At 44.4% G+C, this 72,089-nt stretch overlaps 2 protein-coding genes across 2 annotated transcripts; both read right to left on the bottom strand.

The window, feature by feature from the left end:
* Nucleotides 1-9,879: 9,879 nt before the first annotated feature.
* On the bottom strand, nt 9,880-12,768 carry LOC141219383 (posterior protein-like). The gene has a single exon (XM_073666106.1). The coding sequence runs from the start codon at nt 12,270-12,272 to the stop codon at nt 10,626-10,628; it is 1,647 nt and encodes a 548-aa protein (XP_073522207.1). The 5' UTR covers nt 12,273-12,768; the 3' UTR covers nt 9,880-10,625.
* Nucleotides 12,769-15,133: 2,365 nt separating this feature from the next.
* LOC141219382 (uncharacterized) lies at nt 15,134-42,452 on the bottom strand. Its single transcript, XM_073666105.1, has 7 exons — nt 42,394-42,452; nt 27,346-27,468; nt 27,037-27,216; nt 26,831-26,954; nt 26,650-26,747; nt 26,383-26,473; nt 15,134-18,839 (listed from the first exon to the last, which is right to left on the bottom strand). The coding sequence occupies exons 2-7, from the start codon at nt 27,421-27,423 to the stop codon at nt 17,434-17,436; spliced, it is 1,977 nt and encodes a 658-aa protein (XP_073522206.1). The 5' UTR covers nt 27,424-27,468; nt 42,394-42,452; the 3' UTR covers nt 15,134-17,433.
* Nucleotides 42,453-72,089: the final 29,637 nt, after the last annotated feature.

The following is a 72,089-nucleotide window of genomic DNA, read 5'->3' on the forward strand; positions in this document are numbered from 1 at the left end:
CCAAAAAGGTGACTGAAGATTTACAAAACTGAAGCTTATCTTTCGATGCCTTGCAGCCAGCGCGATAGAGAAACAACATAAGCGATATAGTTGCACTATAACATTGTTTCCTGGAGGGGGCACAAATGAGCAGGTCATCGACATATTGCAAAACAACGATATGTGGTTCTGACCATCCCTCCAGTATTTCCTGCAGACTTGCAGTGTACATTGTGGGTGAATTCTGGGCACCCTGTGGCAACACTGTCCATGTATATTGACTACCCTGGAATGTGAAAGCATACAAGTACTGGCAGTCAGGATGTAATGGTACACTGAAAAATGCATTTGCCAAATCGACCACTGAAAAGCAAAGAGAGTTAGAAGGTATCTGTGACAGAAGAGTATGCGGGTTGGGCACAACTGGTGTTAGAAGTTCTGTGGCTTTGTTAACCAACCGGAGGTCATGGACCATTCTATATGCGGCTGGTTGTCCTGGCACGCTCTTTTTCTTTACTGGGAACAGGGGAGTGTTGCAAGGGGACTGGGTTTTGACTAGGACTCCTCTCTGTAGTCATTTTTGGACTTGCTGGGCTATGGCATTCTCCTGAGCCGAGCTAAGGGGATACTGCCTCTGTTGAGGTAAGATTGCTCCTGATTTTAATTTCACCATTACTGGTTGAACTCTTAACCTACCAACATCTGTTTTGTCTGAGGCCCAAAAATCATGTGGCACAGCCTGCTCTAATATCAGGGGAAACTCATTTGTCTCTTCTATGCTGGCAATATCTAGTGACATCATTTTGCAAAGGGTACTTGGTTTTAAACCTGGGGTCATGGTGACAGTGCCATCGGGATGATACTCAATATGTGCTTGTAATTGGGACAACACATCATTTCCCAAAAGATTACATTGGCCTTGGGGCGATACCATGAGCTGGCTATGTACAGTAGCTCCTTGAATTTGCAGGGGAATTTTTTAGTGACAGGGAGCAGGACAGATGGGGAATTGAAGGGGGTGGCAATGACATGATGTGAAAAATCAGTGTCAGTATATGGCCAATCACCTTGCGTAATTACTGAATTGTCGGCCCCCGTATCTACTTGGAAATCGATTTCATGTCCCCCTGGTAGGTTCACCTGCACTATACAACTGGGAGTTGGGGGTAAGGAGATGAGAGGGTTCATGTGCAAGCTACCCTCATCCTATGGGGGCGTTGTTTGGTCGGCTGGAGGACCCGTACTCTGAGCATTTGGATACGGGTTGGTCCTACAGTTCTTTCTAAAATGTCCTGGCTTTTTACATCCGTAACACAGTTTCTGTCCTCCTCCTTCAGTCCGTCCTCTGCCTCTGTTGTTTCTGGGGGTCGTCTCTACTATATGTACTCTGGCAGCTCTTTTTGCCTGCGCTATGTCATGCTGTGCCCCCTGAGCTATTCTAGCTAAATCTTCTGCCTTCACTGATCTCCAGTCCGGTCTACTTGCTTTTACCTTCTCTGCAATCTCTTTCTTTAGTCCATTCATGAAAGCACTTGCTAATACCCTCTCACTAGTCTTATTCCCGGGGTTGAACCCCATTTCTGACCAGGTTTTCTTTAGTGCATAGAAATAATCCTTAGGATCTTCCTCTTTCCCTTGCACTCTATCTTCTAGTGTAACTTGCTTTTCTGCTTGACTGTCTTGACATGCTTTTACCAACGCTGCTGCGAATTGGACTCCAGCTGCTGCATCATTAGATTCTGCATCTACGGGTCCGGTCCTATTGGCATATTGTTTTTTTGTCTCATCTATCAACCTATCATAGCGGGCTTCATCTGCCAATTTTCCCTTAATTACCCCCTGCAGATCTATTCTAGTGGCATGGTACGTATCCTGTATGGTGGTGATCATTCTAGCGAAACGCATAGGGGACTGGGATGGGTCTGGCAGCTGGGAGATCAGTGCCAACTGCTCTGAAGGACTCCATGGTCTATACATTAACATTGTACGAGCTTCCTGACCTGGAACCACTGCATCCCCCCCCTGCTGCTGCTGCTCCCGCTGCTCCTGGCACAACTACCGTTCTCATTGGGAATTGTCTAGCTGGGTGGGGTCTCGGTCCTCCACATGCCACACAGATGTCTACTGTCAAGGGGTTCTGCTGTCCACATCTGGGGCAAACCCAACATTTAGGTTCCTGGGAATTCTGATACTGGGGTGGGGGTGACGTCGGGAGCGGACAGGGAGGAAAATCTGTCATTCCGGTTTTTGTCAGTCTGTAACGTCCGTCTCCTAATTCTTCAATCTTTCCTTCAAAATAAGCGCATGCATTCATCCATACATCCACTGTTCCTAACAGACACTTATCTTTCAGCCATCCATGGTAGGAGTTAAAGAAGGATTTCCATTTCTCTCCATTCATCTCTCCATTCTCATTCATTCCCGCTTTACACAATATTTTGTCAATTCCAATCAGTGCCTGTTTCCCTTCTCTGCGTACCACTAAGTCTTTGGCTATAATGCCTTCCTTGGCATTTTGGTTCCCCATTTTTTTCGGTTCTCCTCACCTAGAAGAGACTCCTCAGTCACTTAGACAATGGTCACTTAGACAATGGGCCACAAAGGTTTCTGAACCATTCCACTACTAGCCTCTCTAGGACTTATACGCCAGCCAGAAAAACAGACCAAAAACATCAATCCCGGGACACATCCACAACACAATCATTGGATCCATACTTTCATTCTTAAATTCTCCAAAGGATAGAAGGCAGGACTGTCAATTTATCTGAGGGATTTTACTGGTTCAAAGGGACCTGAGCCAGACAACAATCTGTTTAATTTAGCTGGGGAGCCGACTGCTCGGGGGTGAGGGAGTCTCTTCTATGCAGTGATATAATTAGGTAGAATATAACAGTTATTCTTACCTCAGCACTGTATATATCACCAACAGAGAGCTTCACTCGTCCCACGTCTCGGACCGGTCGAGCACCCCTGGGTAGATTAACTCAAGGTCCCTGTTCGAAGCGCCAGCTGTCGTCACTGCATTCTTGGTCTTCTATCCTTTGGATTACGATATCGGAGAGAAGAAGACACAGGACAGGATGTTTGTGTCTAAACATACTCTAAACTTTATTACAAAACACAGGGCTAATATACACCCTTAAGGCAGGAAACGGATTTGCCATATATGGTTCGATTATACAGTTTAGCTGAACAAGCGAAAAAAGCTAGTTTCTGTATGCTTTAAAATATTTAATTAGACTTATCTGGTTAGCAAGGCCATTTTATCTTCTTGCAAGAACACATTATTGCTACAAGATGAAATATCTGGCCAGGGAGTACACTTTATCTTCTTAGCAAGGACACGCTATTGATACAAGAAGGAACATTTCAGCTTGCTGTTGTTTTTACCTAAAATAACTGTCAGACTTATATAGCATAGATGGGGCCTTTAAACTTGAGAGACTCCATCTTCTGCTATAACACCACCATAGTTGATTCTTCTTCTTAGGGCAAGGAGTCTTCTAACACATTCACTCATCATTTGCCAACATTTACTCCAAAAAAAAAAAAAATTAACTTTTCAATAGCTTGATTTCTAATAGGACATTGAAGGAGGCATATAAAGAAAATACACATCAAATTATACATATGATCGTCACATCACACAAAAAATCATTTAGATCAACCAACAAACAATAACATAATTTGTGATAGAATATCCATGTTTACTAGGCTTTTTCTATAGGTTTCGCTTTGGAATCAAACAATCTTTCTTACTGTGCCCTCTTCTGCCGCAGTTCTCACATATTACAATTTCTTCTAATTCAATGGGAATTTGTACATTTGTGTCACATGATGCAATTTTGACACTGGCTAGTTCTTTTATAGTTAAACTCTGTACCTTTTTATATAGGTAACGGGTTACACAGCACATGTATACTTGAAAAAGCGATAAAATTACAGAAACAACAAGTAATATGACAATTGGGTGGATTAAATAATTCAGTATGCCATTTGCCGCATTTGAATGACCAAATATTACCTCCCACCAATAACCCTTGGCATTATTTTCTAACAGATGGGTAACTTCCTTTAGTTCATTTTGGTCATGATGCAATAGAATTGTGGCATTTGCCTTTTCTTGATTAAGCTTCATCAATAAATATTCATCCTTATTGAATTTTACCAACCATTCTCCAAGTTCTTTTCCCATTCCTAGGCTTAAGGCTTGCAAATTAACTGGAGTGTGATATTTCAGATCAACTGACAGATTAGCAATAGTAGGAATTGCGTAAACCCAGTTGGGTGTCTTGATTTCTGTAACCCCACTAAGAGTGCACCATGCTCCCCTGGTTACAGATGTCATTACAGAACAATGTTGTGTTGTTATAGATACATTGGTGGTATTTAGGAGGAAGAAACAAACTCTTTTATGCCCTAGATAGAAGATTGGTGCTTTGTCTTTTGAGATTGATTCCTCATCTAGAATACACGTGGATGAATTACTCCAGCATTTGTCTTCAACCAACCTAAACTGTCCTGGCGTACATAGAATATTATGATTCCTTTGTATGCAAAGTGAAATGTCAACCTGTTTCCATCTTCCATTTTTCCTAATCACTTGAGGATGTTCTAATCTCGGGTGTAGTAATGTAGAATCTCCAGTTAAAATACCAATTGAACTAACTCTATGCATGAGCTCTAAAGGTGACTTAGTATATGGAATAAATTAAGCATAGCATTTCTCAAAGTCATAGTTGCTGCACCCAACCCACGTGTTCACCCACCATTTAGAATGTGTAAAGCTCATGAGTTCAGGTAACACAGTAATGGCTTGAGACAACTATTTAAATGGCTATTGTCCATCATAAATGGACTGTACCGCTAACTTGATGTTAGTTGATAAGCCATTTGTCCTTGTGAACAGACTAGAGCCCAAGACATATTTCTACCTCTAGTCAGTGTATCTTCCATTAATTCTTTAAAGTGTTGGATAAAATCTTTCGCTAACCTGATATAAGTGTTTACATGATCTTGTTGTAAATTGTTAATTATATCATTGATTTTTCTTTGTACTTCAAAACCTTTCTTGCTATTGGTTGCTATATCTACAAGTTTTGTCCTTAAACTACTGATATCAGCTTCGTTAATTACACCCATACCTGTTCCTAATCCTCCCAACAGTGTGCTGAAAGTATCCCTTTGCCCTCTGTCATTCCTCGAATTAAATAGTTTATGATGGTGTTTTATCCGATTTTCTGCATTTTTAGTAGTAAACCACCGATATAGTGCACATACATGATTTAGCGTACATCCTGCACAAATTGGATAGTAGGTCTTTATCAACCATAGAGAGATATTAACTCGCCAAGTAACAAATGCATATTGAACGTCACTAGCAATGGTTTTAGTAGAATCTAGGTTGACCTGTAAAGGGTGGCCTTCTTCTAAGTACATTGTCCGTTGATTGCTGTCAGATTCATTGGACACGCATGGTTTGATATGATCTGGAGCGGCATCAATAATGTGCATCTCACCTATTTCTATTTCTGGTGTTCCACATGCCCAATAACCAACCATTTCCCTATAGGATTTATATGGTTTAGATAGGGAACCAATTATATAATTTTGCCCTTGCTGAACTGACATCTCAACCTCTGTGGAATCTCCAATGCACGCCTTACGATATGTTAAGGTGATCCTTTTTGGCCTGAACATTGGGTGTATATTATTATGCCAATATATTCCACATACAAACAAATATTCTCCTTCTTTTAAGTTGTCACTAAAGGACCCATAATCTATCCCCTTTTGCTCATTTTTGTTGGGTAACTTAGACTCCTCCCCCAACCAGTACCCAGTTTCATTTACATATACTGTAGCCATCATAAATGGTTGCAGTGATCTTGGATCTATATTTTGTACACCTTCCATATATGTTAACCTCTGGGTACTAGAACTGTGATTGACTCTCCCAAATGAAAAGACAACACTATACTGATTGCTGGGACCCTGATAATATCTCCCAGTTACCCTTTTACCCTCTGGTATCAGTCTCACTGTCCTACTTTTAACACCATTATTTTTATAGTTAGAATCTGCATCAATGTTTATGTCTGGGTGTGTAAATATTACGTTCCCATATTTCTCGTTAGGTAATATACCCTGATCGATATCTCCAGAGTGATCAATGTGAGTTGATTCCATAGCATTGATGATCCCAATTGACAACAAAACTGCTGCAATTCTAATATCCAGAATCCAGAAATTTCCATTTTTTAATTCACGCTTCATTTAGGATCCTGGAAAACAAGAACAAGAGCGGCATCAAATTCTTATCAGTTATATCCGTTTACACTGATCTGCATGAACCCACTTTTCTATATCCCTTCTCTTCATGCATTTGACGCTTTTCCTCTCTACTCGTTTAACTTTTACCACTTGTTCACTCAGCGTCACAGTTACCACATAAGGTCCTGTCCAATTTGCATCCCATGAAGATTTGGGTACAAAATTCTTTACCATCACCCTGTCACCTAGTTGTAATTTTATTGGTGGCTTGCCTGGTTCTTCCTTTGCCTTTGGAGCCATATTGGCAGCTGCAAAATTTAAATATTTTTGCACTTGGTCCTGTAACTGAATCAGGAATTTTTCCTTCTCTGCACTTTCTCTCATGGGAGTACTAAGTTTGGGATCCGCAGGATGGCAAAGGTTCATTACTCTACCAGTCATTAATTGATATGGGGTGATTGCAGTGCTCTTTGCATCCGTGCCCCGTATTGCCAGTAGAATTGCAGGCAGGTGACTGTCACGCTGTCTCTGTGTACTGGAGGTAGGGGGCCTAAGCTGACCCTAAGCTGGGGCCCTGACTAATCCCTCTACCTGGAGGTACTGTTAAAAGGTACAGAGGTCCAGGCCCCCAGCGTAACCCCTACCTCCTGAGGATCCCTGCACCTAAGTAATCTAGTCCTGAGAAGGACCCCGATCACAACAAAAGAGGACAAGTAATAATATGCCCACACACAGTACTTAGACGAACGAGACAGTACAAGGGAAAAACCAAAACCACCTTGCATACAAAAACTACACAACCACAACAGAGGGAACACCAACGGGAAAGGAGATAAATGATAAAGCGAGGAAGGGAAAAACCACTCCAAATACACTTAGCTCTGAAACTCCAAATACCACGATAAGCTCTGTTAGTCTGCATGAAATGCTTTCACCGACAACTTCCCTAACAGATCAGCAGACATATGAAGGAATCTCACTACTGCAGCATTGATTGCAGCTGGGCGAGGCTGGACCTTGTCTAGCACAGAGAGAGAGAGTTAACTCCCTCACTGCCGAAAAGCACAAAACACCAAAAACTCAGCTGCGAGAAGTCAGGCTGTGCAATCGTGACGATCTTCGTGGCGACACAACCATGACAGTGACACAGCCAACTATTTCCGGATTGCAACACCATTTTCTTTAATCTCTCTTTTAAAGTCCGATTCATTCTTTCTACCATCCCAGATGATTGCGGATGATATGAGACATGAAACTTCTGTTCTACATTCAACATTTCACACATATTAGTCATGATTTTGCCGGTGAAATGTGTACCTCTGTCTGATTCAATGACTTTTGGGAATCCCCATCTTGAGAAAACTTCCCTCCATAATGCAGTTGCTGTTGCGGTAGCAGTGTCCTTCCTTATGGGCAAAGCTTCCACCCATTTGGAAAAAACATCAACTATCACTAGCAGGTACCGATAACCTCCTGGAGCACTTGGCAAGGGACCAACAAAGTCAATTTGTAATCTCTCCCATGGCCCCTCAGCCAAAGGCACCCTGGAAAGCACAGGTTTTTGTCCCCTTGGCCTACGGTTCATTTGGGCACAGATTAAACATTCTTGGATAAATTTCTGTAATACTAGTTTTCATGTTCTCCCACCAGTACTTGGTTTGAATAAACTTTAAAGTGTTGTCAACCCCCATGTGTCCTGTCAATCTATGGTTTTCTTTAGCAATATCCTTTTGGTACTGAGATGGCACTACAAATTTAGGGCCTTCTGAAGTCTCTCTCAGCAATAGCTCATCTTGCAGGATATATTTTTGGGGCTTATCTGATGATTTTTCCTTAATTTTGCATTTTATTTGATTTAAAACTGGGTCTTTATCCTGCTCTGCTGCCAAACAAGATGTAGGTGTTTTAACAACAGGTAAACACTCTAATTCAACCTCATCTTTGTCCTTGTCCTCAAAATCTTGTTCTTCCCAGGCTTGCTTTCCCTCTATATCATAGGAAGTCCACTTTTCTCCTATCATTGCTACCTTTTTGGCTAATTCATCTACCTTGCTATTACCAACTGTAATTTCGTCACTGCCCTTTTGATGTGCCTTCACCTTTATTATTGCCACTCTTCGTGGTTCTGCACTAGTCCTTTCCCAAATGTTTTTCAAAACTGAACCATGTACTAGTGTCTTACCTGATGCATCACTGAATCCTCTTGTGTGCCATAAAGGCATGTACTCAGTAAGTGATCTTGTGACATATGCACTATCAGAGAAAATTGTGATAGGCCCTGTACTGAAATGCAAAATTGCTTCCCTCACAGCTTCCAGTTCAGCTCTTTGCGCTGAGAATTTCCTTGGGCATTTAATGAGAATTTGTTAATTTGCTTGAGGACACCACAGGGCATAACCTGTGTAAAATTGTCCCTCTTCCCAATACCTTGTTCCATCCACCCAAATTTTTAGATCTTCTTTTCCTGTCATTAACCTAAACACTTCCTGTGTCTTGGTCATGTGTAACTCCCCGCAGTCATGTTTTTCCCCTTTGTATTGCATCAACTGTGGCAGGATGTAGTTAGTATCGTGAGTCACTGTGATGTTCCTAGGTGTTAAATGTACAAGCCATCTTGCTACCCTTTGAGAAGATACACCACTGAGTGTTCGCTCCAAGAGCATTTTGATAGGAGTGTGGGGTGTTTGGAGTATGATTTTAGAAAATCCTACTATGTACTCTGTGGATAGTATTGCCCAATGCACTGCCAACAGATTCCTAACACAATCATCAAATCCTATTTCCACAGGACTTAACAACCTTGATAGGTATCCGATTGGAACCCATTTTCCTTGCCTCTCCTGCAGCAATACAGCCGTAATTGCTATCACAGAGGCATGAACCTGTAATGCAAAAGGTAGATCTGGGTTTGGATTGCTCAGAGCAGGTGCTTGAGTGAGGCTGATTTTAAACCTAACAAAAGCTCCTTCATGCTCTTCCATCCATTCCAGTGGGTCAGCTTCTCCCTGATCACCTTTTAGGAGTTCATAGAGGGGTTTTGCTTTCTCAGCAAATCCCTCTATGAAATCTCTGGAAAATCCGACAAGTCCCAAGAACTGTCTCATTCCTGTTTTTGTGTTTGGCCTAGGCAACTTCCTAATAGTTTCACATTTGTTGGGGTCAGGAATTCTCCCCCCTTTTGAAACTATTACTCCCAAAAATGACACAGAATCTCTCATCAGCTGGGCTTTGTTAGGATTAAGTTTGAGGCCTGCCTTCTCAAGGAGTGTTAACAGCTCATTCAACAATGTGTAGTGCTGATCTTTTGTGTCAGTTTGGAGCAGAACGTCATCTACATACTGTACAATGCAATCAGGTTCTGAAAAAGATGACAAAATTTCAACCATGCACTTATGAAAGTAAGTAGAACTGGACCTGAATCTTTGTGGTAACCGACAAAATGTTAACTGTTTCCCTTGAAATGTAAATGCAAATTTGTATTGACAGTCAGGGTGTAAAGGAATGGAGATATATCCATTTGAGATGTCTATTGATTAATACACAGTGGAGGAGGGTTTGAGTGCTGTCAACATGTCAGGCATTTTGGCAACCACATTAGTGACAGGAGGGGTACACTTATTTAAAGCTCTGTAGTCCAATGTCGGACGCCAACCATTTGGTTTCTTAACTGGCCATAGGGGTGCATTATTAGTGGATTGGCATTCCCTGATGACATTTTGAATCAGCAAATCATCCAGTATTCTCTTAATGTAGGGGACTGACTCTGGTGGTATTTTATACTGTCTTTGGGGTGGGGGATCAGGACCCTCTACCATTACTACCATGTTGGACACCTTGCCACATTGGGTTTTTGAATTTGCCCACACATTGTTATGTTGCCACAAGATGTCGGCCAATATTTCATCATCTGTTCTCAATATCATGGCTGGAACTAAAGATTGAGCACCTTTGATGGAATCAATACCATAATTGTCAGTTACCATTTTTAAATAGCCTTTATACCGTGATCCTCTCCACAACATCCAGTTGCATAAATCAAGAATAAGTCCATATTCCTTCATAATATCTGACCCAATAATGGTACCTTCATGTGTTGGTGAAAGATATAAGCCATACTCAACACATAGATTTCCCAGGTTTATTGTCACTGGTAAAGATTGTTCTGAAGATACTAACTGTCCTCCAAATCCTCTCAGAAAAATGTGTTTACCACCAGGGTCTTTAATCAAATCCAGATTAGTCAAACTGACAGCAGCCCCTGTATCCAGTAAAATGTTTGTACGATGGCCCCCTACCGTACCCTGAATAAGGGGTCTCCCGCCCTTGTCCCTGCTAAGCTGACTCACTAGGGACAACACTGGGGCGTGACATCCCTATTGTTTTACATAAGGATTTGTTGAAGGTGGGGTCTTTAATTCCTCTGGCTTTTCTGCCATTGCCTTCCCAATCTTCCTCAGTTCATCCAGAAGTGGGCCATATAATGTAACTTCAGGAAGACTATGCTCTCCATTCCTTGCAGTATTTGGTTCTTGTCTTTGCTTCCTATTATTAAAAGGTCTATTATTGATAACTCTTTTACTACTTCTACATTCTTTCATAGTGTGACCTGTGTAACCACATTTATAACATTTTCCAATAAATCTTACTTTGCCTTCATTTTTGACTACCTCTGATATCCTCTTTTGGGGCTTGTTGTCATGACTTGTATCCTGAATCCAATCCTTTAATATATTTACAAAGGCTTGATAGGAATTTGCGTTCCTCAAGGCAACCTTTGTTGGATAATCAACAAAGGTGCAGTTGTTAGCCATTGAATATAGAAAACGGCTATCATCAGGAGACATGTCAGGGCAGTTATAGGTAGAACGATATAATGTCAAACATTCACTGCAAAAAATAATAGGATCATCTCCTCTATTTAATTTTGCATTTTCTAAGGCATTAGTACCTCTCATATCTCGTCCCCCCATAACTCTCTTTAATTCCTCCACTCTGTCACTAGCATTTCCCCAATTACATTCAAGATCTGCAGATAATCCTTTGTGAGCTCCTACAGGGGGCTGCAGTTTTTCACAAAGTTGAGATGGGAGCCATACCCGAAGTAAGGCACATGCAGCTCTATTACCCAGACTGTATTGTGTCACTACTGCCTCTAACTTATTGGAAAGACTAATGGCTGAGGCACTTGTATCAAACTTCCCTAATATCTGGCATAGATTTGTCTTATCCTGTATGGAGAGTGTTGTGGATTGGACTAAATTACTGCTGTTACTAAGCAAATTGTCTCTCCTTTGTCTGCTCCCTCCTGACTCAGGAGTAAAGAGAGAGGAACTATGATCTGGGTTATACTCAGGGTTATCAGCCGTGCACACAGGCTGCTCCTCCCCTCTTTTCCAATCTCTTTCCTCCTGATCAGCAGACTTGCACATTTGATTACAATAACTATGGTTATTCACTCTAGTACATTCTTGTGATTTCAAGGACATAATGCAATGTTCTTTTAGCTCCAATTTTACATTAGCATCATACAACTGGTTCCTAAGTATTGTCATATCATCATTATACTTCGCTTCTTTTCCTTCTAGCAAAGCAATACGCTGTTCCCTAAGTTTACATCTCTCCTTATACTCCTCCAGCTTATCTTCTAATTCACAATTTTGGTAATTCATATTGTCTACCTCATCCCTTAGATCTTCACACTCACAATTATGATCTTCAGCACTAGCAATAGCCAGACTGACTTCCTGTTCAATTTTGTCCACTTCACCTCTTAATTGAGCTTTCTCTGAATACCAGTGCAATTCCTTTTGTTCTGCAATTCCTTTCATTTTCAACAACATACACAAAACATTTGCTAACTTCTCTTTCTTTGCTTTCTTTTTCGACAATTTACTTTTGTTATCATTCTGCCCTTCACATTGTTTCATAAGGTCATTAAACTGATGTGTCAATGCATCATCTGCACAAGTACTGAACTGAGCAGAGGCATATTTTTCAATAAATTTACTGACTATTTCCATGTTAATTACTTCCAACTATTTTCACAGAAGACAACAAAAATAAACAAATCAGCTTTCCAAACAAAAATTACAAATTAACGAAACACAATACAGAAACCAGTGAATATCACTTCACTAAAACAGGGACACAGATTGAATATAATCTTTTCCCTCAGGCAATCACTGCCACAGTCTTGTCTCATGCACTTGATCAACTACAGATCCAAGATCCAGGCCAAGAGTGATCTCCTATTGAAGCATAAGGCTACTTCCCCTTAACATGAGATTTAGACTTTTAACCTCTACCTCACTTTCTTCTCAGAGATGTCTGGTTTTACCCTTTAGATCTTATGAGAACTTCAATCAACAGGGTGCTACCCTAACTTTACCGGCAACAATTCAACAAACAATCCACTAAACAAATAAGACAAACAGGCCTGAACCTAGGAGACATTAAAATACATAAGCAGTTACATAAAATAAACAGGATAAAAAAAGATAACTTACTATACGATCGCTGAAACGATTCAACATAGGTGGAGGAGTGGCTCCTCAGTTTGATTTGAGCGTTATCGAACGAGACCCGTTGCTTATAATCCTTATACCCCCCTGGAAATGAGTGGTTATGTATTTTCCATGGGTTCTCTTATACCTAAGTGGAGATCTGTCTACACACCCCTTGTGGTGACATCATGTGGGCTGGTCTCCAGCCTGCACATTTTTATTAAAAATGCTAACGTCTGCGATAACTCATTGCTCGTTGATCGCAGAAGCTTGCAAACTATGCCATTTTTTCTGTTATGATTTTACCTGCATTTAGAGACCACACATTGCATAGCTGCAGTCTGTTATTCTGGTGTTTTCGCGCTACAGCTCCCTGATCTTGCTTACAATAATGAAAAATTATGTATACGTTTCTCGGCTGTCCCTGCCACTAAAAATATAGGTCCCATTATTGTCGGAAGTATGAAACTTACAATATTTCATACTTCGTTTTGGAAGTCGAAGTGTCTATAGATTTCTGTTTGAAGCTCGGGAAACAAGCTTTCCCAGTTACACGCAAATTATGGCAATCCTGCGTTTTAATCACCCCCTGCGTCATCCAGGTACAAGAGGCTCGCATTCTAAGTAGCTTGTAACACTTCTTGGCTGACAGCAGTTGGTTTAAGGCCTTACTCATGACTGTGTTAATTGGGGCTTTGTGCTAAGATTTTTATGGAGGCAGCTTTGTACTGACAAAAGGGAGAAATGGTCAATATCCATGTCAGGGAAATATGGAAGAATATTTTCCTGATACCAATATCTCCCTGACAAATAGCAATTGAACTTCTTGTGGCAATAATTAGTAAAACCTCTGAGATTTAAATATGGGACCAAGGAAGAGAAGGCGGCATTGTATGCTTATGATTTACTTTTATTCTTAGGTGATGCTCTGGGGTTTCTAGAGAGCACGATGGTGACTATCAATAGCTGACTTATTCCATCCATAGACCATACTAAGGACTAGGGGGCACTTATTACTGGTGGAAGAATGGCCATTCCGGCAAACAGGAAAGGGTTCTTTACAGTTAGAGCAGTCAGACTGTGGAAGGCTCTACCACAAGAGGTAGTAATGGCAAACACTAACAAATTTTAAAAAAGGGCTGGATAATTTCCTCAGTACATATAACATTGTGGGTTATAGATAATTTAGTGACAAAAAATGTATAATTGGTGGAGAAGGGTTGAACTTGATGGACCTAGGTTTTTTTTTTTCAACCCATGTAACATCCCCATGTTTCTCTTTGGCGTCCTCCACCTCAGTACATTCAGAACTTATCTTTAAAAATCCACCAAAATGGGGATGGAAACCATAATGAAGAAAAAACTTTTCAAGGATCCATCTTAAACCCTTCAGCTGATAAAATGAACCCCATTGTAGCATTGGCGTCTCTGCCTCCTGCCGGGCAGAGACGGCGCTCCCCTCACTGTCGTGGTCCCGGTCCGGCGCCCTCCTGCTGCTGCTGTGGCGCGCACCGCGTGCAGCTTCCCGGGCACAGTACTTAGGGTGCGCGCGCGCTTCCTTCCTCTTAAAGGGGCCGGGCGCCGTCCTAAAGAGTCCCCGGAGGACTTCCCCTTTATAAGGCACCTCCTCCAAAATGAAGGTGCCTGTGCAAGGTTGTTGTTTTGTGTGCTAACACTTTCTTCAGCCCTCAGGTCCCGCTGCGTCAGCCTTGCCCGCCAGTCTGTCTAACAATCCTGCCTGCCAGTCTATCAGCCGTGCCCGCCAGTCTGCTTATCTGGAGCACCTGCCAGTTACCTGCTGTGCCCGCCAGCCTGCCTACCTGGAGCACCTGCCAGTTACCTGACATGCCCTCCAATCTATCTACCTGGAGCACCTGCCAGTTACCTGCGTTGCCCGCCAGCTTGCCTGCCCCAAGCACCTGTCTGGCTATCTGCTGCACCCGCCTGCTTGCCTACCCGGAGCACCTGTCTGGCTATCAGCCATACCTGCCTGCTTATCTACCCGGATCACCCGCCAGCCTTCCTGCCGTGCTCATCCACTGTACCGGTCAGCTCCTGTCATCTGACCCATGGAAGTCACCTGCTATCACACAAGGTCGGTCCTAGAGTGGCACCTGGTTCACCTGCCCGGTCCCTCCCTGGTTCACGGAGACGACTAAGCCGCCGTGTGACTTGGGTCGGTCCGAGTAGGCACTTAGTTACGCCCCTCTGGTCCCTCCTTGCACCAAAGCACAGAGGTTCCACCACCCGGACCCGTAACACCCATGAATGAAAGTTCCTGAACAGAAAAAAAAACACATTTCTCAAGTTTAGCAAAAATTTCGCAAAAAATATATATCATAGTATCGTGTTAGCCAGTAGATAGAAAAATATTAAGGTTTGAGAGTCCTCAGGGGTTGATACCCTTTAATGGCTAACTGAAAAGATGGTAACAAATTTCAAGCTTTCGAGACTACTCAGATCTCTTCATCAGGCATACTATAACACAATCTGAAGAGTCACATATTTATACGCAGCAGGGCACAGGAATAATGCAATAGATAAGACAAGTGACGTGAAGAAGAACGATCAGTATTGAAGAGGGAGAAGTCGTTGTGGCTGTAAATATTGGAACAGTTCATAGATAAGGAGTGTGAAAGTTTTACTGTCCTGTGATTGAGGTCTGGTCCATGATTGTAAAACTCCCAAAATGGTCTGAGGAGCACATTCCTTAGTTGATGTAGAAAGACATAAATCCATACGATACATTCATTGCTGCTCTGTGAGTGTGTCAAAGATTGTCATAAGCTTGTACTCCCAAATTTTTTTTGTCTTTCTGAGATTTGAAGTTACATTTTAATACAAGTAATTTCATGTCCATGATGCGGTTATCAAGGATACAAAAATGTTTGGCCATAGGTAGATCTGTTCTTTTTTCTTTTATTGTGTGGCGATGAGAATTCATCCTTGTTCTAAGTTTTTGCCCTGTTTTCCCTACATGCAGACCCCCAATTGAACATTTGGAACATATAATTAAGTACACTACATTAGATATGATGCAGCTGAAAGTACCTGGGATCTTGTGGTTGTCTCCTGATGTGAGTTGTGTATCTTCATCTTGTCTGTGTTCATTATAAATGGACAGGTTTTACATTTTTTTCTGGCTGCAGGGAAAGGTACCTGAAGCTGTTGGAGAGGACAGGAAGTGGGAGGTCTCAAAATATAGATTGTAATCAGGCATCTTTTTGTAATAATAGTTGTAATTTCCGTGCAGCTCCCATTAACACCTCCAGATTTGGATTGTAAGTGACTACGAGAGGCACCCGGTTGCTCTCTTGTTTAGTTTTGAAATGTAGGACATGATTGATAGTCTGATGGCTTTTGCAATCTGGTTTTCAATTGTTGTTTGATGGTAGCCCTGCTTCAAAAAGGTGTTTCAGAGGCCACCAAGGTATTTGTCTCTGTCCATAGTATTGGAACATATCCGATTTTTTCTAATGGCTTGGCTGTAGACAGTGGAGATTGTGTGTTTTGGATGGAAACTGACCCATTTAAGGTATGTTGGAAGGTCAATTGGCTTCTGGTACACGGACGTCTCTATTTCATTGTTCTGCAACTTAATGATGGTGTCCAAAAAGTTAATTTCAGTACAGGAGTAGTTGAGTGTTAAGTTGACGGTGGGATGAAATTGATTAAATCAGATCAAGGAACATCTTTAGCTGTTGCTCAGACTCTGTCCAGATGATTAAACTATCGTCAATGTAACGGTAGTAGGCCAGAGGCCTGATGTGATGTGAGGACATGAAGTCACTTTCAAGCTTGACCATGAAAATTTGCATACTGTTAAGCCATTTTACTTCCTATATCTGTACCAGTCTCATGTAGATATGTGTGGTTATCAAATTCACAGTAATTGTGGGTGAGGATGATTTTTGTAAGTTTCATCAAAGGTGAAACTATCCTCCCCATCTGTTTGCTTTCCCTCCCAGCAGCTTTTCCTTCTACCAGTTAGGCTTCTGGGAGGTTATACTTGTTCCTTTTATTTTTGATTCTCCTTAGCTTGCCTTCTTTGCCCTATATGAATGTATCTTAGTTTCTCACCCATGGTTTTTGTATCTTACTTCTCCCTTTCCTTTCCCCTTGTTGACAATGTGTTGCGACCTCTCCTCTGATTCCTCAGAAGGTACAAGAAACCCCTCAGCGGCCTATTACAGAGTTAGATCCGAGGTGGTGTTTTAAGTTGTGCAGCTAGGGCCTTTTTAGTCTATACAGAGACCAGTTGGGTGTAGTTGCGACGTTTTCCCGTGTGGGTTCTCTGGTGGCTATCAAGATGAACTTTCTGGTTAAAACATTTCCCACATTCTGAACATGAAGAAGGCTTATCCCCTATGTGAGTTCTCTGATGTCTGATAAAATTTGATTTCTCTGTAAAACATTTCCCGCATTTTAAACAAGAAAATGGCTTCTCCCCTTTGTGGCTTCTTTAGTGTATAACAACATCCTATTCATGGTAAAAACATTTTCCACATTCTGAACATGAAAAAGGCTTCTCCCTGATGTGAGTTTTCTGATGTCTGATAAGATTTGATTTCTTTGCAAAACATTTCCCACATTCTGAACATGAAAATGGCTTCTCCCCTGTGTACGTTTTCTGATGTACGATAAGACTCGTTTTCCTTGTATAAGATTTCCCACATTCTTAACAGGAAAAAGGCTTCTCCCCTGTGTGGGTTCTCTGGTGACTGAGAAGAGATATTTTCTTCACAAAACATTTTCCACATTCTGAACATGAAAATGGCTTCTCCCCAGTGTGAGTTCTCTGGTGACTAACAAGAGATGATTTATCTACAAAACATTTCCCACATTCTGAACATGAAAAAGGCTTTTCCCCTGTGTGAGTTCTCTGATGTTTGATAAGATTTGACTTCTTTGCAAAATATTTCCCACATTCTGAACATGAAAAAGGCTTCTCCCCTGTGTGAGTTCTCTGATGTCTGATAAGATTTGACTTCTTTGCAAAATATTTCCCACATTCTGAACATGAAAAAGGCTTCTCCCCTGTGTGAGTTATCTGATGTTTGGTAAGACTTGATTTCTCTGTAAAATATTTCCCACATTCTGAACATGAAAAAGGCTTCTCCCCTGTGTGAGTTCTCTGATGTTTGATAAGACTTGATTTCTCTGTAAAACATTTCCCACATTCTGAACATGAAAAAGGCTTCTCCCCTGTGTGAGCTCTCTGATGTTTGATAAGATTTGACTTCTTTTGAAAATATTTCCCACATTCTGAACATGAAAAAGGCTTCTCCCCTGTGTGAGTTATCTGATGTTTGGTAAGACTTGATTTCTTTGTAAAACATTTCCCACATTCTGAACATGAAAAAGGCTTCTCCCCTGTGTGAGTTCTCTGATGTTTGACAAGACTTGATTTCTCTGTAAAACATTTTCTACATTCTGAACATGAAAATGGCTTCTCCCCTGTGTGAGTTCTCTGATGTGCTATAAGATTTGATTTCCTTGCAAAACATTTTCCACATTCTGAACAGGAATAAGGCTTCTCCCCTGTGTGAGTCTTCTGATGTTTGGTAAGGCTTGATTTCTCTGTAAAACATTTCCCACATTCTGAACATGAAAATGGCTTCTCCCCTGTGTGAATTCGCTGATGTGAAATAAGAGTGGATTTCTCTGTAAAACATTTCTGACACTCTGAACATGAAAATGGTTTCTCCGCTATGTGACTTCTCTGGTGACTAACAAGATTGGATTTCTGGTTAAAACATTTCCCATGCTTGAAACAAAAAAATCTATTCCCTGCTGTATACATTTTTTGATGACTATTTCCATATTCTGATAATGGCTTCTTTGCTTTAGGAGCAGTTTGTTTCTTAATGCCTCTTTTGTGGCTATGATTTTCCTTAGTAGTCAGTAATAAATCAGAAGACAGGACCTGTTTTAAAGAATCAAATGACAAATCTTTTGTGTGAAAGGATGATGGTATATCTGGAGTAATGGCATTCACTTCAGTTGTATTATGTGGGATCTCAAGATCATCTGATTTAAAAATTGAAGATGTCAGCTGTCCCTCTGATCTCTGGGTACTGTCATCTGCGAAAAATAAAACAAATTACTATTTTTGAATAAAATATCCTTGAATTTTATATTTTTGAACATATCTACTTAAAGTGTCTGTAGGAATGGCAAGTTATGTAAAAACATTGAATGATTCACCAAGACAATGACAGTTCACAGTCTAATAGAAAACCTCATAGGATGAACCAGTAGACCGTGGTGTTCAACTGTCTGTTAATTCTGCCTCCCAAATATGGAATATAAAGCCACCAAACAATGTTATGTAGGTGAAAATAACACCAATAGAAACTTCTACTCATCTCACAAAAAACAAGTCCCTACTCCGATCCATCATCTGTCAAAGGAAAAAAAGAAGTTTCCACATTATTAGGGTCTCAGACAGGGCCGTAACTACAGCCGGGGCACTGCCCCGGGGCCCCAACCACCCAAGGGGCCCCAAACTGATGGTAAAAAATTGTATTTTAATACTTTAATATCTCATAAAATACCCAGCTCCTATATTCCTGTCAGACAATGTCACCCGGAGGACAGGAGAGACTATCATTTCAATAATTTCCAGGAGCTCTGCCAGCTGTCAATGAATGGAAACCTGCACTGGCCTGGAAAGTCTCATAGCACAAGATTTGTAACAATATGTTAGTCTGGAGATCACAGAGAGTTGGCGAGGCCGGCACAGTGCACACTGACTGTAACAAACTCTCAGCATCATTGAGAGGAGACAGTCTCAGCAGACACATATCTCTGTGACAGATGTGAGAAGCCCTGCTATTTAATAAACATATACAGTTATTTTAAAATTGTGCAATATTTGGAATTATTCACCTTATTAATTTTCCAAACATATTCACTGAATATTTAACTTCTAAAACTTGCATCATAAACAACAAAATCTATTAAAGGTCTTGCGGAACGTGGTGAAGCCTGTGTGCTGTATACAGCAATGCGTAGCAGGCTTCACCACGTTACGCACAACCTCTAGTGATTGAAATGTTGAGGGACCCCACAATGAAGTTTTGCCCTGGGGCCCCGAAGTTTATAGTTACGGTACTGGTCTGAGAGGCTCTTGAAAAGCAACATGGCTTCCATAAACCAATCCAGCAATATCCACTCTCCCAAAGTCAGATCTCCCCCTTGCTTCTGAGCCTTGCAGTGTGCCCAAACCACATAGCATCCATGTATTTGGCATTACTATAGTGAGAAAAACCCACTTCATTTATGATGTCTGTGTCTCCTGGAGCACAATCTGGTATGTGTTGGGCAATAAAATAGTATATTTTCAATTTTCACGTTCCAACATCCACTGTGTGCTAATTTCCGGAAAGTGGCTGTGGAGTCAAAATAATCACTACTCCTATAGATTATTTCACTGAGGGTTATAAAATCCAAAATGGAGTCACCTTATGGGAATTTCTACTACTCTGGTTTTCTGCCATTTTGTCATATTAGGGCGTGTGTCCCATTTCCTCTGAGATCTACTCCTGCGATGTCTACTTCTTTCACCATGTCTGTCCTCATTCATTCTGCAGAGAATCTAACGTGGTGGTATACAGTACAGACCAAAAGTTTGGACACACCTTCTCATTTAAAGATTTTTCTGTATTTTCATGACTTTGAAAATTGTACATTCACACTGAAGGCATCAAAACTATGAATTAACACATGTGGAATTATATACTTAACAAAAAAGTGTGAAACAACTGAAAATATGTCTTATATTCTTGGTTCTTCAAAGTAGCCACCTTTTGCTTTGATGACTGCTTTGCATACTCTTGGCATTCTCTTGATGAGCTTCAAGAGGTAGTCACCGGAAATGGTTTTCACTTCACAGGTGTGCCCTGTCAGGTTTAATAAGTGGGATTTCTTGCCTTTTAAATAGGGTTGGGACCATCAGTTGTGTTGTGCAGAAGTCAGGTGGATACACAGCTGATAATCATACTGAATAGACTGTTAGAATTTGTATTATGGCAAGAAAAAAGCAGCTAAGTAAAGAAAAACGAGTGGCCATCATTACTTAAAGAAATTAAGGTCAGTCAGTGTGAAAAATTGGGCAAACTTTGAAAGTGTCCCCAAGTGGAGCTTCAAAAACCTTCAAAGAAACTGGCTCACATGAGGACTGACCCAGGAAAGGAAAACCAAGAGTCACCTCTGCTTCTGAGGATAAGTTTATCCAAGTCACCAGCCTCAGAAATCGCAGGTTAACAGCAGCTCAGATTAGAGACCAGGTCAATGCCACACAGAGTTCTAGCAGCAGACACATCTCTACAACAACTGTTAAGAGGAGACTTTGTGCAGCAGGCCTTCATGGTAAAATAGCTGCTAGGAAACCACTGCTAAGGACAGGCAACAAGCAGAAGAGACTTTTTGGGGCTAAAGAACACAAGGAATGGACATTAGACCAGTGGAAATCTGTGCTTTGGTCTGATGAGTCCAAATTTGAGATCTTTGGTTCCAACCACCGTGTCTTTGTGCGACGCAGAAAAGGTGAATGGATGGACTCTACATGCCTGGTTCCCACCGTGAAGCATGGAGGAGGAGGTTTGATGGTGTGGGGGTGCTTTGCTGGTGACACTGTTGGGGATTTATTCAAAATTGAAGGCATACTGAACCAGCATGGCTACCACAGCATCTTGCAGCGGCATGCTATTCCATCCGGTTTGCATTTAGTTGGACCATTATTTATTTTCAACAGGTCAATGACCCCAAACACACGTCCAGGCTGTGTAAGGGCTATTTGACCAAGAAGGAGAGTGATGGGGTGCTACACCAGATGACCTGGCCTCCACAGTCACCAGACCTGAACCCAATCGAGATGGTTTGGGGTGAGCTGGACCGCAGAGTGAAGGCAAAAGGGCCAACAAGTGCTAAGCATCTCTGGGAACTCCTTCAAGATTGTTGGAAGACCATTTCCGGTGACTACCTCTTGAAGCTCATCAAGAGAATGCCAAGAGTATGCAAAGCAGTCATCAAAGCAAAAGGTGGCTACTTTGAAGAACCTACAATATAAGACATATTTTCAGTTGTTTCACACTTTTTTGTTAAGTATATAATTCCACATGTGTTAATTCATAGTTTTGATGCCTTCAGTGTGAATGTACAATTTTCATAGTCATGAAAATACAGAAAAATCTTTAAATGAGAAGGTGTGTCCAAACTTTTGGTCTGTACTGTATGTAATCAAATGTTGTCTACTATACGTAGGGGAAACTACTTAACACATCAGGGACCACATTGCCAGCCATAATTCCACGATTCGTTGCGGCAAAACTTGGTTACCACTATCCCATCATTTCTCCAGCGCCAGGCATACAGTATCACAACTCAGGTTCCAGGTGATTGAAAAAGTACCCAGACGAGATGGTAACCATATCAAACACCTTAAACAACAGGAGTGGTTCTGGATACACACCCTCCAGACACTGACACAGGGACTCAACTGTGAAATAGATTGGCTAACCTGATTAATCTTTTTTCAAAACACACTAGATCAGCTCTACAACCTACTCCTATTCCTTCTCGCCAGGTGAGTTCCTCAAACCCCCTTCCCCTCTCACCCCCCCCCCACTGATTTCCTTCTCCACCCCTTCCCTTCCTCACCTTCTCCTCACCCTCTTACACACAACTCCCATGTATTATTCTTGCAAACCTAATTACATACAAAAAAAACATGGCCTCACACTCTATAGTTTAATACAGGACTCCATACATTCCTTACACCCCCTTCCATTACTGCTTTAATCCCGGGCACCATTTGATCCAACCAGCACAAGTCGTTTTATTCTCCCACCCAGATCAACCTCCCTTTTGCCCCTCATCGATGCACCGTGATGACAACATAAAATAACTATTGCATATAACCTAGAGCTCATGCGCGGGTTTCATCTGTCGCCATGGTTACGCTACACATGTGACATGGCCCTATGGGGGACGGGCCCGCCCCAACAGACCCACTCTCCCTGCCACATCACCCGCCCTTGACGCAACTTCTGGGGGGCGGGTTTGAGCACACGCACTTCCGGTCCGGTGGTAATGGCGGAAACATACATAAACCCTTCATTCTCAACCAGAGACAGATGCACGAGCTGTTCACAGCTCCATTAAAGGTACCCACCCAGCATACTTTGTGCAGTCAAGCAAGCCACCAGGCAAGATCATACAACATGCCTCTATACTGATCTGTTTGGGCACCTGTACTCCCTATATGTCTCTAACTGTTACTTAAAAAGCTTTATTACTTATCTAAGTGGGGACCTATATTCCTCATTAGTGTTAAGCGAATTTGTTCGGCATTTCAAATTCGTGTTCGGGGTTGCGAATTATTCTCGCCAAAAAATCGGCTCCGCCCATGAACATCCCTAATTTGCCACGCTGTCACGCAGCTGTCATCTGCGTGACAGCGTGGAAAATCAGGGATGTTCATGGGTGGAGCCGATTTTTTGGCGAGAACAATTCGGAACCCCGCACACGAACACAAATTTGAAATGTCAAACAGATTCTCTCAACACTATTCCTCATATGTCTCTGCCCTATACCTAACATGCCTTTATACTCATCTATTTGGTGACCCATTTTCCTTATGTCACTGCCCTGATACCTAACTTCTTTACCATCTAAGCTCTATCATTCTACTCCTTGGTCCTCCTCCGGCTCCATTGCTCCTCCACTTAATCATTAATCTTTTTGCTTCCATTGTCCCATTTTTTACCAATGACTAACCATGCGCCCAGAATATCAGCAATACTTACCTGCAGGACGGATGTCCTAGAAGCTGCTGAAGATTGTACTTGTAACTGTCGCACATCGATGATGAACATGTGAAAGCCTTATGTATATAACTTCGGTATATAAGTAAATATGTATGCGTGTTTTGACATTTATAGATTTTTTCTCTTTTTTCACAGCGACATTATAAATAAGATTCTGGCAGGGTCAAAACATTAAAAATTATTTATGTCACATGTCCCTGCACCTTTTTAGGTCAGTGCTTATGTCTGAATCAAGGAAGGAGGGGGGAGGAACGTAATTCAGCATCACCATCCAGGTAAAAATTGATTCTTTATTAGTGCATCATTAAAACCGAGTTAAAATCAAACTTCCTTATGTGTTTCTGGCGAGATGGGCCCTTAGTTATAGGATATCCTATGACTAAGGGCACATCTCGCTCCGTGCTTCAGCCAACTGGAAAGCACCACACCCTACTAAAGTTCGGAGTATATTGCCGGAAGCTGCCAGATACAGCCTTGTTCTCCTCTGGTTCTGTCCCCTGTGCTCATCTCCCATCTTGTGTATTTGTTTCCGGTTGTGACCTCGGCCCATTTACTGAATACTCGTGTTTTCTGATTTTTCTCTGCCCTCATGGTTCTGACCCGGCAACCTGACTATTCTTCTTGCCATCTCACAACACAGAATAGCAGGTAATACCGTGGCCCAAGCCTAGGGGTCTCTTTGTAAGTCCAGATCCATGTAAGGGGGTTAAAGAATGTTGAGCCAAGCAATCCCTGGGATCTGAAAAACGGGAGTAGATAGCACCAACCCTGTTCGTGGTAGCCATTTTCTGAGCTGTCAGGTGACCATGAACAGTGTCCCCAATACATTATGTCTGCAATCTATTCCAGCAAGATCTGCATTCAAGCAGCTAAATGGCTCTCCTCCACTTCTTAACCTGCCATGTGCCCAGACAGTAGTGTACGACCGTATATAGGGTATTGTCGGTTTCAAGAGAAGTTGGAAAATAATTTTTAAGGTCCATTTGTTTCCTATTATCCTTTGTAAAGAATTCCAAAGTTATCACCACAAAGTGACACACGTCAGATTTGAAAAATGGAGCCTGATTAGCAACATAAAACTGTCTGCGGGAAGTGGTTAAATCAAATTATTTTGGACACTAACTACTGTAGTCAAAAAATGTGACCATAGATAATGACTAGTGTTGAGCGAGCATCCTCATTTACCCCTTTAAACAAGCACGTGCTCAGGTGCTCACCCGTGCTCAGGTGCTCTCTGAGTATTTGCAGCATGCTCGGCATCTATGTTTGAGCTGCATGTGTCACGGCTGTTAGGCAATCCCTGTGTGTGTCACAGCTGTCTAACAAACAGGAAATCCCTGCAAGTGTCACAGCTGTCTAACAGCCTCAAGACATGCAGCCGTGGCGATTCAAACATAGACGCCGAGCACGACGAAAATACTCACCGAGCACCCAAGCGTGCTCGTTTAAAGGGTTAAACAAGCATGCTCGCTTAACACTAATAATGACACGTCAACTGAAATGATCAAACTCAACAGTCTTCATCAGTAAAAATGAGTAACTAGTGGTGAAACCTCTCTGGTAATTAGAGTATGGGGCTCGGCGGCTCTTAGGAATCTAAACTATCGTAAGAGACAATATTTTCTGTCACATGGAGTTTCAAGAAGAAATGTTAGACATTTAAAGAGAACTTATGATAGTGCAGAGATGAGGTGTCTTAAATTCAGAACTCGGGCATTTGGAAGAGGTAATGGAGATCTTTTATGAAAGACTACCAGGGAGTTAAACATTAAGTGAGGCCGGCCGATCCCACTTTAAACTATCAAACAAAAGGAACCAGGGATAAAAAAGACATGAATAAAAAAATGTTACATCCTATGTATGAGGGGAGAACTCCAACACTAAACCGGAGTTGGATTCATTTATGGTGGACCATTGGCGTTACTGGGAGTCCTGACCAGAAGAGTAGAGAAAGTATTAGCGCCCCCATTTCAGGAGAGATTGTGCAGTAATCTGAATTCCTGAGGATTAAAAACATAATGGAATTTATGACGTGGAGTGAATCCATGAAACCAGGGCTGGAGCCAACACATCTCCTGCAGGCGTGAATAAATGTATATTACAGCCATCAGCCACGCACAGCTTAGAGATATATCATGGCACAGGTGTAATGTTTTTTGTATAGTTTATCACAATCCTGTTTGAAGTTAGTTGGTTTGCAATATAAATTGTAAACTCAGGATAAAGGGAAACTCTGTTGTTATTGTACAGAAATTCACACTTGGCCCTCACTGCACATTTAATGTTGTCGATCATAAAAGTGAAGTTTGGCCAGAAAGACTGGACCTGGTCTTGTAGGGACCATATGAGCACATTCAGCAGCACAGAAGGGAGAGAAGGTAGATTCATCCAATAAGATATCAGGGATCTAGGAAGCCAACAGCATCATTACCCTCCGCTTTCTCTTACAGGCCCATCATAATATTTTTCTTCAAGTGATTTTCTCACTTGTCAGCACATTCTACGTACGCTGTCATTTGGCTTTGTAGTTCACAGATCTGGGCAGGTAACGGTCAGCGTCTTCTAAACCCAGGGGGTAGGTGGATCCTTCAGGTTGTAAGATCTATAGAAAAGGGCTTTCACAATTTCACCAAGTAATTAGAACAATTTTTCATTTGGAGGCGAATGTTGTAGTCTAGCGGCAAAATGGTGATCACACGATTGAGATATGATTGGACTATCCGACTGATAAAGCAGCCACAGCCAGTGACTGAGAAGAATCTGTGATTTTTCTGTATTTAGTGGTTACTACTCACCTGGGTAGTCATATGTAGGAATCTCCTCTTTACACTGCTCATCATCCCTCACATATGTCTCTGTAGTATTAATATGGGTCAGATCTTCACCCTGAAACAAATAATGTAAAAGTCACAGACAGATGGAGAAGTCACATCTATGATCAGCTCTAATCCTGCCATCTCCACCGATCTCATTACACAAATATAAAAGATATAATACTGGTGGATAAAACAAGACTGAGCACAAGCATAGGGGAGATCTCATGACACCTTCTCTCCATCTACCTGATGATCCTGTGGAACATTGGGATCTTCTTGCTTACAGTCCTGTGGAAGAAGAGGACGGGGACATCTTTCTGATGTTGTCCTCTTACTGGATAGATCTGGAGGAAACACATACAGGGACTGAATTCATTCTTTACATACAGATAATTATAGGCAGTGTGTATTTAGTCCTGTCTATTACCTGGTGATGTGAGGGGCTGGGGAACCTCCATCATGACATCCTTGTACAGATCTTTGTGTCCTTCTAAATGCTCCCACTCCTCCATGGAGAAATAGACAGCAACATCCTGACACCTTATAGGAACCTGACACATACAATGATATCGTCATCCCCCCGATCCCTTCATATAATTACTAATAATGTCCCAGCATTCCCAGAAGTGTCACCTCTCCAGTCAGCAGCTCAATCATCTTGTAGGTGAGATCTAGGATCTTCTGGTCATTGATGTCCTCATGTATCAGGGGGTGAGGTGGAGGTCCCGTGATTGGGCTCAGGGGTCTTCCCCATCCCTCAGACACAGGGGCCTGGCAGCGCTCACTAGAGGTCTTCTTCACTACTGTGTAATCCTGGTTATGGAGAGACACAATAATAAATATCACTACAGACATTTCCAGAGTCCTCACCTCTCCAGTTCTGTCCATATGTTATTCCCATAGATAAGAATGATGTAATGTGACGTCATCAGAATCTCTCACCTCTCCAGTAAGCCGGAAGAGGATCTCTAGGGTGAGGTGTAATATCCTCTCCGCCATCTTGTCTCTGTCAATATCCATCCTTGATAGGTGATTCAGAAAAATTCTCTTAATATAGAAGATGTCCTAAATAGGAAAGTGATGGAACATCATAAAGAATTCTGTGTAATAATACAATTACTGGAGACAATAAGGGGAAATATATCAGGAGATAGAACGTGTAGATGTTATATTCTCTAGTCTTGTATGGATTGGAACATAAGTTGAATTGCAGAAAAGGACATCTCCTCCATGCTCCCAATCATTGGCTAAGTTGGCCACTGCTTTGGCAACTGATTAGCTGTAGGAATCACAAGTACGTTGGGATTGACCAGGAAATGAAGAGACTGGAGGAGGACCCAAGCAACCATGGTATTTTTATTAGTTTACAACATTCTACTTTTTTCCCTGTCATCTACTAATAAAACCTATATATTTTAGGCCACAGACAACAAGCAGTTTCTTCCTTGGAGTCTGCAGCTGAACACTTTTCTCATAGACTCATCTTCCATAACGCTAATTCTTGTCTCATTTACTGGCACTGGAATCGGCATTAGCAATACTTAAGGAGATATTCATTACACGTAGCTACTACCTAATTACCCAAAGGTAAATGATTCAGGGATGTGTTAAAACATGACTTTTATTTTTTCTTCTTAAAATAACTGATCAAAATTTGATAAAAACACATCAGTGTGCCAGTGCCAGTCCTATACAATGTATGATCCACTGAACTATTCAGTAAGCAATGTGCTCAGACCCTACCCTAATGAGTACTGTTTGTCACTCATTAAGTGCATGCCTCAGAGACTGCAAGCTGTTATTAAAGCCAGAGGTGGTGCAGCAAAATACTAGTGATGTATTGGAGTGTTCTTTTAGTGTTTCTTAAAGCCCTAAAGTTGCCATTTGAAATGACTTTAGTTTTGTGCCATGTCTGTGATCTGCTTTTTTTTCAACAACATTAGACAACTGAATGAACATCCTCCGAGCCCGGTGATTCCATAATTTTTGCCAGGGGTTGTATATTAATGGAAAGTTGAGTGGAAGAAAAAAGTGTGATAGAAAAAGGTGCACAAGCAACCGGGATAACCGGTTGAAAGAATTGTTAAGAAAAGGCCATTCAAAAATTTGGGGGAGATTCACAAGGAGTGGACTGCTGCTGGATTCATTGCTTCAAGAGCCACCACACAGACGTATCCAGGACATGGGCTACAAGTGTCGCATTTCTTGTCTCAAGCCACTCAAGACCAATAGACAACGCCTGAAGCGTCTTACCTGGGCCAAGGAGAAAAAGACCTGGACTGATGCTCAGTGGTCCAAGGTGTTGTTTTCAGATGAAAGTAAATTTTGCATTTCATTTGCAAATCAAGGCCCCAGAATCTGGAGGAAGAATGGAGAGGCACACAATCCAAGCTGCTTGAGGTCTAGTGTGAAGTTTCCACAATCAGTGATGTTTTGGGAAGCCATGTCATCTGCTGGTGTAGGTCCTTTGTTTTATCAAGACCAAAGTCAGCACGAAATGTTGGCCTACTGAAATGCATGTTCAGTAAATGTACTCAATACTTGGTTGGGGCTCCTTTTGCATCAATTACTGCATCAATGCGGCGTGGCATGGAGGCGATCAGACTGTGGCACTGCTGAGGTGTTATGGAAGCCCAAGTTGCTTTGATAGCAGCGTTCAGCGCATCTGCATTGTTGGGTCTGGTGTCTCTCATCTTTCTCTTCCCAATACCCCATAGATTCTCTATGGGGTTAAGGTCAGGTGAGTTTGCTGGCCAATCAAGCACAGTGATGATGTTGTTTTTAAACCAGGTATTGGTACTTTTGGCAGTGTGGACAGGTGCCAGGTCCTGCTGGAGAATGAAATTTCTTTCTCCAAAAAGCTTCTCGGCAGAGGGAAGCATGAAGTGCTTGAAGTCCACTTGACAGAGAGCGCGAGTACATATCTTGACGAAATTTTAACACCATTTGTTCATGCATTACCCTCATTTATAAGTGACACAAAAGATCTAGTCTCTAAACTAAGTGATATTACTGTATCTGATACCATCATTCTGACTAGTCTGGACGTGGAGGCCCTCTACAGTAATACCAACCATGAGCTGGGCATTGGGACAATTGCGTATTTTTTTAAATATGAAGAGTAGACAATTCTTATCACATAACTCTTGTTTTGTCACTCTTAGGATTCGTACTTACGCATTATTTTTTCACCTTTGATGATATATTTTACTACTATCAAAAGAAAGGGACCGCAATGGGAACATGTGTCCCAACCTTTGCAAATTTATTTTTGGGGTGGTGGGAGGACCAACACGTTTTCAATGAGGATTTCAGTTTTCATACTAGTCACATTTTATTTTGGGGTAAGTTCATTGACGTTTTGATTTTGTGGGATGGTGACAGATTTTTTTGGGATTTTGTATCTATTTTGAATAAGAATCGGATTGGAATGTTCTTTACCCATGAAATCGGTTTTAAGAGGATCAATTTCCTTGACCTGACAAACCAAATTGATGGGATCTGTAATATTCATATGGACATATTTCGTAAGCCGACCCCCACCAACAATCTCCTTCATTGGGATAGCTGGCACTCCAGGGTGTTGAGAGCAGGTATACCGGTAGGTCAATACCTGCGTGCGAGACATAATTGTTTGGATGAGGATACTTTTATCCAAGAGAGTAGGAATCTATTCTCAAGATTTACAGCAAGGGGATATCCGAAACAGGTGCTATACAAAGTCTTTAATAGGGCTAAGACAACTAATAGGGATTCGCTGCTATGCCCCAAGAGGAATGCACCAGAGAATAATAGAGTCTGACATATAGGAAACTATGATGATCAGACAAGCACAGTGTATAACATCATGCGGAAGTAATGGCCTATATTCTCAGCTGATGCCGATTTGAGGGCGATTGTTGGTGGACATCCGGAAATTACCTTCCATATAGGGAAAAATTTGAGGGATTTCCTCAATTACAGAAATTTTAGGAGGAGCAGGCAGTATTCTGAGTTGGCAATCGAAACATCATGGAGGCTCCGATCCTTGTAGGGGCTGCTCCTTTAGTAAATATATGACTCGGGTTACGACTTTTACGAATCCAACTGATGGACATGAGTATTTCGTTAGGGACCAAATTAATTGCAGATCTAAGGGGATAATTTATGTAGTGAAATGTCCCTGCCCTAAATTGTATGTAGGGAAGACCATCCAGGAGGTTAGGAGGAGAATATCTAACCATCTTAGCTCTATTAATACTGGTGCAGATACGGTTCTCTCAAAGCATATGAGAGGTTTACATGCAGAAAAACCCCTGGAACTGCTATTTTGGGGCATTTGTAAAATGACCCTTGGCCCTAGGAAAGGTAACCTTGACCAATTATGTTTGAGGGAAAAAGCTAGATGGATCTATAAGCTTAATTCACGTAGTCCTATGGGGCTTAATGAAGGATTTATTTAGCTATAGTGCTTTCCTATAGGAGCATTTATATGAGTGACATGAATGAATTATGCCTATTTACACTATGAATGTTGAATAACAACATACTAGTAGATGATTAATTTATTGAGTTAATTATATATAAGTTTTTGTGATAACAAGACTTATTAGGATATATGGAAATATGTCTGATGGTTAGTGTTACAACCTTTTGAGAGTAAACCAGCAATTAATTTTTTTATGTAAATAGTAGGATTTAGACAATTTCAACTGATTAATTTATGGCTTATATGAAATTGATCTGAGTAATTAATGAGATTAGCATAGAGAATTTATTCATATTTATATAAATATTGTGTCCCTGCAACTATTCTATATAGTTCACAGACATTCGATTTGAGTAATGAATAACGCTGATAGGGAGAGATGATGATTATTTGTCTATCTCTCCTTTTCTGCATATGTGGATCATGTCTCTTTAAGAGATTTGAGGACATGCGCAGTTTGTTATTGAAACACAATGTGTCCTGAGTTTGGAATTTTGGTGAGTGCGCATGTCTGGTGATGTCACCGCATGGAGAGTGATGTCATCTGACGCGCACCTATCAGGGAGCGAGACGTGGCATGCGATGAGTGGCCGGCTCCATTACCCATGGAGAGCGATGTCATTTGACACTCACCTATCAGAGGGCGAGACATGGCATGCGATGAGTGGCTGGCTCTGTTATCCAATAGGGAAAAAGGTAAATAACCTGACATCAGCGTACACGGGCTATCGACGCTGCAAGTGGACACGGGAACACCTATCAGGTCCTAGGATATAGGTTGGTCCCCCCTTGGCATCTGATGCGGTGGTGAATCATAGGCTCTCTGAGATGAGGCATCTTGGGAAAGTAATACATAACTGTCACGATTGGTCATTGTATCAGTTATGAGATTTGCTAAGCATATGCGATATATACCGTATTTTTAGGACCATAAGACGCACCTAGGTTTTAGAGGAGGAAAATAAAAAAAAATTTATAAGCAAAAAATGTGATCATGATCCACTGTTAAGGGGGAGGGGGTCTGCTGCTGACACTGTTATAGGAGTAATGTCCCCCAATTCTGTTAATATCCCCCATCCTGGTATACATGGCCCCCATCTGCATCCTGATATGCATGGCACCCCAATCCACCATCCTGGTATGCATGGCACCCCTCATCCCTCTTCCTGGTATGTATGTCACCCTTCATCCTGGTATGTATGGTCCCCCTCACACCCATCCTAGTATGTATGGCACCTTCATTCCTCTTCCTGGTATGTATGGCCCCCCTCACACCCATCCTGGTATGTATGGCACCTTCATCCCTCTTCCTGGTATGTATGGCACCCTTCATCCCTGTATGTGTGGCCCCCCTCATCCTGGTCCCTGTATGTATGGCCCCCTTCATCCCTGTATGTATGGCCCCCCTCATCCCTGTATGTATGGCCCCCTTTATCCCGGTATGTATGGCCCCCTTTATCCCGGTATGTATGGCCCCCTTCATCCCGGTATGTATGGCCCCCCTCATTCCGGTATGTACGGCCCCCTTCATCCCGCTTTGTCACGCTACACAAAAAAAACAAAAAAACAATCATACTCACCTCCTCTCTCCTCCAGCACTGCGTCCAGCTCTGTTGCCGACAGGGATCTCACTGTGTGAGCCGCGCATGGCGTAACTGCCATGCGCCCTCAAGCAGCGAGATGCTCTGCCGGAATAGTCACTGCTCCCCACACCAGGACTGTGTGCGTGGGGAACAGTGATCATTCACTCACCTTAATAGCGCGCACACTGTAGCCGCAGCGCGGCTCCTGATGCGCTCGGTGGTCAGCGTGCCCACTATTAAAGCCCATGGATATTCATGGAATTTAATAGCAGGCACGGTGACCGCCGAGCCCAGCAGGAGCCGCGTTGTGCATACAGTGTATGCGCTATTAGGGAGAATGAATGGTCACTGCTTCCCACGCACACAGTCCCGGCATGGGGAGCAGTGACTATTCCAGCAAAGAGCGGGACACAGCTCTGGACGAGAGAGGATGGGAGTTTAATTGTTATTTTTTTTCTGTGCAGCGTGAGGGGGATCAGGGGGTGCCAAACATACCAGGATGAGGGGGGCCACACATACAGGGATGAAGGGTGCCATACATACCAGGAAGAGGGATGAAGGTGCCATACATACCAGGAGCCGCACTGCAGGCACAGTGTGACGGCTATGAAGGAAAATGAAATTCACTACTCCCCACTCCGATGAATATTCATTTCCTGTGCCCCGCTCCTCCGCCGCTGTCGCTTCCCCCACCACCCACATCCACAGTATTTATGTATATCGGACTATAACACACACCCCCCACTTTCCTACAAAATTTTGGAGGAAAAGTGCGTCTTATAGTCCGAAAAATACAGAATGTGATTGGCTGATTTGTGCTGGAAAGTCTATTGGTTCTTTGTGGACCTATGGTGCATATCCAAAGGCTTTAAAAAGGTCACAGCATATTTCTGTATTCATTATAGCTCCAGCCACCTGAGGAAGCCCTTGGGGTGGCTATGTGATTGTCTCTTAAACAGCATTGGTGGTGTCAGTGCATTAGCAACATAGGTTCAGTTCAGTTCAATAATAAGCCATGAACTGCAGTCATGATGAACAGATATATATAGCTAGGTATGATCTAAACACATTGCTTACTGAATAGATCAGTGGATCATACATTGTATAGGACTGGCACTGGCACACCGATGTGTTTTTAAAAAATTTTGATCACAGTTATTTTAAGAAGAAAAACTAAAAGTCATGTTTCAACACATCCCTGAATTAGGGTTCATTTACCTTCGGGGAATTAGGTAGTAGCTATATGTTTTCCCTATAGGGGTGTGAACACCTTTTGTTTTTATTCATTACACATGACCCAAGAAATAACTACTTCATGATTAGGATAACATCTTCATCTTCTACTATGGCTCTAGAAACATATTTGGCCAGAGTCCTTCACTGATTACATCATCACTGGTAATCTATATGAAAGTTTTCTGTCTTACCCAGGCTGTAACCTTTTTATCACATTAGATCTCATTTATAAAAGCTTGTTAATAAGAACACCAATAAAGGAGTGACTTGATGCTAATGTCTCCAGTTACAGTGTTTGTTTTTTTTCTGGATATGTCATAGAAAATAAAAATCTCTGAAGTCAATTGTCCCCCTCCCTCCTTCCCTCTGTCATTTGCAATCTGAGTTGACACTCTTAGATGTAGGATTGAACAAATTACCTATAGTGTGAAGTGAACCAGCCTCATCAACATGCAGGCCGCCCCTTGTGAAGTAAGAGGATTAAAGCAGGCACAAGGTTTTCTAGTAAGACAAACAGCTGACAGTCTCTAAGACTTAGACAAGAAACTAATACCAGTAAAAAATTGAATGTTGCGGAACAGTGAATCAGATTAATTAACATGCAAGAGCTTCTTCTTGTAGGGGAAAGACTATGAGGGTGTGTATTGTGCATAGACAAAGAGTGCAGATTAAACTATTTGTTCAGACAGGAAAAGGTATTTTAAGGATAAAAGGGAATATCTCACACTCTTTAGAAATAGCCAAGGTCACCCAGCATACACATTCCTTTCATCAGCACAGGTTCAGCAGTCAGGATGTCTCCGAAAGAAAATATAGAATATTGGAATTTATATGAATCCAATATTAATGAGACATAATGTGAAGAAGCGGCAACGGGGTGACCCCGCAGAACCTCGCTGTTGCCGCCTCTTGTGATGGATTCACACCCCGCCTCCCACCTGACGTCACAGTTATGTCAGATGGAGCACGTGGTAAGGACCTGCCCTCTGCACCTACGTGACATTCCGCACCCCCCCGAAGGACGCGTAAGGTCAGGTTGGTACATTTTGCGCAGACACTCCCTGTCCACACGGGACAGGAAGGAACCAGGGAGTGGGTAGAGGTGGTCCACTCAGTCACTGATGTGGCACCACACTCGCCCACAACCCTGATAGGCTGAGAGGCTCCGCTCACTAGCTCCAGTGAAGCAGAGCCTAGTCAGCCTGGGAGAGCTACCATCAGTTTCTATTTGATATAATAGACTATATCGGGCTAGAAACCAGTCCAGTAGCTTGTTCGTTGGACCGAACAACAGGCGTAAGTTTCGTGGGTCGAGATAAAAGAACAGCCCAAGATTAAGTTATATATTTAATCGCCATAAGGGCACACTAAACAATACACTATATACATAAGGGTTATACATATACAGTGGTCAGAGTTACAAGCAAAAAAGCATCGGTGCAAAAGGTATAAGGCAGTTATTACAAGTCAGTTACTGGTTTAGATGGATGACCTGTCTTTCTGGGGAAGGGCTGCCACAGGAGAGGTTTGTGGGCCTTCACTTGGTTGATGGACTTGTCCCACATGTCTTGATGGCACGACCTCCCCAGGAACAAAGACGATGATGTCAGGGTTCCAGGAGTACTTAACCCCTCTGGATCACTCCCAATCCGGCCTTGTGGCTGCGCCCAAATTTCCTCCCCTGGTCTCTCTTAGTTAAGAGACTCCCAAAACTAAAATGGGCTATACCTCCTTACTGGATAGTCCCAGGGAACCGGTTCTGGTGTCAATGGACCCAGCTAGGCCTCTGCTATACGTGGAGACCAAACACAGTGGCCCTGGGGGCTTCCGAAAGGCTGTGCTGCATATCTCTCTATCCTTGCTAGCTGGGCGGTGGAGAAAGGGCTGGTGAGATTCTCCCTTCCTTCCAGTTTCCAAAAATCTGGTTTGTTTATCACTGGGACATATCGTTCTCCCATAACTCAACATTAAATTATAGTATCTTACACAAAGAGCCTGCCTCATGGCTTGGGGGATGGGACATCCTGTGTAGCTGTCAGCTGCTGTGGGAGATCTCACTCCTCGCTTCTCAGCCCCCTCCTTTTCAAGCTGCAGTGTATTCAAAAGAGTCAGATTATACTGTGTATGGAGATCTCTGTAATCACCGTCACGTAGTACACAGTGATTGACAGGGGATTACCTTGAATATCTTCACACATACATGCTCAGCACTGGAGATAGCCAGAGAAATGATACATATTTTCTCATTACTGTAGCCCCTGCCAATGAGCCATAAATGCACACTGGCCACATAACTGACAACAGCTATGCCATGTTTGGTCTCTAAGTAAAGATAAAATCCAGATGGAAAATATGGCATCAATCTACAACTTCTGCGATCATCCGGAGTGGAATTATCACATAAGTTGGGGGTTGCATAAAATCATGAAGGACTGAGACAAGCGCACAACCTGGCCCATGTGAGGTCATCACGGGGGAGTGTATGTGTGGGATATGTTCATGTAGAGAGATACATATCGTTCACGCAGGAACCCCCGTTCACGAAACGGCCACATTAAGTGCTCTCCTTCGGCTAAACTGAATTGTCTCTGTGATTTGGTGTAGTAAGTTTTCTTGTTTTTTTTGTAACTGTATATGCTGTAGGTACTGTGGGAGCATTATATTTAGAAGCTTAATGACCGCAGTCACAGCTACGACTGGGCCTAGATAACGCCAGCCGTTTCAGCTAAATGTGTGTCTTCAGACTCACATTCATAGCAACATAGTAACACAGTAATGTAGGCTGACTAAAGACCTAGGTTCACCAAGTTCAACCTTCCTCCCCCAATTGTACATTTTGTCTAATTTAACTGTAACCCACAATGTTATGTGTATCGAGCAAATCATCCATCCCTTTTTTTGAAGCTGTTATAGTGTCTGTCATTACTACCTCTTGTGGTAGGGCATTCCACAGTCTGACTGCAAAGAATCCTTTCCTGTTTAGGTGCCAAAATTGCCTTTCTTCCACCCGTAATGAGTGCCCCCTGGTCCTTAGTATGGTCTTTAGAAGGAATAGGTGATGTGGTAGTCCTTTGTACTGACCACACATATATTTATACATGTACATAAGATCCCATCTGAGGCGTTGTTTTTCTGAGCTAAACAAGCTCAACTTTTTCAACCTCTCATCATATGAGAGGCCTCCATCCCTTGTAATCTAGTTGCCCGCCTATTAACTGACTCTAACTTCTGAATATCCTTTTTAAAATGTGGAGCCCAAAACTGAATCCCATACATTGGGATCACGCAATTTTAGTTATATCTTTTATACATCCTAAAATTTTGTTTGCTTTTGCGGCTGCTTCTCGACATTGAGTATTGCTGCTCAGCTTATTTGTAGCCAGAATACCCAAGTCCTTCTCCTGTTCTGTAGTCGTGAGCATACTCCCATTTAGTGTACAGTATATGCAGCAACGGGGTTACTCCGTCCTAGGTGCATTACTCTACATTTATCTACATTAAACCTCATCTGCCAAGTGTTTGCCCTTTTAGTCACCTTATCCGTTTTGCAATATTGTAATGTCAAGATCAGATTTTAATATCCTACATAGCTTGTTGTCGTCAGCAAAGACTGACACTTTACTTACAATCCCATTCCCAAGGTCAATAATAAAGAGGTAAAAAGAATCGGTCCTAGCACAGATCCCTGCATCACACCATTGCTGACTATGTCCCAAAATGTAGTATATTCCTCTATGTTTGTCACCCAGTCATGGCTTTCATCCAGCCAGGTTTCCGTAATGCCCACCACATTGTATTCTGTGACTGATATAAGAGTTTCCAGTTCATTCATTTTGTTTGCAAGACTTCTTGCATTTGCCAGCAGACATTTAATACTATTAGCACATTTATTACTCCTACTCAGCTCCCTACTTTCTTTGCATATCCCAGCCCCCCCAGATCCTCATTAATCCCTAGTATTTCACTCACATCGGGTCCGTGTGCCACAATACACGCTGCTGACCAATCAACACTGACTTTGGCGGGCACTTGACTAGGGGCGAATGGAAGTGACATCATGCGCTCCTGTTGCATGCATGCTGAAGTCAGCTGCCAGCTCTAGAAAAATACGCTGCGCGGCGGAGTGAAGGTAATATAATGTGTTGTTTTTCAAATCAGTGAGTACATGGTACCCTAGGCCATAATACTATATGTATGACTATGGGCTGTGCATTATACTACATGTATGACTATAGGCTGTGCATTATACTACATGGATGACTATGGGCTGTGCATTATACTACATGGATGACTATGGGCTGTGCATTATACTACATGTACGGACTACGGGCTGTGCATTATACTACATGTACGGACTATGGGTTGTGCATTATACTACATGTACGGACTATGGGTTGTGCATTATACTACATGGATGACTATGGGCTGTGCATTATACTATATGTATGATTATGGGATGTGTATTATGTGCATTATAATACATGTATGACTATGGGCTGTGCATTATACTACACGTATGACTATGGGCTGTGCATTATACTATACGTATGACTATGGGCTGTGCATTATATTACATGCATGACAATGGGCTGTACATTATACTACAGGTATGACAATGGGTTTTGAATTATACATTATGGAGGACTATGGGCTGTGCATTATACTATATGTATGACTATGGGCTGTGAATTATACTATATGGAGGACTATGGGGAGTGCCTTATACTATACGGAGGACTATGGGGAGAAACTTCTACTATATGTAGGAATTTGGGGAGTGCATTATACAACCCCTGGCAAAAATTATGGAATCACCGGGCTCGGAGGATATTCATTCGGTTGTTTAATGTTGTTGAAAAAAAGCAGATCACAGACATGGCACAAAACTAAAGTCATTTCAAATAGCAACTTTAGGGCTTTACGAAACACTAAAAGAAAACAAGATTAAAAATGTGGTACTCAGTAAGGGTAATTTTATGCAAACCAAGCAGAGGGAAAAAAATATAGAATCACTCAATTCTGAGGAAAAAATTATGGAATCACCCTGTAAATTTTCATTTCCAAAACTAACACCTGCATCAAATTAGATCTGCTCGTTAGTCTGCATCTAAAAAGGAGTGATCACACCTTGGAGAGCTGTTGCACCACGTGGACTGACATGAATCATGGCTCCAACACGAGAGATGTCAATTGAAACAAAGGAGAGGATTATCAAACTCTTACAAGAAAGTAAATCATCATTCAATGTTGCAAAAGATGTTGGTTGTTCACAGTCAGCTGTGTCTAAAATCTGGACCAAATACAAACAACATGGGAAGGTTGTTAAAGGCAAACATACTGGTAGACCAAGGAAGACATCAAAGCGTCAAGACCGGAAACTTAAAGCAATATGTCTCCAAAACAGGAAATGCACAACAAAACAAATAAGGAAATGAGTCAATGTCTGTGACCGAACTGTAAGAAACCGCCTAAAGGAAATGGGATTTATATATAGAAAAGCTAAACATAAGCCACCATTAACACCTAAACAGTAAAAAACAAGGTTACAATGGGCTAAGGAAAAGCAATCATGGACTGTGGATGACTGGATGAAAGTCATATTCAGTGATGAATCGCGAATCTGCATTGGGCAAGGTGGTGATGCTGGAACTTTTGTTTGGTGCCGTTCCAATGAGATTTATAAAGATGACTGCATGAAGAGAACATGCAAATTTCCACAGTCATTGATGATATGGGGCTGCATGTCAGGTAAAGGCACAGGGGAGATGGCTGTCATTACATCTTCAATAAATGCCCAAGTTTACATTGATATTTTGGACAGTTTTCTTATCCCATCAATTGAAAGGATGTTTGGGGATGATGACATCATTTTTCAAGATGAAAATGCATCCTGCCATAGAGCAAAAACTGTGAAAACATTCCTTGAAAGAAGACACATAAGGTCAATGTCATGGCCTGCAAATAGTCCGGATCTCAATCCAATTGAAAATCTTTGGTGGAAGTTGAAGAAAATGGTCCATGAGAAGGCTCCAACCTGCAAAGCTGATCTGGCAACAGCAATTAGAGAAAGTTGGAGCCAGATTGATAAAGAGTACTGTTTGTCACTCATTAAGTCCATGCCTCAGAGACTGCAAGCTGTTATTAAAGCCAGAGGTGCTGCAACAAAATACTAGTGATGTATTGGCGTGTTCTTTTGTGTGTTTGTTTTTCATGTGTGTTTGTTTTTCATCATTTTTTCCTCAGAATTGAGTGATTCCATCATTTTTTCCCTTTGCTTGGTCTGCAAAAAATTACCCTTACTGAGTACCACATTTTTTATCTTGATTTCTTTTAGTGTTTCTTAAAGCCTTAAAGTTGCCATTTGAAATGACTTTAGTTTTGTGCCATGTCTGTGATCTACTTTTTTTCAACAACATTAAACAACTGAATGAATATCCTCCGGGGTTGTACTATACGGAGGACTATGGGGAGTTCCTTGTACTATATGGAGGACTATGGGGAGTGCCCTATACTATACGGATGACTATGGGGAGTGCCTTACACTATACGGAGGACTATGGGGAGTGCCTTATACTATACGGAGGACTATGGGGAGTGCCTTATACCACATGGAGGACTATGGGGAGTGCCTTATACCACATGGAGGACTATGGGGAGTGCCTTATACCACATGGAGGACTATGGGGAGTGCCTTATACCACATGGAGGACTATGGGGAGTGCCTTATACTATATGGAGGACTATGGGCTGTGCAGTATACTATATGGACTATGGGCTGTGCAGTATACTATATGGACTATGGGCTGTGCGGTATACTATATGGAGGACTATGAGGAGTGCATTATACTATACGGAGGACTATGGGGAGCGCCTTATACTATACGGAGGACTATGGGGAGTTCCTTATACTATCTGGAGGACTATGAGGAGTGCCTTATACCATATGGAGGTCTATGGGGATATGGGGAGTGCCATATACTGTATGGAGGACTATGGGGAGTGCCTTATACTATATGGAGGAATATGGGCTGTGCAGTATACTATATGGAGGACTGTGAGGAGTGCATTATACTATATGGAGGACTATGGGGAGTGCAGTATACCATATGGAGGACTATGGATGGTATAGTATACTACATGGAGGACTATGGACGGTGAGGTATACTATATGGATGACTATAGGTTGTGCATTATACTGTATGGAGGACCTGGAGAGTGCATTATACTTCTGCTATGGGGCCCCATGACTTCTAAGTTCGCATCTGGTGAGTATAATAGTTATTTTTTTTCTATACATTAAAGAACAGCGACAGAATAAGGGGGGCATATACCTGGATAGGGCCCAGGAAAAGGGGCATACATATTTTCAACCAGATAGGGGGCGTCAGTCGAAATTTGCACAGGCGCCCATCAGATCCTAGTTTCGCAACTGATTATACTGTGTGTGGGGGGATGGTGGTACTGTGGGAACATTATACTGTGTGGGAGCATCAAACATACTGCATAAGGGGCATAATGGGGGCATTACACTGTGTGGGGGCATCATACATACTGCATAAGGGGCATAATGGGGCCATTACACTGTGTGGGGGCATCATACATCCTGCATAAGGGGCATAATGGGGGCATTACACTGTGTGGGGCATCATACATACTGCATAAGGGGCATAATGGGGGCATTACACTGTGTGGGGGCATCATACATCCTGCATAAGGGGCATAATGGAGGCATTTCACTGTGTGGGAGCATCAAACATACTGCATAAGGGGCATAATGGGGGCATTACCCTGTGTGGGGGCATCATACATCCTGCATAAGGGGCATAATGGGGCCATTACACTGTGTGGCGGCATCATACATCCTGCATAAGGGGCATAATGGGGGCATTACACTGTGTGGGGCATCATACATACTGCATAAGGGGCATAATGGGGGCATTACACTGTGTGGGGGCATCATACATCCTGCATAAGGGGCATAATGGAGGCATTTCACTGTGTGGGGGCATCATACATCCTACATAAGGGGTATAATGGGGGCATTACACTGTGTGGGGGCATCATACATCCTGCATAAGGGGAATAACACTGTGTGGGGGGCATCATACATCCTGCATAAGGGGCATAATGGGGGCATTACACTGTGTGGGGGCATCATACATCCTACATAAGGGGCATAATGGGGGTGTTACACTGTGGGGGGCATCATACATACTGCATAAGGGGCATAATGGGGGCATTACACTGTGGGGGGCATCATACATCCTGCATAAGGGGCATAATGGGGGCATTACACTGTGGGGGCATCATACATACTGCATAAGGGGCATAATGGGGGCATTACACTGTGTGAGGCATCATACATACAGCATAAGGGGCATAATGGGGGCATTACACTGTATGGGGCATCATACATCCTGCATAAGGGGCATAATGGGGGCATTACACTGTGTGGGGGCATCATACATCCTGCATAAGGGGCATAATGGGGGCATTACACTGTGGGGCAGTAAAGGGGTCCTGTACTATGAGAACAATACGTTTCCTCCCTTCCTGTCTCCATAGTTGGGTCGTATGTATCTATTACAGGAAACAGAACATAAACCTTATGATTTTTATAAAGGGGCAACACAAGACCCCAAAAGAGTCTCCGTGCTGAAGGGGTTAATGCCCCCTGCGCCCAGTAATGGGGTCTCCACTTACCTCCACCTGCACAGCCGCCACCACATATATGGCTGCTCTGTGCGCACAGGAGCTGTGATGAGGTCACAGGGGGGAGGAGTCAGGGGTCACATGATCAGGGGCCTCAGTGGATGCAGGACTCTGCTGTGCTGGTTGTCATGGTGCTGGATGAGCTGAAGTTTATGTGTGGGGTCAGGAGGGGTTTACAGTGTGGATGTAGCAGAGCCGCGTGTGTACGAGGTGTACGGAGCGGAGCCGCGTGTGTACGAGGTGTACGGAGCAGAGCCGCGTGTGTACGAGGTGTACGGAGCGGAGCCGCGTGTGTACGAGGTGTACGGAGCGGAGCCGCGTGTGTACGAGGTGTACGGAGCGGAGCCGCGTGTGTACGAGGTGTACGGAGCGGAGCCGCGTGTGTACGAGGTGTACGGAGCGGAGCCGCGTGTGTACGAGGTGTACGGAGCGGAGCCGCGTGTGTACGAGGTGTACGGAGCGGAGCCGCGTGTGTACGAGGTGTACGGAGCGGAGCCGCGTGTGTACGAGGTGTACGGAGCAGAGCCGCGTGTGTACGAGGTGTACGGAGCAGAGCCGCGTGTGTACGAGGTGTACGGAGCAGAGCCGCGTGTGTACGAGGTGTACGGAGTGGAGCCGCGTGTGTACGAGGTGTACGGAGCGGAGCCGCGCGTGTACGAGGCGTACGGAGCAGAGCCGTGTGTGTACGAGGCGTACGGAGCGGAGCCGTGTGTGTACGAGGCGTATGTGTGTACGAGGTGTACGGAGCAGAGCCGTGTGTGTACGAGGTGTACGGAGCAGAGCCGCGTGTGTACGAGGTGTACGGAGCAGAGCCGCGTGTGTACGAGGTGTACGGAGCGGAGCCGCGTGTGTACGAGGCGTACGGAGCGGAGCCGCGTGTGTACGAGGCGTACGGAGCGGAGCCGCGTGTGTACGAGGCGTACGGAGCAGAGCCGCGTGTGTACGAGGCGTACGGAGCAGAGCCGCGTGTGTACGAGGCGTACGGAGCAGAGCCGCGTGTGTACGAGGCGTACGGAGCAGAGCCGCGTGTGTACGAGGCGTACGGAGCAGAGCCGTGTGTGTACGAGGCGTACGGAGCAGAGCCGTGTGTGTACGAGGTGTACGGAGCAGAGCCGTGTGTGTACGAGGCGTACGGAGCAGAGCCGCGTGTGTACGAGGCGTACGGAGCAGAGCCGCGTGTGTACGAGGCGTACGGAGCAGAGCCGCGTGTGTACGAGGCGTACGGAGCAGAGCCGCGCGTGTACGAGGCGTACGGAGCGGAGCCGCGCGTGTACGAGGCGTACGGAGCGGAGCCGCGTGTGTACGAGGTGTACGGAGCGGAGCTGTGTGTACGAGGTGTACGGAGCAGAGACGCGTGTGTACGAGGCGTATGGAGCGGAGCCGCGCGTGTACGAGGTGTACGGAGCGGAGCCGCTCGTGTACGAGGTGTACGGAGCGGAGCCGCTCGTGTACGAGGTGTACGGAGCGGAGCCGCGCGTGTACGAGGTGTACGGAGCGGAGCCGCGTGTGTACGAGGTGTACGGAGCGGAGCCGCGCGTGTACGAGGTGTACGGAGCGGAGCCGCGTGTGTAAGAGGTGTACGGAGCGGAGCCGCGTGTGTAAGAGGTGTACGGAGAGGAGCCGTGTGTGTACGCTGTTTATAGCTGTATACTCCCAGGTTCAGTCGCAGACACCGCGGCTCTTTATCAGACTGTAGAAGAACTGACACTGGACACTCGGTAAAGCTGCGCTCGGACGTCTCCTGTTTCTCGCACAGGTATTGATAACAAGATGGAGTCAGACGAACCCTCCTACAAAACCTGATAACAAAGTCATTACTACAGGACTGGATGAGAAAGGGATTTATTCTACAAGAAACGCTGGGGCCACAAATGAGAGAATCCGGGCCCCGTGGCTGGATACTCCGGGCCCCCGGCGTGTTAGGAGCAGACGGGGTCTTTGTCCCTGGAGCTTCTCTGCTCGGTATAATGAGACTCTGATCTTGTTCTTATAAAGAGGGTTGGAGTAAAATAGAAGCTGCCTGAATATGAGGACCTTGTCTGATCTCTATGTCCTTGTGTACAGAGCTATGGAGATAGCGCTATTCTCTGTATAATAGATGTGATGTCGCTGGAGCCCTAATATTCCTGTACAGGGGTCTCTGTAGAGATAATCTTACCCCAGCATTATGGATTGGGGGAAGGGAAAAGGGATTGGGGACATTTTATTGTAATTTCCCTGTAGTAAAAACTGTAATAAAATATAACGGATTAATAAAAAGTGGTTCGTTTTCCCACCATTTCGTCTGTAGGAGGTAAAGAGCCGAGGCTGAAGATGCTTTGTCTACAAAAGGTCACGGCCCCACTATCAGTGGTTTTGGCTCCCACTCCTGAGAAAAAATACTGACCGATTACTGACCAAACACTGATAGTGGGGCCGTGGCCAAAGAGGGAGGATTGGAAACTCCGAATGTCCTTGTCTATTTGGGGATTGGGAGTTAGGAAAAGGGGAAGGAGAACATTTTGGGTTTTGTTTTGGGGGCAAGAGATGCAATATTTGTCCATATAGTGTAAATATATGAATACAGTTCGGTCCAGAAATATTTGGACAGTGAATCTTCGTGATTTCAGCTCTGCAGGCCGCTAATCTGGATTTAAAATGAAACAACTGAGATGTAATTGAAGTGGAGACTTTCAGGTTTAATTAAAAGGATTAAACAAAAATCTCCTGAGAAACGTTTAGGAATTACAACCATTTTTCTACGAAGCTTCCTCATTCCAGGGGCTGAAAAGTAATTGGAGAAATTAACTTTACCATAAATAAAATGCTCATTAATACTTTGTAGAGAATCCGTTGCAGCAATGACGGCCTGAAGTCTGGAAGCCATTGACGTCACCAAACGCCGGGTTTCCTCCTTTGTGAGGCTTTGCCGCCTTTACTGCAGTGACTTCAGTTGTTGGTTGTTTGTGGGTCTTTCTCCCTTATGTTTTGTCTTCAGCCTGTGAAATGCAGCTCGATGGGGTCGAGATCTGGTGACTGACGCGGCCATTGCAGAATATTTCACTACTTTACAGTAAAAAACTCCAGGGTTGCTTTCGCACTATGTTTTGGGTCATTGTCCATCTGTATTGTGAAGAACTGATCATGTGACTGCCGTCCATGTGATCTTCTCCGCCCAGCCACATGACCGTGACTATAATGATGTGATCGTACATCACTTCCCATTCTGCCACCACATTATTCATTATCATGTGATTTTTTTTTATGTGCCGAATCCGTCAGCACCTCCAGTATTGGCGCGTCACCGGTGAGATGACTGCTTCCTCTCACGTGTTGGTCGCATCACATGAAAACAGCACCATCAATCATGCGCACAGGCACCTTGTGTTATGCACACGCCCGGGCTAAGCGGCGTGTGCGTGTGATTGGTAGTGATTCCACTGGACCGTGCCGGAGAGTGAATGCCTGGAGGGGCGTGACTAAGTATTCACCCGATCCGACCAGGGTCGCACGACGGCATACGACGCCAGTGCACCAAGGAGGAACCGAGCAGAGGGACCAGGTGCTACTCCAGGACAGACCCCGGACACGGCTGTTGACCCACACAGGGGAATACAGGAACAGGCTGGTAGGCTGGCACACAGACTGGTGGGTATAGGCAGGCACGACTGGTATGCAGGCAGGCGGTTATACAGGCAGGGGGGTAAAGGCAAGCACAGCTAGAGTGCAGACAGGGAGGCACTAGCAGGTAGGAACACAGGCGGGATAGGACCCAGTACACACCGGGACTCAGGAACAATACAGGCAGAGGGTTACAGGCAAGCACAGCTAGAGTGCAGACAAGGCTGAGCAGGGAGGACAGGGCTCTGTTCACACGGAACAGACAGGAAGGGAAAGACAGAGCCAGATACTCACACAGTACTTGCAGAGACAACAAGCAGGAGTTAGGTACGAGTTCAGACTCTGCAGAAAAAGGAAGGGAACGGACATAGAGGCAAAACAGGTAAAGGACAGGAGAGAGTTCAGACTGGAACTGAGTGTACGGAGGAGACCGACACTGCAGAGGGATACAGGAGCGGGTCTGGGAATACGGCCCCAGAGAGGCGGAACGAACAGGCAAGGAGCGTGTTCAGACAGGACAGACCAGACGCAGGAGCGGGTCTAGGAAATCGGCCACTAGAAGGCGGAACGAACAGGCAAGGAGCGTGTTCAGACAGGACAGACCAGAGAACACAAAAAGGACACAGTTCAGACACGGGAGCTGATACCGCAAAGCAGGAGACATACAGGACTCAGTTCAGACACGGGAGCTGAAACCGCAAAGCAGGAGACATACAGGACTCAGTTCAGACACGGGAGCTGATACCGCAAAGCAGGAGACATACAGGACTCAGTTCAGACACGGGAACTGATACAAAAAGCAGGAGACGAGAGACGGGACCTGGCACCCTCAGAGTGCAAGCACACACTGAAGGAAACACTATGCTCAGGCAGGGATAGAAGGGAGCTGCTGAGCTATATACCAAGTGACAGACAGCAATAGGCTGAGGACGCACAAGGGGTGTGACCCACAGCAGGTACAAAAGGCAGGAAGTGATCGGGCGCCGCCCTTAAGCAGCAGAAACAGACACAAACAGACAGCATGGAGGGAAGCCAGAGAGACATTCTGGACAGGAGATCAAGTGCGCCCTCTTGCACAGTGGGAGATGGACCACCATGCAAGGACGCCGCCAGGTATGTTACAGTACCTCCCCCCTTACGCCCCCTCTTCTTCAGGCCTGCCAGAATCTTCCGCAGGGAATTCGAGGGCCAGTCGTTCACTGGGTTGGAGGGGGACAGAGACTTAAGGGTAATCTCTGCTTCGAGGTACATCTTGTCAAGCTCACAGGAAGAAATAGACGGGTTATCAGGTACATAATGAGGAAAAGTCACTGTCTCTTTGTTATCTGGTGGTATCCCGGAGGATTCAGGAAACAACTGGAGGTCCTCCGCCGGGTCAGAAGAGTGCAGAGGCTCAGAGAAAACAACTGCTTCAGAGTACACTAGGTCGGACTCACTGGAGGAAGCAGGCGAGGTATCGGGTACCGAGTATAGGAAAGTCTCTGTCCATTCACCACCAGGTGGCACCCCGAAGGGTTCTGGAGACAGCTGGCGGTCCTCCGCCTGGTCAGAGGGGTGTAGAGACTCACGGGTAACCTCTGCTTCAGAGTACACTAGGTCGGACTCACTGGAGGAAGCAGGCGAGGTATCGGGTACCGAGTATAGGAAAGTCTCTGTCCATTCACCACCAGGTGGCACCCCGAAGGGTTCTGGAGACAGCTGGCGGTCCTCCGCCTGGTCAGAGGGGTGTAGAGACTCACGGGTAACCTCTGCTTCAGAGTACACTAGGTCGGACTCACTGGACGAAGCAAGCGAGGTATCAGGTACAGAGTATAGGAGAGTCTCTGTCCTTTCGCTACCAGGTAGCACCCCGAAGGGTTCAGGAGACAACTGGAGATCCTCCGCCTGGTCGGAGGGGTGTAGAGACTCGGAGGTAACTACCACTTTGGGGTACCCATTGTCAGGCTCACAGGACGAAGCGGACAAAGTATTGAGTACCGGGTGTAGAGAAGTCTCTCTCCATTTGTCATCGAGTGGTATCCCGGAGGGTTCAGGAGGCAACAGGGGATCCTCCGCCAGGTAGTAGAGGTGCACAGACTCTGAGGTAACCACAGCTTTGGAGCATCCTTGGACATGCACACCGGTTAAAGAGAAAGAAGCATCTGATGCCGGGTGCAGGAAGTTCTCCTGTGTGGAGTCTGGATGGGCAGAAGTCTCTTCGGCCAGGAGAACTGGTGCACTACCCACGCACATTACCCATTGGGGTTTCTCCGGGATACAGGGAGATGAAGCTTCAGTAGGGACTCCAAGGCTGGGGTCAGGAGGTCTCAGGGAGGACAGACCCTGGCGTGACGGCTTGCCTCTAAGTCTAGCACGTCTGGACTGCCTCTTGAGGTTGAGAGAAGTATTCCGGAAAGCGTAGTCACCCTGTGAGGATTCTGGGTGGGCAGTAGTCTCATTGGGCTGGAGGACTATTGCGCTACCCACACACATTACCCGTCGGGGCTGCTCCGGGATATTGGGAAGTGAAGCTTCAGCAGGGGCTTCAGAGTTAGGGTCCTCGAAGACCATACGAAAGGCCACCAGGAAGGCCTGCAGGTCAAGGACGACAGGATCCCATGCTTCCCATAGGGGGGTGACCCATTTCAAGGCATCACCCGCTAGGTAGTCAATCATAAAGGCCACTTTAGCCCAATCGGAAGGAAAATAGAGAGGGTAGGCCTTAAAGTGTAGCATGCATTGCTCCACAAATGCACGACACTGTCTTGGATCCCCATAGTAACGTGGCGGATCCGCAGGAACGAGGGCTGATAGATCCATCTGGATGGGTGCGTAATTCGCCTGGAACTCAGCTAAAGGGGGAAAAAAAAATTATTTATTTTATTTTAATGCATGTATTCGCTGGAAAAACTTCTCAAAGAGCGAAGGCCGTGGGGCTCAACGGGAACCATGGCCTGAGCATGCTGTTATGCACACGCCCGGGCTAAGCGGCGTGTGCGTGTGATTGGTAGTGATTCCACTGGACCGTGCCGGAGAGTGAATGCCTGGAGGGGCGTGACTAAGTATTCACCCGATCCGACCAGGGTCGCACGACGGCATACGACGCCAGTGCACCAAGGAGGAACCGAGCAGAGGGACCAGGTGCTACTCCAGGACAGACCCCGGACACGGCTGTTGACCCACACAGGGGAATACAGGAACAGGCTGGTAGGCTGGCACACAGACTGGTGGGTATAGGCAGGCACGACTGGTATGCAGGCAGGCGGTTATACAGGCAGGGGGGTAAAGGCAAGCACAGCTAGAGTGCAGACAGGGAGGCACTAGCAGGTAGGAACACAGGCGGGATAGGACCCAGTACACACCGGGACTCAGGAACAATACAGGCAGAGGGTTACAGGCAAGCACAGCTAGAGTGCAGACAAGGCTGAGCAGGGAGGACAGGGCTCTGTTCACACGGAACAGACAGGAAGGGAAAGACAGAGCCAGATACTCACACAGTACTTGCAGAGACAACAAGCAGGAGTTAGGTACGAGTTCAGACTCTGCAGAAAAAGGAAGGGAACGGACATAGAGGCAAAACAGGTAAAGGACAGGAGAGAGTTCAGACTGGAACTGAGTGTACGGAGGAGACCGACACTGCAGAGGGATACAGGAGCGGGTCTGGGAATACGGCCCCAGAGAGGCGGAACGAACAGGCAAGGAGCGTGTTCAGACAGGACAGACCAGACGCAGGAGCGGGTCTAGGAAATCGGCCACTAGAAGGCGGAACGAACAGGCAAGGAGCGTGTTCAGACAGGACAGACCAGAGAACACAAAAAGGACACAGTTCAGACACGGGAGCTGATACCGCAAAGCAGGAGACATACAGGACTCAGTTCAGACACGGGAGCTGAAACCGCAAAGCAGGAGACATACAGGACTCAGTTCAGACACGGGAGCTGATACCGCAAAGCAGGAGACATACAGGACTCAGTTCAGACACGGGAACTGATACAAAAAGCAGGAGACGAGAGACGGGACCTGGCACCCTCAGAGTGCAAGCACACACTGAAGGAAACACTATGCTCAGGCAGGGATAGAAGGGAGCTGCTGAGCTATATACCAAGTGACAGACAGCAATAGGCTGAGGACGCACAAGGGGTGTGACCCACAGCAGGTACAAAAGGCAGGAAGTGATCGGGCGCCGCCCTTAAGCAGCAGAAACAGACACAAACAGACAGCATGGAGGGAAGCCAGAGAGACATTCTGGACAGGAGATCAAGTGCGCCCTCTTGCACAGTGGGAGATGGACCACCATGCAAGGACGCCGCCAGGTATGTTACACCTTGTTTTCAGTGGGCGTGCCATCTGAAGATAGCGTCTGAAGTCACTACCGCTTATTGGATGATGTTCCATTGATTTTGTATGTGCAGGAATCCACATGCGTTACAACTTTTTTGATTGGGTCCTACATGTAAATAGCCTGGTTGTTCAGTCCACCATCTCCCCATGACGAAGCCAGGTGCAAAACGTGCGTCGGGTGTGTTTTTCCCTTTTGACTGGTGAGGTTACTTTATGCCACTGTGCATTTCTTACACTTTAATATTAATATAATATAATGATAGTCTGTTTTACTTCCATGAGAGCTCTTTTCCGCGTTATGGGTTCACAGCAACAGTTTCCAAATACAAATGCCACACCTGGAATCAGCTCCAGACCTTTTACCTGCTTAATTGATGATGGATTAATGAGGGAAGAGCCCATGCAGTCAATGAAAGAGCTTTTGAGATAATTGTCCAATTACTTTGGTCCCATGAAAAAGATACTGCTCCATATTAAAGAGCTGTAATTTTAAACCCTTCAATTAGGATGTGAATACCCTCAAATTAAGGCTATGGCCCCACTATCAGTTTTTGTTCAGTATTTTTTCTCAAGAATGGGAGCCAAAACCAGTTCACATGACCGTGAATCGCCAATGGGTTGGCATGACAACCTGGGGTCTGCAGGAGACCCCTGCGGTTGTCATTGCCAAGATGCTATGAACGCCGCCTAGCGGTCAGCGCTCATAGCCAGTGAGCATTTCTGCTACACACAGGTGATCTGATGATCGCAGCTTCTACTCTCCCATAGAGACTATTGAAGGAAGTGAAAAGTAAAAAAAAAATGTTTTTAAAAATATTAAAAAAATATAAAAGTTTAAATCGCCCCCTTTCACCACATTCAAAATAAAACAATAACAAAAAAAATAAAATATACAGATATTTGGTGTCGCTGCATTTAGAATCATCCAATCTATCAATATATGGGCAGCTGACCAGCGCTCAACGGCCAGTGGCGGCTGCCCCATAGTTAGCCCGGCTCCCGAAGTAACAAAGAGGGGTGGAAAGGTAGGGTAGCACGGTGGCTCAGTGGTTAGCACAGCAGCCTTGCAGCGCTGGGGTCCTGGGTTCAAATCCCACCAAGGATAACATCTGCAAGGAGTTTGTATGTTCTCCCCGTGTTTGTGTGGGTTTCTTCCTGGTTCTCCAGTTTCCTCCCACACTCCAAAAACATACTATAAAATAAGTAGAGGGGAGAGAGCGCAGATTGTAAGTGCAGTATCAAGATTCAAATATATATTAAATAAGTGCTGGTTGCACTCACCTTTATGATGTCATAATAAACTTGTCAATAATTCCAAGATAACCATAAGTAAGAAAAATGAGCTGCACTCACCAGTCCTTCAAAGCAGTATCTTTATTCCATGAGGATAAAAAGTCCGGCGAGCAGGGAGAGCGGGGAAGAAAAAAGCCGACAACAGCTGATTCACGTGAAGACGCTTCTACAGGTCTGTGTTACACACAAAACACAACATCACATCCTTTATATGCAAATACGCCGTATGCCACGCACACACACTGTATACGCCGTACGCACCACACACTGTATACGCCGTACGCACTACACACACTCTATACGCACCACACACACTCTATACGCACCATACGCACCACACACACTCTATACGCACCACACACACTCTATACGCACCACACACACACACACACATACTGTATACACCGTACGCATCACACACACACTGAATACACCGTACGCACTTCACACACACACACTCTATACGCACCACACACACTCTATACGCACCACACACACTCTATACGCACCACACACACTCTATACGCACCACACACACACACACATACTGTATACACCGTACGCATCACACACACACTGAATACACCGTACGCACCACACACACACTATATACGCCGTATGCCACACACACACTGTATACGCTGTACGCACCACACACACACACTGTATACACTGTAGTTTTACCCCTTAAGGACCCTGGGATTTTCCGTTTTTCATTTTCATTTTTTTGCTCCCCTTGTTCCCAGAGCCATAGCATTTTTATTTTTTGGTCAATATGGTCGTGTGAGGGCTTATTTTTTGCGGGATGAGTTGTACTTTTGAACAACATTACTGGTTTTACCATATTGTGTACGGAAAACGGGAAAAAAAATCCAAGTACGGTGAAATTGCAAAAAAAGTGCAATACCACAGATGTTTTTTTTTTATTTTTTTTACCACGTTCACTGAAAGCTAAAACTGACCTGCCATTATTATTCTCCAGGTCATTACGAGGTTGTAGATACCAAACATGTATAGGTTCTTTTTTATTTAAGCAGTGAAAAAAAAATCTAAAAGTTTGCTAAAAAAAATAAATAAAATGGCGCCATTTTACAAGACCCGTAGCGTTTCCATTTTTCGGGATCTGGGGCCGGGTTTATTTTTTGCACGCCGAGCTGAAGTTTTCATTGATACCATTTTGGGGTAGATCCGATGTTTTGATCACCCGTTATTGCATTTTATTTCAATGTTGCGGCGACCAAAAAACATAATTCTGGCGTTTAGAATTTTTTTCTCATTACGCTGTTTACCGATCGGTTTAATTCTTTTTTTTATATTGATAGATCGGGCGATTCTGAACATGGCAATACCAAATATGTGTATGTGGGTGGTATTTTTAGAATTTTATTTTGAATGGGGCGAAAGGGGGGTGATTTAAACTTTTATATATATATTTTTTCTTTTTTTATATTTTTAAAAACATTTTTTTTTTTACACTTTTTGCTTGCTTCTATAGTCTCATTAGGAGGCTAGAAGCAGCAACTGTCCAATCACCTCTGCTACATAGAGGGAATGAGCAGATCAACTCTATGTATCAGAAATGCTCCTGTGCTATGAGCGCCGACCACTAGGTGGCGCTCATAGCGTCAGTACATGACAATCACTGGGGTCTGCTGCAGACCCAGGGTTTTCATGCCCACCCATCAGTGACCCGCGATTACATGACGGGGTCACCGATGGGCGGGGAAAGTGAAGCGCTTCCGGCGCGGTGCTGTTAAATGCCGCTGTCAGAGATTGACAGCGGCATTTAACATGTTAACAGCCGCGGGTGTATTGCGATTCCACCCGCAGCTGTTGGGGGCACATGTCAGCTGTATAAATCAGCTGACATGTGCCCGGTTCAGTGCGGGCTCAGCGCCGGAGCCCTCACTGAACCAGAGGTGATAGCCTAGTGCGTACTATTACGCCCCATGCTTTAAAGGGGTTAAATGGAGTATAATATTTGACAGCTCCCAAAAATTTCAGGATTTTTACGGCAGTGATATGGGATCACGTCTGATGACCACGGTTTTAGGCACTGGCCTTGTAGTGTGGTATTGGTCTGCGACCAAGTGTGAATAGGTTCAACAAAACACAGCTGGCAGACTTTAAATGGAGGGGAATATTTCGCACGCTCCACAAAATGTCACGATTATTAGGTAAGGTGTGTATAGGAAAATGTTATTTAAGGAAATAAAATGTACATTTTATTGGGGATTCCACCGCAGTCAGTGATTTTAGTCCAGTGTTTTCCTGTAACTCACATAGCAGTAGAAGACAAAGACAGAAACACAATACACAAATCCCCTGCAGTAAATAAACCGCAATAGTGCATGAAAATAACAAAGGGGACTTAGTTAACAGAATTTTGATCAAAATAATGCGAAAGCCATCCCGCATCATCACGACGACCCTTATGGGACAGTCCTAACTGTAATATTTAAAACCATACCGTTTGTCAAGTGGACACAGAGACAAGGGGCGCAAGATGCTTTCTGTGAGCTGGAAAGCTTATTCATCTTGCGCCCCATGTCTCCATTTCCACTGTTTTGGTTCAGTCTCTCTTACCTTATCCACATGTACGTCACTTGACAAACGGTAAAGTTTTAAATATTAGAGTTAGGACTGTCCCATAAGGGTCGCCGTGACGTGGCAGGATGGCTTTCGCATTATTTAGATCAAAATTCTGTTAACTAAGTACGCTTTATTATTTTCATGCACTATTGCGATTTATTTATTTACTGCAGGGTGTTTGTGTATTGTATTTCTGTCTTAGTTTTTTTTTCTGGTTAGTGGCCATGTGTGAACATGCTCTTACATGCTGCATGCACGACAATTTAAATTCCAGTTCAGGTCTCAAGGTTTTTTTCATATAGCAGCAGGTTATATGGATTAAAATAAAGGTTCATTTAAATAGCTGTCATGAATTATAACATGGGGCTGGGGGATATTTGCAGTCTGTGGCTTTTTTGTTTAGTAATTTATTTCCTGAAGTGTAAACTTGATACATAAAACAGCAGTGTCCGTTATGATGACATCACAAAGCACATGACAGCACTGAGAACATGACATCATAGACCTCACATGAAATCATAACTGCTACAGAATGTACAAAGTTCTATTCCTGAGCCATCTTGTGTCACAGCTTGAAGAGGACCAGTCCAGGTAAGTAGCTCATCACTTAAAGGGGTCACATCGGAAAGGGAGAAGGACTGGCTGCACAGCATTGTGTCACAGCACAAACAGCAGAGCAGGATCAGGAAGAGATCTGCAGTGTGCGCTGTATGGACTGTGTCCTCATCCCCATGATATTTCCACATGATTATTAGCTGCATTGTTTTCTTTCTTCCTGACCTTCCTCAAGGCAGTTCTGAGATCTGTGGAGTAACTATCATACTTCCGGCAATTATCAAGTGAGTAGACTTTTTGGGATTCAGCAAGAAGGTAGGTGTGCGTGCATGTGACTGTGTGTGTAGGCACAGCATTGAAGGTTTATGTGACCCCAGATCTAAAGGGAAGTGTGTCTGTGACCCCAGCACTAAAAAGATGTGTGTGTTAGAACCCTCCTGTTAGGTTTTTTTCTATTTTGCTGGTCACATGACCTTTTTTGCCTATTTAATCCTGCTCTGCCCTTCTGGCCTTGCTGGACTTCATTGTAATTTCTACTCTTTAGCTAGCCAGGTGCTTTGTTACCTTTCTCAGTCAGTTTAGCTTGGTCTTTTGACCTCTATGTTCTATGTTGTTTGTTTGTCTTTTTACTGCTACAATTTCTGCTAGGAGGTGTCCATCTTTCTCCCAGTCCCTAGTTCTTGTAGGGATCCCTCCCTCACATCTATAGGTCTTCGTTCAGACTAGCTGAGGACTTTAGCGGGTCTGATCGCAGGATCAGGTTCCCCGTTACATCGTAGGGATCTAGCGTAGTTCTATTGTAGGGACAGATCTCCTGTCTTTCCGTAGTGCTTGTAGCAGATCATAACAGTAAGTCCAGCCCAAAAATATCTCTAAGGAAAGACCTCTAGTTTCCATCATGGTGTCGGTTCAGGATTTGGCTCAACGCCTGCAGGGACTCTCTCTGGAGGTGGCCGAGCTCCAACAACACGTGAGTAGCTGATCTGGAGCTCATTTTGTGGAGCCAAAGGTACGATTGCCTGATTTATTTTTTGGTGAACAACAAGATTTTTTTTCCTTTAAAAATGCTTGTTTATTGTATTTTCGTTTGAGACCCAGATCCTCTGGTGATGAATCACAGCGCATAGGGTTCATAATGTCACTTTTGCGCAAAGAACCTCAGGGATGGGCCTTTTCTCTCCAACCTAGTGATCTGTGCTTTAGATTAGTGGATAGTTTTTTTTCTGCTTTGGGGATGTTGTATGATGATCAGCTGAGACGGAATTGAGACTTTTGAGGCAGGGATCAGGTAATGTGGAAAATTATTGTACTCACTTCCGTCGGTGGTCTGCTCAGGTGGGGTGGAACGATTCAGCTCTGAAAAGTTTGTTTCTTGCTGGGCTAGGTGAAAGGGTTAAGGATCTGCTGATTGCTTATCCTACACCTGGAAACTTGCAGGAGGCAATGCAATTAGCTATACGGGTGGACAGGAGACTGCGTGCAAGGGTTAATGAGAGTAAATCCTTTGCCATGTCAGCTCCGAGTCTTGAGAGGGTCTGTACTGACATTGGAGAGCCGATGGAGATTGGAGCGATGTCACCCCGCTCTCAGGAAAAAGACCGCAGGTTTTCTGAAGGTTTGTGCTTTTATTGCAGAAAATCTGACCATTTCATTAAGAACTGTGTGCTTCGTATGAACAAAGAAAAAAAAAAGGTCAGTTACGCCCGTATAGCCTGTTTAAACACTAAGGGGGTATTTCTTTCTGCTACTACTGCAGCTCAGGAAGAATTAATTGAATTTCGGGTATTTGTGGATTGTGGTTCTACTCTGAATGTGATTGATCGGGGATTCTTGGAAAAACCTAAATTAATACCCAAACCTTTGTCATCCCCTATTGCTGTGGTTTCTGTCGATGGCTCTCCCTTGAAATGTGTTACTCACAAGGTTTATGAATTTCCCCTCACTATTAATGGTATTCACCAAGAAAATTTAGATTTGGTGGTATTAAATAATTTGCCTTCTCTAGTAGTTTTGGGGTTACACTGGTTAAAATTGCACAATCCTGTACTGGATTGGTCAACTAATGAAATTAAGTCCTGGAGCCCTAAGTGTTATGACAAGTGTTGTAACGGGCGCATTGCTGCTGTGGATAAAGGGGAATTACCTGTACCTATTCAGGATTTTTGGAAAGTTTTTTCTGAGAAGGAGTCGCAAATTTTGCCTCCCCATAGAGACTATGATTGTACCATTGAATTTGTCCCTGGAGCGACTCTTCCTAAAAGTCGTTTATTTAATCTTACTATTCCTGAGAGAAAGGCTTTGGAGGAATACATACAGACGAGCTTGGCCGCCGGTCATATCAGACCCTCTAAGTCACCTGTGGCTGTTGGATTTTTTTTTTGTTAAAAAAAAGGACGGCGGTTTACGTCCTTGTCTGGACTTTCGCGAGATTAATAAAATTACTGTACGCAATCCCTACCCACTGCCATTGATTCCTGATTTGTTTAACTAGTTAGTGGGGGCCAAGTGGTTCTCTAAAATTGATCTCCGGGGGGCATACAATTTGTTGCGCATGAAGGAGGGTGATGAATGGAAGACTGCTTTTAACACTCCTGTGGGTCATTTTGAGAATCTGGTTATGCCTTTTGGTCTTACCAATGCACCAGCATTTTTTCAGAATCTTATAAATGACATCCTTAGACCTTTGATCGGCAAAAATGTGGGTGTGTATTTGGATGACATTTTGATTTATTCGCCTGATCTGGAGTCTCATTGGCGGAGCGTACGTGAGGTATTACAGTTATTAATTGACAATTCGCTTTTTCCTAAGCTAGAGAAATGTGAGTTCGCTGTACAGAGAATTAGTTTTTGGGCTACATTATCTCCAGCGAGGGTTTTGAGATGGACCCGGTTAAAGTTCAAGCTGTGCAGGAATGGCCTAGGCCTATTGGTTTGAAATCGATACAGAGGTTTTTGAGTTTCGCCAATTATTACAGAAAATTCATTAAAAATTTTTCTATTATTGTTAAACCACTGACCGATCTCACCAGGAAAGGTGCTAATACGGTTCAGTGGACTACTGAGGCCATTGAAGCTTTTGTGTTTCTAAAGGAGATGTTCAGCTCTGCCCCCATCCTTATGCAGCCTGATGTGACTAAGCCGTTTTTGATTGAGGTTGATGCTTCTTCTGTGGGGGTCGGTGCGGTGTTGTCTCAGGAAATCAAGGATGGAGTACATCCCTGTGCCTTTTTTTAAAAAAAAAATTTCTGAGACTGAACTTAATTACGATATTGGTAATCGGGAATTGCTGGCTATTTAACTCGCATTTGAACACTGGCGTCATCTCTTGGAAGGTGCTGAATTTCCCATTCAGGTTTTCACTGATCATAAAAATCTGATCTATCTTGATGCTGCCAAGCGCTTGAATGCCCGTCAGGCTAGGTGGGCACTTTTTTTTTCGCGGTTTAATTTTTCTGTTATTTACATCCCGGGTACCAAGAATGTTAAAGCTGATGCTTTGTCTCGCAGCTTTTCTCCCATGGTCGGTGCTGAGGAGGAGAGCATTTTACAAGAAGGTGTTGTGATTGCTGCATTGGACTCCGTTTTGGAAGATGAGATTCTTAAAGTACAGGAGAATGCCCCATCTAACACTCCCCATGGGAGGTTGTTTGTGCCTAGGACCTTTAGGAGAGATTTGTTTGTTGAGTGTCATGAGTCTCGGTTGGCAGGTCATCCAGGAGTTTCTGAGACCAAGAGACTTGTGGGTCGCAGTTTTTGGTGGCCTGGATGGCAGAAGGAAGTCATTAAGTGGGTTCGTCAATGTACTGTGTGTGCTAGATCTAAGTCTTCTCATACTCCTGCTGTGGGGTTGCTTTGCCCTCTGGAGGTTCCTAGTGCACCTTGGACACATCTGGCTATGGACTTTATTACTGACCTTCCCTCCTCTGAGGGTTTCACGGTCATCTGGGTGGTCGTGAACCATTTTAGCAAGATGTGTCACTTGGTTCCCTTCATCAAACTGCCCTGCGCTAAGACACTCGCTAAGGCCTTTGTTAAGGAAATTGTCAGACTCCATGGTGTTCCTACTGACATTGTTTCTGATAGGGGACCTCAGTTGGTGGCTCGTTTTTGGCGTGCATTTCGTGACAGGTTGGGAGTTCATTTGTCGTTTTCTTCTGGATATCATCCTGAGTCTAATGGCCAGACAGAAAGGAAGAATCAGGATGTTGAGCAGTTCTTGCGTTGTTTTGTGGCAGACAATCAAGAGGGGTGGTCTGAGTTTCTGCCGCTTGCTGAATTTGCTCTTAACAACCATACATCCTCTTCTGCTGGGTGTTCGCCTTTTTTGTTGTTCTGGGAGACATCCGTCTTTTGGGTCATTCTCCAAATTGGTATCGGCTGTGCCTGAGGAGGAGAGTTTTTCCGGTGATATGGAGAGAGTTTGGACGGATGTGCGTGTAATCTTCAGGAGGCTAACAAAAAATCTAAAAGGTACAGGAAACGTCAAGAGGTTTTGTTTACGGTTGGTGACATGGTTTGGTTGTACTCTAAGAATCTGTGGTTGAGGATTCCTTCTAAAAAATTGGGTCCCAAGTTTGTAGGGCCCTTTAAGGTGCTTCAGGTAGTTAACCAATCTGCTGTTAGGTTGGAGATTCCCACCTCCTGGAAGATTAATCCGGTGTTTCATGTTTCTCTTTTGAAAAAAGCTGAGGTATCAGATAGAGACGCCACTGCCACTGTTCCTCCGGTGGTGGAGCACGGGGAATATGAGATTTCCCGCATCCTTAATTCTAGACGGTATAGGGGGAGTTTGCAGTATCTCGTCGCTTGGAAGGGTTTCGGTCCCGAGGATAACTCATAGGTGAGAGCGGATGATGTTTCTGCTTCCAGACTTGTCAGAGAATTTCACAAGAGGTTTCCTGATAACCCTGGGCCTAGGGGATCTGGAGGATCCTCATAGAAGAGGGGGTACTGTTAGAACCCTCCTGTTAGTTTTTTTTCTATTTTGCTGGTCACATGACCTTTTTTGCCTATTTAATCCTGCTCCGCCCTTCTGGCCTTCATTGTAATTTCTACTCTTTAGCTAGCCAGGTGCTTTGTTACCTTTCTCAGTCAGTTTAGCTTGGTCTTTTGACCTCTATGTTCTATGTTGTTTGTTTGTCTTTTTACTGCTACAATTTCTGCTAGGAGGTGTCCATCTTTCTCCCAGTCCCTAGTTCTTGTAGGGATCCCTCCCTCACATCTATAGGTCTTCGTTCAGACAAGCTGAGGACTTTAGCGGGTCTGATCGCAGGATCAGGTTCCCCGTTACATCGTAGGGATCTAGCATAGTTCTATTGTAGGGACAGATCTCCTGTCTTTCCTTAGTGCTTGTAGCAGATCATAACAGTGTGTCTGTGACCCCACCAATAAAGATGTGTGTCTATATGGCCCCATCAATAACAGGGAGGCTGTGTGATGGTTTGCGTGTCCCTGCACTAATGGGGTGTGGGCTTGTTTCCTCAACACTGCAATACTGATGGGGTGTGTGCACGTGTGTTTGGCACACGTGTACATGTCCCCTGAAATGCAGCACTGAAGGGCTGTGTGTGTGGTTCCAACACTGAAGGTGTGTGTCTGTGTCTGTTTGTGTGACCTCAGCACCAAAGGGATGTGTGTCTGTGACCCCAGCAATAAAGATGTGTGTCTCTATGGCCCCATCAATAAAGGGGTGGCTGTGTGATGGTTTGTGTGTCCCTGCACTAATGGGGTGTGTGTTTGTGTCCTCAACACTGCAGCACTGAAGGGGTGTGTGCATGTGTGTTTGGCACACATGTACATGTCTCCAGAAATGCAGCACTGAAGGGCTGTGTGTGTGGTCCCAGCACTGAAAGTGTGTGTCTGTGTCTGTTTGTGTGACCTCGGCACCAAAGGGATATGTGTCTGTGACCTCAGAAATGAAGGTGTGTCTCTGTGACCCCATTAATAACGGGGTGGCAGTGTGATGGTTTGCGTGTCCCTGCACTAATGGGGTGTGTGCTTGTTTCCTCAAAACTGCAGCACTGAAGGGGTGTGTGCACGTGTGTTTGGCACACGTGTACATGTCCCATGAAATGCAGCACTGAAGGGCTGTGTGTGTGGCCCCAGCACTGAAGGTGTGTGTCTTTGTCTGTTTGTGTGACCTCAGCACCAAAGGGATGTGTGTCTGTGACCCCAGCAATGAAGGGGTTGTGTCTCTATGGCCCCATCAATAAAGGGGTGGCTGTGTGATGGTTTGTGTGTCCCTGCACTAATGGGGTGTGTGTTTGTGTCTTCAACACTGCAGCACTGAAGGGATGTGTGCACGTGTTTTTGGCACATGTGTACATGTCTCCAGAAATGCAGCACTGAAGGGCTGTGTGAGTGGCCCCAGCACTGAAAGTGTGTGTCTGTGTCTGTTTGTGTGACCTCAGCACCAAAGGGATGTGTGTCTGTGACCCCAGAAATGAAAGGGTGTCTCTGTGACCCCATCAATAAAGGGGTGGATGTGTGATGGTTTTTGTGTCCCTGCACTAATGGTGTGTGTGTTTGTGTCCTCAACACAGCAGCACTGAAGGGGTGTGTGCACGTGTGTTTGGCACACGTGTACATGTCCCCTGAAATGCAGCACTGAAGGGCTGTGTGTGTGGCCCCAGCACTGAAGGTGTGTGTCTTTCTCTGTTTGTGTGACCTCAGCAACAAAGGGATGTGTGTCTGTGACCCCAGCAATAAAGATGTGTGTCTCTATGGCCCCATCAATAACGGGGAAGCTGTGTGATGGTTTGCGTGTCCCTGCACTAATGGGGTGTGTGCTTGTTTCCTTAACACTGCAACACTGAAGGGGTGTGTGCACGTGTGTTTGGCACACGTGTACATGTCCCCTGAAATGGAGCACTGAAGGGCTGTGTGTGTGGCTCCAGCACTGAAGGTGTGTGTCTGTGTCTGTTTGTGTGACCTCAGCACCAAAGGGATGTGTGTCTGTGACCCCAGCACCAAAGGGCTGTGTCTCTATGGCCCCATCAGTAAAGGGGTGGCTGTGTGATGGTTTGTGTGTCCCTGCACTAATGGGGTGTGTGTTTGTGTCCTCAACACTGCAGCACTGAAGGGGTGTATGCACGTGTGTTTGGCACACGTGTACATGTCCCCTGAAATGCAGCACTGAAGGGCTGTGTGTGTGGTTCCAGCACTGAAGGTGTGTGTCTGTGTCTGTTTGTGTGACCTCAGCACCAAAGGGATGTGTGTCTGTGACCCCAGCACCAAAGGGCTGTGTCTCTATGGCCCCATCAATAAAGGGGTGGCTGTGTGATGGTTTGTGTGTCCCTGCACTAATGGGGTGTGTGTTTGTGTCCTCAACACTGCAGCACTGAAGGGGTGTGTGCACGTGTTTTTGTCACAGGTGTACATGTCCCCTGAAATGCAGCACTGAAGGCTGTGTGTGTGGCCCCAGCACTGAAGGTGTGTGTCTGTGTCTGTTTGTGTGACCTCAGCACCAAAGGGATTTGTGCCTGTGACCCCAGCACTGAAGATGTGTGTTGATATGGCCCCATCAATAATGGGGTTGCTGTGTGATTGTTTGCGTGTCCCTGCACTAATCGGGTGTGTGTTTGTGTCCTCAACATTGTAGCACTGAAGGGGTGTGTGCACATGTGTTTGGCACACGTGTACATGTCCCCTGAAATGCAGCACTGAAGGGCTGTGTGTGTGGCCCCAGCACTGAAGGTGTGTGTCTGTGTCTGTTTGTGTGACCTCAGCACCAAAGGGATGTGTGTCTGTGACCCCAGCAATGAAGGGCAGTGTCTCTATGGCCCCATCAATAAAGGGGTGGCTGTGTGGTTTGTGTGTCCCTGCACTAATGGGGTGTGTGTTTGTGTCCTCAACACTGTAGCACTGAAGGGGTGTGTGCACGTGTTTTTGTCACAGGTGTACATGTCCCCTGAAATGCAGCACTGAAGGCTGTGTGTGTGGCCCCAGCACTGAAGGTGTGTGTCTGTGTCTGTTTGTGTGACCTCAGCACCAAAGGGATGTGTGTCTGTGACCCCAGAAATGAAGGGGTGTGTCTCTATGGCCTCATCAATAAAGGGGTGGCTGTGTGATGGTTTGTGTGTCCCTGCACTTATGGTGTGTGTGCTTGCTTTCTCAACACTGCAGCACTGATGGGGTGTGTGCACGTGTGTTTGGCACACGTGTACATGTCCCCTGAAGTGCAGCACTGAAGGGCTCTGTGTGTGGCCCCAGCACTGAAGGTGTGTGTCTGTGTCTGTTTGTGTGACCCCAGCACCAAAGGGATGTGTGTCTATGACCCTAGCAATGAAGGGGCGTGTCTCTATGGCCCCATCAATAAAGGGGTGGCTGTGTGATGGTTTGTGTGTCCCTGCTCTAATGGGGTGTGTGTTTGTGTCTTCAACACTGCAGCACTGGAGGGGTGTGTGCACGCGTGTTTGGCACACGTGTACATGTCCCCTGAGATGCAGCACTGAAGGGCTGTGTGTGGCCTCAGCACTGAAGGTGTGTGTCTGTGTCTGTGTGACCTCAGCACCAAAGGGATGTGTGTCTGTGACCCCAGCAATGAAGGGGTGTGTCTCTATGGCCCCATCAATAAATGGGTGGCTGTGTGACGGTTTGCGTGTCACTGCACTAATGGTGTGTGTGCTTGCTTACTCAACACTGCAGCACTGAAGGGGTGTGTGCACGTGTGTTTGGCACAAGTGTACATGTCCCCTGAAATGCAGCACTGAAGGGCTGTGTGTGTAGCCCCATCACTGAAGGTGTGTGTCTGTGTCTGTTTGTGTGACCCCAGCACCAAAGGGTTGTGTGTCTGTGACCCCAGAAATAAAGGGGTGTGTCTCTGTGACCCCTTCAATAAAGGGTGGCTGTGTTATGGTTTGTGTGTCCCTGGACTAACGGTCTGTGTGTTTTTGTACCGAGCACTGCAGCACTGAAGGGGTGTGTGCACGTGTGTTTATTGTGTGTGTATAGAGGTGAGTATTTGAGTCTGTGTGTGTATGTATGTGTGTGTTGAAGTGAGTGTGTATGTGTGTGAATGTTCATGTATGTATTGAAGGTAACCCATCACTTCATTTCAGGCCCCTAAACCACCACCATTGTGAAATACCACTGTGTAATGAGTTTATAAAGATGCCCCTGTATAAATCATTCATTTCTGCATTGTGTAGAAAATGAGCTTATAATGAACCAACAGTTTATACAAGGACATATTTATTATTCTGTTGGTGCCTTGGTGGTGATTTCATTCCCAGTCCCCTTAAAGGGTTATTTGGGACTTAAGAATTGATGACCTATCTGTAAGATAGCTGATCAGTATGAGATCGGAGGGTCTGACACCTGGCACCCCCACGACCAGCTGAAATCTGCTCCGGCAGGTGCCAGACACATGAAAAGCATACTTGATAGGACTCTGCTTCTGGTCTATAGGACGCACCCAATACTGAGCAAGATTTTTTGTTGTTAAAAAGTGCGTCATATAGTCTAGAAAATACAGTTAATGACGGTCACTCTTTAACTAAGAAATGCATCTTAACTTATGAAGGACTATATCCATCATAATTCTGCTCCCCGCATTTCTTGCAGGCTCACACGCCGAGTCTGCATCTTTCTCGGCAGATGATGGCTGTGTTATTCAGCAATCATATGCCTCTAACAGTTGCAGGTTGGGCGGAGCTCTGCCCACGACAGTTAGCCTATTAAATCTTGCTATCAGTGTGTGACAGCGGCATTTAATGTGCGCCAGCAGGGGGTGCACCATTCCATCTCTTCATTGGCGCACCCGTGACTTGATCACTGAAGATCCCTGTGTCTGTCATCACTGGATTCCTGTGACAGCCAGCCTGTTGCTAGTGTTCATAGGAGATTTCTGCTATATATAGCAATGCTGTATATAGCACAAGCAATCAGATGATTGCAGGTTCAAGCACCCTAAAGAGACGAACAAATACAGTGAAAAGTAAAAAAAAATGAAAAAAGTATAAAAGTTCAAATCATCCCAGTTTTCCCCCCATTAAAAATTAAGAAATATAAAACATTTAAAAAATACACATATTTGGTATCGCTGCGTTTGTAAAAGTCAGATCCATCAAAATATAAAATAAATGAATCCATTTAGTAAACGGCGTAACTAGAACATTACATAAAATGCCAGAATTACAGATTTTCAGTCGTTGCAACAAGAAAAAAATATATAATAACAGGCAATCAAAACATTGTATATACCCCAAAATGATATCAATATAACCATCCGTTTGTGGTGCAAAAAACGAGCCCTCACGCAGCCCCATTCCCGAAACATGAAAACGCCGCGGCTTTCAGATCTCGGAAAGTGGAGACACAAGCAAATTATTTTTATTATTTTTTTTTTACAAATTTCTGAATTTTTTTCATCACTTAAATATAAATCCTATAAATCGTCACTTAAGTAGAACAGATGAAGCTTTACTACCTCCTGCTCCAGCTCCAGCACTTCACCGCTGCCGCTGATCTTTAGTCACTGGCTTCAAGGGTGACATCATGACTGCAGCTCTGCAGCCAATCACTTGGCTCAGTGGGCCACCCTGACAGAGCTTCTAAGCTCAGTGATTGGCTGCAGCATTGATGTGTGCTGAAGTTGAGCCATCACCCCTGCAGCCAGTCACAATAGGGCACAGGAAGCGCTGAAGATCCAGAGCTGGAGCAGCAGGAGAAAGTAAAGCTCTGTGTGTTTTCTCTACCACTGGGAACCTCCTATATATTACATAAAAACATTCCTGAAAACCCCTTTAATCTGACTTTATAGAAAAAGTCTATATCCGTCTACTGTCCTCCCCTCATGAACCTCAAAATATGCCAAGTGTGAACAACTCCTGTCCCCAAATGAGGACTTGCAGGCGATCAGTTGATAGTCAGGGGTCTGGCAGTGACACCCTCAGCAATCAGCTGTGTTTTGCTGGACGTAGCGGCCTCTCCAGGACACATGTGGTATTACATGGTTCGCTTTCAAAATAATATGTAATATGTAATACATGATATCTTGAAGTCTTCCAGAAGAAGATATTGGCAGACAGGTAATGACTTATTACCTACCAGCCATTGTCTCTTTATCACTCGCTAGTTCTTATACACATTTGGATGATGTCACATCTTCGTTGGAAGCCGTATTAGGAACCTCCATCGCAGATTTTATCATCAAGGACGAGTTCTCAGCCAACAGCTATTTGGCCATTGTTCACATGATGTAACCTTATGTTATATACAGCAATATGCAGCAGGATACACGAGATCCAGGGAAACATCCGATCGCCAAAAATGGGGTCAGGAAGGAATTTTTTTCCCCCTTGAATCAGAATTCTTTTGGGGGGGTTTCTTTGCCTTCTTCTGGATCTTTGGGTCCCAATGACTCTCAGGTGGTCCCCAATGACCGCAGCTCGTTTTGTGGTCTCCACCGGGGCCAATCTGAGAGTGACTGTGACCATAGTTTAATTTCTTAAAGGACCAGTAATATTTTCATTACAATGTTGCTTATTGCTATTTCAATAAAAAAAATAATTATATATATATATATTGTTTTGTGTGTTATTTTTTCCTGGATTTCACCTTACACAGTGAGAATGATAAGAGTAATCACAAAATATGGGGGCTCCATACACATAGAGAACTCTGGTACCAAATTCCATGACAATTGTTCTGGGGTTCAGTCTGTGATGGAGCAGTAACATTGTATCCAGGACGTCGTACACACCATGCTACAGAAAGAAGACTGAAGAACGGGACGCAGCTGCAGAATACAGGAGACACAGGGTCTTGTGTAACAGTAAAAAACAGGAAAGATGATCAACAAGTGGCCGGGGGGCTCCAGGACCAAACCAGGAGGGAGGCCTCAGTCATCAGTGGCCAATATTCGCATGAAGTGGCCACATTTACCAACCGTTCTGCAGCCACTCGTTTACCTTTCTCCAACACCTCCGTCGGTCCTTGCAGTTATTAGGCCACCACTGAAATGCTTTTCTGACTACACACAGACACGTACATAGAAACCGTGCATGCCGCCATCACCGGACACAACCAGAGTCCTGGTCCAGACCAGTGGCCTTTCCAATTCAAGTCTACTTGGGTTTATACAAGGGTCCTGTCTCTAAGAGAACCATGTGCTTGCCACTTGGAACAGCAGTAATACAGTAACACCAGGTTAATATTCTTCGGGCACAGAGATGCCCAGACAGTGAACCCTCTTAAAAAGAAGAATTGGACTGACATTCCCTAAGCAATAAGTACCCACACAATTGGAGGGACAGATTGCTAGCCCTTGCTGCACCATGGTGTACGCCCAGTGGTGGCCACTCTTAGTCTAAGTTGGCTCTTCAGATTGCATGGTGATAAAGAACCTGAGGGCCATATACCTTCAAGAAAAAGATCTCATAAGGACACGTCGCCTTGAATTGTGAAGAACACAATAATGTTTTCCATACAATTCTATTGTGTTCTATTCAGGATATATTAAAAAAAAGTCTGGTCCTTAGAAGTTATAAAATGAGGTCAATACAACCTCAGGTGAAGAACAACACATCACAAATGACACCAGGTCATCGAATATTTACCAAAAAATAGACTTAAATGCAGAAACAGTGTGAAAAATTAAAGGGGTTGTCCAATGAAAACAAGCTCCAATCTACAGGAACCTTCAACCCCTTTAGATTGGAACGGTGGTCCGCATGCTAAAATGCTGCTCCATTCATTCTATATGAGGCGGCCATGAAATGAGCCCGACTTTTTTGGACCGATGAGACAGAGTGGCCTTACAGAGAAGGGTCCTTGGATTGGACACCGAGTTACGTACCCCAAAGCAGCACTGAATATGATGTACTAGTGGGAGTCACGAGTGCAAGGGTTCAAGGGCGCCAGTAGTGGAAGACATAGTGCGCGAAACCGAAGAACAAGTAAGCAGACCTGCTGATCAGCACTGCAGTGCTGAGGCCGAGTTATGGCGAAATAGGGAGCGACAGTGCGCCTCACCAGTCCTGGAGTATATTACAGAGGAAGGATACTGTGTGGAAAATGCTTCATACTGTAAAGTAAACGGCCAGAACACTTTGTGCCCCCCGATATCCCTTGTATGCCGGGACGTTGCTTGGGTCCTAAAAGATCAGGGGCCAAAGCCCCAAAGTAGGTGTTTCCCCATACAACCTCCCCGCCACTTAAAAGAGGACCTATACATATATAATTACAGTACACCATTGTTGCTAACCTAAAATACACAACTGAAAGACCAATATTCCCAAAATTACTTCTATACAAGGCAATAATAATCCCGCTACACAATGCCCTCTACCATCAACACTACACAGTGAGTACATAGCATTATGATATGACCATTGCCTCTACATAAAAAACACCCTGTACAAAGACCATCTGACTTCTCACATTTCCAGCTCCGTCCCCATCTATTCCCACCCTGCACAACCTCCCCATGCTGCCTGCTCTTCCCACGTGGAATAGGAACCTCAATACTTCAAAAATTATGTCATTACTATGATTACCCTCCACCAATTAATGCTACAAAGACTGTGTGCCAGATAGAGGGGACCTATAAAAATAATAGCGTCCCATAGAAAGTAGTAAAGACCCCACTGTGCTACCTAGCAAGTAATAATGTCAGATATGCTCTTATGAAAGTTTCAATATCTGAAGTGTTCCCTCCAAGCAACAAATACCGTTGAGTATCCCCTTTAAGTAATAATGCCCCCTTAAAGCCACAATCAAACTACACCCAACTTCAAAGTTCTTCTTCAAGTCTATGGACGATGATTTCGGGGTGGTGAAAGAAGAAATTTCTGATGATGCACCCATTTAAACGAAATAATGTCCTGAGTGCCCCCATAGCACCCTGTATATTGTATGATAGTCCCACAGCTCCCTACGCACTGTATGATGGTCCCCACAGCTCCCTATGCACTGTATGATGGTCCCCACAGCTCCCTATGCTCTGTATGATGGTCCCCACAGCTCCCTACGCTCTGTATGATGGTCCCCACAGTGCCCTATGCACTGTATGATGGTCTTCACAGCTCCCTATGCATTGTATGATGGTCCTCATAGCTCTCTACGCACTGTATGATGGTCCCCGCAGCTCCTTAAGCACTGTATGATGGTACCCACGGCTCCTTATACACTGTAAGATGGTCCCCACGGCTCTTTATGTACTGTATGATGGTCCCTGCAGCTCCCTACGCTCGGTATGATGGTCCCCACAGCTCCCTATGCACTGCATAATGGTCCCCACACCTCCCTATGCCCTGTATGATGGTCCTCACATCTCCCTATGCACTGTATGATGGTGCCCACAGCTCCTTAAGCACTGTATGATGGTCCCCACAGCTATCTATGCACTGCATAATGGTCCCCACAGCTCCCTATGCACTGCACAATGGTCCCCACAGCTCCCTATGCACTGCATAATGGTCCCCACAGCTCCCTATGCCCTGTATGATGGTCCCCACATCACCCTATACACTGCATAATGGTCCCCACAGCTCTCTATGCACTGCATAATGGTCCCCACAGCTCCCTATGAACTGTATGATGGTCCCCACAGCTCCCTATGCATTGTCTGATGGTCCCCACAGCTCCCTATGCTCTGTATGATGGTCCCCACAGCTCCCTATGCTCTGTATGATGGTCCCCACAGCTCCCTATGCACTGTATGATGGTCCCCACAGCTCCCTATGCCCTGTATGATGGTCCCCACAGCTCCCTATGCACTGTATGATGGTCTCCACAGCTCCCTATAAATTGTCTGATGGTCCCCACAGCTCCCTATGCACTGTATGATGGTCTCTACAACTCCTTATAACTGGCATGATGGTCCCTACAACTCCCTATATCCTGTATAATGGCCCTCACAGCCCCATATATACAGTACTGTATGATGGCCCCCGCAGCTCAACATATATTGTATGATGGCCCCCACACCCACTTGTACACTATATTATGGCCCCTACAGCTCCCTTTATACTGTATGATGGCCCCACGGCCCCTTATAAACTGTATTCTGGCACCCACTCCCCATTTTATATAATATGATGGTCCCACTGCCCCTCATATATAGCATGATGACTCCCATAGCCCCTTATAGTATGATGGCACCCACACCCCTTATATATACAGGTGCATCTCACTAAATTACAATATCATCAAAAAGTTTATTTATTTTAGTTCTTCAATGCTGAAAATGAAACTCATATATTATATAAAGTCATTACAATCAAAGTGATCTATTTCAAGTGTTTATTTCTATTAATGTTGATGATTATGGCCAGGGGCGCACATAGAAATCATGAGGCCCCATAGCAGAAGCTCTAATTGGACCCCACCACCAAAAAAATAAAGAAATATTTGTCTGTGTCACAGAAGAGCCGATCTCACAACTTTCCAGCCTTTACTTCGCTTTTCTAATGTTCCTCCTACTGAAGTCCTAGATCCCTCTTTCATTGCCCTCATGAAGTATGATGCCAATAAAAGTGCCCCCCAAACACAGTATGATACCCCATGGTGCATTCCTCCACATTAGCCTCTACATGAACAGTATAATGACCTTATTGTACCCCACTTCAACTCCCAAGGAAAAGTATGGTGACCCTAACACAGTATGATTCCCCCAACTGTGACTCCCACACAGCCCTCCATACAGTATAATGGCCCACACAGCCCTCCATACAGTATAATGGGCCTACATACAGTATAATGGCCCACACTAGCCCTCCAAACAGTATAATGGCCCCACACAGCCCTCCAAACAGTATGATGGACCCCACACAAACCTTCACACCGTATAATTGCTTTCATGCAGTATAACGGCCCCCCACATAGCCCTCAAAATATCATAATGGCCCCACAAAGACTTCCATATAGTATAATATGCCACCCATAATCCTCCATATAGTATAATGCACCCTCCAAAATCCTCCATATAGTATAATGCACCCCCCATAATCCTCCATATAGTATAATGAACTTCCCATGGTCCTCGATAGAATATAATGCACTCCCCATAGTCCTCCATGCAGTATATTTCACATCCCAAAGGGTAAAATGCAGCCCCCATATAGTATAATGCACCACACAGTCCTGCAGTATTATGGGCACCACGTACTCACTGATTTTAAAATACCGTATGTTTTAAATAAGACGACCCGAGTATAAGTCGAGGCCCCTAATTTTAACACAAAAAAACTGGGAAAACGTATTGAGTTGAGTATAAGCTTAGGGTAGGAAAGGCAGCAGCTACTGGAAAATTTCACCATCGTGGTATGTATGGCACCCCTCATCACCAATCCTGGTACGTATGGCACCCCTCATCCCCCAATCCTGGCACATATGGCACCCCTCATCCCCCAATCCTGGTATGCATGGCCCCCTCATCCCCCAATCCTGGTATGTGTGGCCTCCTCATCCCCCAATCCTGGTATGTGTGGCCTCCTCATCCCCCAATCTTGGTATGTGTGGCCTCCTCATCCCCCAATCCCGGTATGTGTGGCCTCCTCATCCCCCAATCCTGGAATGTGTGGCCTCCTCATCCCCCAATCCTGGTATGTGTGGCCTTCTCATCCCCCAATCCCCTGGTGTGTGTGGACCCCTCAACTCCCAATCCTGGTATGCATGGCCCCCTCATCCCCCAATCCTGGTATGTGGGGCCTCCTCACCCCCCCAATCCTGGTATGTGTGGCCCCATCACTGCACACTGTCTGTCATCACTGTATTCCTGTGACAGCCAGCCTGTTGCTAGTGTTCATAGGAGACCGTGATTTCTGCTATATATAGCAATGCTGTATATAGCACAAGCAATCAGATGATTGCAGGTTCAAGCCCCCTAAAGAGACAAATACAGTGAAAAGTAAAAAAAAAAAATCAAAAAAGTATAAAAGTTCAAATCATCCCAGTTTTCTCCCCATTAAGAATTATAAAACATTTTAAAAAATACACATATTTGGTATCGCTGCGTTTGTAAAAGTCAGATCCATCAAAATATAAAATAAATTAATCCATTTAGTAAACGGCGTAACTAGAACATTACATAAAATGCCAGAATTACAGATTTTCAGTCGTTGCAACAAGAAAAAAATAAATAATAACAGACAATCAAAACATTGTATATACCCCAAAATGATATCAATATAACCATCAGTTTGTGGTGCAAAAAACAGCCCTCACGCAGCCCCATTCCCGAAACATGAAAACGCCACGGCTTTCAGATCTCGGAAAGTGGCGACACAAGCAAATTATTTTTATTATTTTTTTTACAAATTTCAGAATTTTTTTTCATCACTTAAATATAAATCCTATAAATCGTCAGTTAAGTAGAACAGATG

This window comes from Phyllobates terribilis, unplaced genomic scaffold, assembly GCF_046119375.1.
Source record: "Phyllobates terribilis strain yellow unplaced genomic scaffold, ASM4611937v1 Scaffold_265__1_contigs__length_2625494, whole genome shotgun sequence".
Lineage (NCBI taxonomy): Eukaryota > Metazoa > Chordata > Amphibia > Anura > Dendrobatidae > Phyllobates > Phyllobates terribilis.

Bases quoted from the DNA above. Each gene is read 5' to 3' on its own strand.
- LOC141219383 (XM_073666106.1), bottom strand. From the start codon at position 12,272: ATGGAAATAGTCAGTAAATTTATTGAAAAATATGCCTCTGCTCAGTTC.
- LOC141219382 (XM_073666105.1), bottom strand. From the start codon at position 27,423: ATGGATATTGACAGAGACAAGATGGCGGAGAGGATATTACACCTCACC. The intron at 27,217-27,345 runs GTGAGAGATTCT...CTCCATAACCAG, and splicing joins TCTTCCGGCTTACTGGAGAG to GATTACACAGTAGTGAAGAA. The intron at 18,840-26,382 runs GTGAGTAGTAAC...TATTTTTCGCAG, and splicing joins TCCTACATATGACTACCCAG to ATGACAGTACCCAGAGATCA.